General features: G+C 42.1%; 2 protein-coding genes across 4 annotated transcripts; both read right to left on the bottom strand.

The window, feature by feature from the left end:
• Positions 1-10,880: 10,880 nt before the first annotated feature.
• On the bottom strand, positions 10,881-29,722 carry tspan17 (tetraspanin 17). The gene is made up of 8 exons (XM_080501850.1): positions 29,203-29,722; positions 18,226-18,276; positions 15,523-15,669; positions 14,608-14,778; positions 14,003-14,128; positions 13,632-13,679; positions 11,981-12,097; positions 10,881-11,714 (listed from the first exon to the last, which is right to left on the bottom strand). Exons 1-8 carry the CDS (start codon positions 29,287-29,289, stop codon positions 11,649-11,651), a joined length of 813 nt encoding a protein of 270 aa, XP_080357976.1. The 5' UTR covers positions 29,290-29,722; the 3' UTR covers positions 10,881-11,648.
• Positions 29,723-33,256: 3,534 nt separating this feature from the next.
• On the bottom strand, positions 33,257-50,778 carry synpo (synaptopodin). 3 transcript variants are annotated; one of them, XM_080502250.1, is made up of 4 exons: positions 50,685-50,778; positions 45,082-46,443; positions 38,227-40,286; positions 33,257-36,338 (listed from the first exon to the last, which is right to left on the bottom strand). In XM_080502250.1, the coding sequence occupies exons 2-4, from the start codon at positions 45,248-45,250 to the stop codon at positions 35,037-35,039; spliced, it is 3,531 nt and encodes a 1,176-aa protein (XP_080358376.1). In that variant the 5' UTR covers positions 45,251-46,443; positions 50,685-50,778; the 3' UTR covers positions 33,257-35,036. The 3 variants fall into 3 exon arrangements, 2 of the variants coding, with proteins under 2 accessions (XP_080358376.1, XP_080358377.1); XM_080502251.1 differs by lacking the exon at positions 50,685-50,778 and adding an exon at positions 49,215-49,293; XR_013936769.1 differs by lacking the exons at positions 33,257-36,338; positions 45,082-46,443; positions 50,685-50,778 and adding an exon at positions 43,132-43,450 and having other exon boundaries at positions 40,149-40,286.
• Positions 50,779-72,089: the final 21,311 nt, after the last annotated feature.

The following is a 72,089-nucleotide window of genomic DNA, read 5'->3' as shown; positions in this document are numbered from 1 at the left end:
GAGCACCTCTTCAAAGATCCGTCACGTTCGTGTTTACTTCAAAGATTTACATGAGGCGAGGCTGCAACGTGTCAGGAACTCCCTCGTGCCTCTGCTTTCCCTGCTGCGCTCCTCTGAAAGAGCGCCTTTAACGCGCCACAGGAAAAAAAAAAAAAAAAGAGGAGCCGAAGTACTGTCATGTGATGTCTGCTTCACCAAGTTAGCTGACGCAGATGTGACGTCACCGCAAGCTGAATGGGAGCCTTTGACATTTTCGCCACGATCGGAGGCTGCGCAGATCGCGTCAATGAAATCAATTGCAGTCCGTGCCAGCGTGACTAACGGGCCTATCTCCAATCTGACATATAGAACCACTGGGACTTTTTCCCACCACCTATTAATGTTATCATTGTTACCTGGTAACTGATACCGGATCACATCAATCACAAGTTTTTGCTTTCCAGCTTTTTACTCGAAAGTTGGAGGATTGATTTTCAAGTGAACTGCTGGAAAGATGTGGGACCATGTTTGTGGTTTGAAGAGTTTATTGAACCGCTTCCAGTGGAAAAAGATCACTGCCTTTGTTTGGTGCCTCTTCATCATAATTAATCTTTATTACGATATTTTTTTTATTTTTTAGAAAATATTTGCTGGTTTGAACCGTTTCCACTTCAGACGGATCGGACACGTGTCATGGATGAAATGGATCGGAACAAAGCAACCGTTTCGTCTTTGAGCGTCAAATGAAGGCCAGTCGCTTCACCCGACATTGCAAACATTGGCTCCACAAAGATCTTTAATAGGCTAATTACAAGCTGTGTGCATCCAACTTAGCTGCTCTGACATCCAGTAAGACGACATGAGCAGAAATGTGTGACTTTCAGAGGCAGAGGCCAAGTCAGGACGTGGGTGGAAGAGACACAAAACCATTCAAAACTTAATAATAGACTTAATAAACGTTGATGTTTTACTTATAAATATCAGCAAAGACCCAAAACCCTTTAAAGTGAACAGTGATCGCTCACACATGCTCAATTGTGCCACCAAGAGGCACTTAAAAGAAAACATTTCCCCTTTTGTGCCCCCTGTTGTCTGAGTCAAGCCAAATAGGAGTATAACCAAATCAAATGAACCGAAATGAGTGTCACACTATTAGCAACGTGTGTACCAGTGTATCCGCGTCATGCTAACATTATGACATAATCTCAATTATGGAACAAAACAACTTGCTTCAGTTTATTGAAAGATACAAAAATGCACGTGTTGCTTGTTTTTTTTTTTGACGGTTTGTTTTTTGTCACAATGACAATAACAGCTACGACTAGACTCTGTCACTTAGTTTAGGAAAACATTAAAAGTTTGTAAATCCAGAGGTATGAAGAGAACTAAAAATTACCATTCACACTATTCATTACCTGATCGTCTACCTCAACACACAATCAGACAAACATTGACATATATAAAAATGATGCCATCAGATTTTTTTTATTAATATATATTTTTAGAAATGATAAAAGACAGAAAACAAGAAGTTTCTGTTGAAGTATTCTATTTATTTGCTATAAAATGCAAAATAAAGACTGAATCACCCCTTGTTTGAGTCACTGCTTCAAGTATTTTACAGCAACGTGAACGTGCTGCAAAGCTGCTGTCTCACTCCATTTTCAACTTCAAAAATATCCTGAGCTGTTGTCTTTCATGAAGAGCATCTATGTTGCCATTTCTCTGAACTCCTGTATTTCCATAGGAAGAATGTGACAGATGTTCTGACTGTACACGACACAGATGTATTAGCAGTCAGCTGTTAACTTACCGGTAGAAGAACTGGCTGCATGTTGGAAGTTCATCCAAGGGTTTTATTGTCTTCAGCATGTTGTCAATTGTTTCTGAATGTGTTAGTTTTGAGGTCCTGCGGTGTGTTTCCTCCTTAAATAGCTTCAGGTGGACTTAATAAGTGAATCAGTCCTCAGACTCGCCCACACAGTGCTGACGGCTCAGCTAATGTGTCACACAAACGCTACAATAATTAAACCCCGTGCACGATCTTAAACAGGCTTAATGGTTACGGAGGAGAAAAATTACAAGACAGAAAACTCAGTATTTTTTTTTTAACACAGTGTAGAATCAGTAACGTGTTTATAATTTTCAGTAACTTGCACTATTTTTCTTTGGTTGTAATATCCATGTGTTTTGAACTTACGATATGTTCCTCCGCTTTACTTTAAGAACTGTTTCCTTTCATTGCTATAATCATAATTACTACATCCAGGAGGGGGCACTGTGAGTCCGCCATCCTTTGGGAGGAATAAAAACAAAACCAATTTCCATTAAGTTGATATCATTTAATCTGTTGTTTTTTTTTTAATATTGTGAGAATGAAATACTTTGTGCCAACACAATGTATTTCCATGGCTCCCATTTTTTTCCCATCAAAGGCAAATAAATGCAGAAGACAAACAAATAGATACTTCAAACTCATATAAAGGCTGTATTGTTCTCTGTACTCAGCCGAGGAATTGAACAGTTCAAAAAAAGTCATAATGGAGTGTAAAATGAGTTGTATGCAATGCGAGGGACAAACACAGGCTGTTACAAACCACAAAAACAACCCATGTAGGTTATTGTTAGGTAAATTTGTACTTTATGTTTATTATTAGTACTTGATATAATGGGAATTAACATTTTGTAAGTTATCGTTGTTTCATGCATGTATATTATAACCACTGTTCACTGTTTCACACCTGCAAGGGCACGAGTCTTTGTATTATTGAAACTGTACCACTCTGAGACTCTTCAAGGTCTCTGGCCTCTGGGCCGGGGTACGTCTTATCTGAGACTCCTGCTTCAACTGTGTGAACCATATAGAAGTGTAACCACTCACACACACACACACACACACACACACACACACACACACACACACACACACACACACACACACACACACACACACACACACACACACACACACACACACACACACACAGGCCTGGAAACCAGTGTTAACCTGCTTTGTCTGTGTATGAAAATGTAACCGCCTACTCTAACTTTGAATAAAACTGGGCAGAGAAATGAAGATCGTGGCAGATCGGTGAACTTCAGCTCCTGAGGTGAATTCATTTCTCTGTCCTTGTACAAGCTGACTTATTGTTTTGACTCTTTATTGCTCTCGATACTGGGGTTGTCTCTCTTTTCATTCTTACAGGTTTTGAACCTAACAGTTATGTAGACGCACAGATTATGATGATGATCATTGGAACTAAATGACAGCTACTGTCAGCGATTGTCGGCCACCACCTTTCTAACTATAAACCGTTACAGAGTCTCATCACAACAAAAGGACTCACTTTGTATTCGGCGTTGGCTCAAAGACAAAGAACTAATTTAGCAAAGAGGGAAAGCCTTGACTGATGCTCGAGGGAAGAGCCAGACGGTGTCATGTGGTCTGACGGCTGCAGGCACTCGTCTACAACTTATATCTATAAGTCTTTTCTTTCATTCCATTCATTTTTTTCCATGGTCCCCAGGGCACAAATACTTGTCTCACATGAACATCTGCCCTGCGATAGAGATCAAAGGGAGGTCAATGTCTCTGGAGTCTGTGAATGGGGGCATGGAAAAGAAAAAAAAAAAAGCCTGTGAAGGTGCGACTGAATCGAAACCGACAACAATGCGAGCAATGTGACGACGGATGGAGGGTGCGTTTACACATCTGTTTTCTAAAGGTCTTCACCAGATTTCAGCCCAGAAACATCTCGTCTGTTTTCTCTAAGCGAAAAACAGCTTCTAATTTAATTCTCTACAAGTATTGTGTCACACATTGAGTTTTTATGATAGTCGAGTTGAACTTTCCAAGGGGGACTAACTGTTATTTTCTCATGGCACTGAATTCCACATTGGAGGTCTAAAGTCAGTTCATACATCAATCAACCACAAAACAGAATTCATCATTGAGCTCTAAAAAGCAGTGAAGCTCTCAGATTTCAGCACAGAACCGCCGGCGACTTGCAAGAAAACGTAACCTGGCGGAGCTTCAACCAGGATAACGCGCTAAGCAAACAACAAGGTGCAACATGTGCAATATCTCTTTCATGCACAGAGACTCGGGAGGTCAGATGCATTTAACGTCCTTCTGGGCTCTAAACGACGAAATGCAGGACAAGAGCACAGAGGCAGCAGAGTTTGATGCGGCCTTGCAGATGTGTGATACAATCTGGTGATCTAATCGTCCAAGTTCACTTATAAAGGAAATGGAGTGTGTATCTAGCAGGGATATCTCTGAACTATCTCCTTTAAATGATATTAAAAGCTCTGGTTTTGAATGATGAATAGCCGCGCGGTATGGGAGCCGGGTTTTTGGTGCCGGCTCCACTTCCTGATGCTTCCTGCGATGATAAAAACACAAGGCCTGCCGTACCCATTGGACGGAGGATGTTTGTGGCCGCGGCTGATTTCAAATTGAATCAGACAGAGTAATCTTGGCTGCACTTGTTGCCCTTGAGCCACGGGGCTGCACGCTTTGTACAAACAGGTTGGTCACTGGATTTAGTCATTTTCAAGGATGACTATGTTTACAAATGATCATTTGGCGTCCCTTCCCTGTGGCCAGACACTGGAACATAAAGACCATAGGAGCAATGGCGCTTGTGTCCATTAGGTCATCCACTGATTGTCAAGGAAACGAGACCGCTTTGCGCCTGACGCCCTGAAGCGTTTCAGCAGAAAATGCTCTTTGAAGTTTATAGTACATGTTCATCATTCATTCCTCTTGATCTTGAGCTGAGCTTCTACCAGCAGGCAAATGAATGGATTTCTATAGATTCAACCAAGAGTGCAGACACCCCCCCCCCCCCCCCCCCCACACACACACACACACACACCACCATGTTAGTATCTGAGCACTCTGTCATTATTTGTCTCCCTCTATTGGCTACCTCATCCCAGTAATATAGATGAAAGCGGATCGTAATCACAGAAAGGCTTAAAAACAACACACCACTGCGAGTGGCGAGTGGAATAAATAGTCCAGTGTGCCTTCAAACACATTAGTCTTGTTGGACGGCTGCTTCACGCTTACCGCAAACGGAGTGGAGAAAATGTGGAGGTTCATAATGACACTATGGTGTGATCACTGTATATACCACAACTCCATTACATCTGAACATCAGCATTCCTAATTAGATATGTTACATAAGTCTAGTTAAGTGCAATTTAATCATTCAATTTAAAAGATGTATATATATATATATATATATATATGTATATATATGTATACTGCAAGCACACGCACACGTTTATCATATACACATGTTCACACAAGAAGATAACCAGCCAATCACGTTGCAGCAACTTGACGGCCGTTGATGTGTTTGGTGAAAATGAGAACGGGCAAGAGAAGACATTGCAGTGGCTCGGTTGCTGGTGTTAGACAGGCTGGTCTGGGTGTTTCAAAAACGCCTGGGATCTTCATGCACAACCGTCTCCGGGGTGGTCCGAAAGAGAGGACGAATCCACTGAGCAGCAGTTGTTGACAGAAGTCCGAGGAGAACGGACAGATTGGTTTGCGGTCGTTGCGATCGCCACTCATCACGACCAAAGTAGAGGAGGATCTGTAAAATGCACAAGTCAAACCTCGGAGCTGCAGAAGAACACAACAGGTACACAGGCTCACCAAAACTGGACTCACAGTTTTCCCTTCTTGCTGCCATGTTGAGATGGTAAATGCAGAATCTTGCCGTAAACAATATATGTAATTAACAAAAGCAATCATTCAGTTTTATTAGAACCTAAACAGGCCAGATATGGAAAATATGTCATAAAAAAAACCAACAACAAACAAACTGCAGGACTGTGTTTACCATGGCGTAGCTGCTCTTGTAGCAGCAGCCTGTAATCTCAGAAACGCGGGGACCTTCTTTGCTTTCCCCAGCTTTAACTTGCATTTGTGGATTTCACGGCGAACCGTGTTCACAACGATTCCTCAAAGAGTTCCTGAGCCACTGCAGCGCTTTCCAGCAGAGGATCAAGTCTGTTCGCATCACAGCGAAGCCTGAGGGCCCGAAGATAAACCAGCCTGCAATAATGACCTTTGGCTTTGAGAGTTGTTCAGAGATTTCTTTAGATTCTTTGAACCAATTATACGATGTGCTGTAGATGGCGGGACCCTCAAAGCCTCTGCTCATTTATAAAAAAGGAATATTTCTGCAGATTGCTAAACCCTGATCGATTTTCACTTTTTAAAATAATCAAAATTTTTATTTTATTTTTTTTTATATTGTGGATCCCATTAACTTAACTCAAGTGTGCCAATACATTATGAGAAGTTAAAATACGATTTGCACATCGTCCCAATCTTGGGAAGGAAAAAAAAAAAGAAAAGAAAAATCATTGTTGAGTCACTGTGGTTGTGGCTTTGAGTGGCGTTAAATTAGTCTGTAATACATTGACAAGTGGCCCCTGAATATTTCTGGCTACTCGATTGATTTACAGATGGAGGAAAATTTTCAGAAACATCTCTCAGTTTAATGCCCGTCGGTACAACGCCGCCACCCACTGCTGCCTCTGTAATAAACATAAAGCAGAGTTATTGCCTCTCTGACAGCGTCAACACAAACCGAGAAATGATGGGCTCCGTATAAAGAAGAATTGATGGCAGAGCTGTCTGGCGGGGTGGCATCACACTGTACCTGATAAAGTGGTCACTAAGTGTTTACCTACTCCTTATATTCTTTATGCACCGAGGGATTTTTTGGGTTTCAGTCTGTGACTTCTTGTCTTTTTGCAGCTCCGTTCAGTAGATTCCAACTCACCCACGAGAGCAGGCCTCCTCGGAAACACATGGAAATGGTGGCAGAAACGTCTCGAAAAGGACCACAAATCTAAACATCAACAGCCACTTCAGTCCCCCTGAATGTCTTTGATTTCCACAAAAAGAAACAGTTTTCTCATTAATCCTTTAATATATGAAAGAGGCATGTTTTCAACAGAATATACAGTGTAACAGACCATGTCCCACAGCTTTCATTTTCAACAGCTCTTTACAAGGTGACCTCTCTTGGTAGAAAAGAATAGATAATTCTGCCCTAATTTATTCTGCACCAAAATTAAAAAGAAAAAAATCACACAGCTGTTAAACAAAAACGACAGCCCATGTTCTGCCTCCCTCATGAACACGGAGATATGTGTAGTGGTTTCTGTGTGGCTGAGCCGTCACTTGCTGCAGCCATATTCTGTAATTTCAGTGAATCTGGAAAACCCGCCGATACACTTTTCATTCTGCTCCCATCCAGCTCGAGTCTTGATCAAATGTCACACCCCGGCATGGAAATGTCAGCACTAACAACTGTGGTATTGCTGTTAATACGCTCGCAAACAAGCCAATTATGCACCTCCTCTTGTGTTTCGATGTGGCGAGCGTCTGCACTCGGCGAGGTGAGACGGGAGAACGTCTGATGTGCTGCTCACCTTTGTGATGCATCGACGCTGAACACCCATTAGCTGTCTCGAAAGCTTTAAAAAAAAAAAAAAAGGTTCATGGGATAAATGATCAGACACAACGGCCAATTATGTGTATGTATGCACAAACAAAAGCTGAGAGCAAAGAATTCCTATAGGCAGAATCGATATTGGACGAGCTTTTTGATATTCATAAGTCAACCACATTTACCGGTGATGCTTGTGTGTGAAAATGTGTCATTGCATCCTGTGTATGTGTGTGTGTGTGTGTAGGTCTGCACACACACACACCTGCAAAAAAGGAGGAAAGAGAAGAGGAATGCACATCTGCGTTCACTCGGACTGCACCCAGAATCCAGAAGGTCCACAATGACATGTCAAAGACGGCTAAACACAACTGTTTATTCACATTCCTTTAACTCCATTCGTGTTGTGCGTTGTACTGCATAAGAAGTGTGTCAGTCTGGGACCGGGAGCGATAGGTCCATGCTGATACACCTGTGTACATTCATGGTATGCATAAGGCTCCTCCTCGGGAATGATTTAAGTGCCCAAAAGTGGGGGGGGGGGGGTGGAACAGAGAAATTAAGAAGGTGTTTCATGATGCAAGGCCATTAAGATAAAGGACAAGTTATAATTAGCCTCGTCGCCCCACTCCCCTCGGATTTTCCCTACTTAGAAGGAATACAAAAGCAGAATTAGCCCAAGCTGTTAAAACAAACACACTCCCGTAAGTCACCCCTGTAGTGTCTGCATATTAGAGTTCTTCCAGGCTGCTCCTGCAAATTATCACGGCATTATTATCCCTATTACTAAGGTGACTGTCTGTTTATTGGCACATCCATCCAAATGCGGTGGATGGAGGGAGGGAGTGAGAGAGAGAGAGAGAATATTTTCATTTATTTATTTCAGAGCTGCATCTCTGTAGTGCAGCAGAAGTGACACTCATGGCCTCCATCTGCCTTCAGCCAGATCCTCGGCATAATTCACATGGCAGCGGCGAGCCATTTCATCGTGTACGACGCAGCATCTCTTTGCATGCTTTACAGAGTGTTTTCTTGGTGATTTCGTCTCTCGGAGGGAAAGGTGTGTTTAAGACCCTGAGCAAACACTTCCAATTAGGAACCGTTTGTGGGGGGGGACAACAACAACAACAAAAAAAACCCACTTCAAAGATTTCTTAATCTTTGTCATTTGCTAATTAATCACAAATTATCTGCCTCAACCCACAGTGAGAGACTGAACTGGAGGAGGGGGAGAGGGAGCCACTGGCTTCATCCAGATCTTCCATATTCAAGTGGGACGGATTGATTTACAACAGTTAGTCAAATCAAACAAGCCCACACACACACTTCAGAATAAAAGTGTGAAGAAATATATATTCATTTCATGTCACATCAGGCTAATGCTACTACTCTGCATTGAAAAAAAAACTAAAATCTCCGTTTAATCGAGTAAATACGTCTATAAATGACAAAGGGATTCTGTTTTCCTCAGACTGCTGGCGGCCATTACTCATTAATTATGCCAAAAGTGCTGAAATGAACAAGTGTCTCCGATGGAAACGCATCCATATGACCGGAGAGAAGTCATTAAGGCCACGTCGCTCGAGTACAGATGCATTACACTCCACTGGCGCTACTCCACTCACGCATTTGTACCACCTATATTCAAATAACTGTGGTTTTGTCCTGTGTTTCTCACCTTCTGAATTCTTTGTTTTGTTCCTGTTTTGTTTTTTTGTTTTTTGTTTTTTTTGGGGGGGGGGTGTTTCAAAGGATCCCGGTGTTTAAAAATACATCAAAATGACAGGCCCTGAAACAGGTGCTCTCACATCAGGTAGTTCTGAAGCATGAGGGCGAAAGCAACATGTGACATGAACACTTCACAGACAATCACAAGGTGCTGTTGCTGAATGTACTTATATATATATATATATATATATAAGTGTGTGTGTGGGTGTGTGTACTCGGTGAGGCGGGAACTGGGTGTAGCGTTCACAGAATATCAATGCTTCTCATCTTTCATCTTTTTGTGTGCACTGCCATTCAAAACACTTTCCGTTTGCTTCAAGTGAGTGTGTATATGGAGCTCCGAGTCTGAGCATGCAAATGGACGTGTGTGTGTGTGTGTGTGTGTGTGTGTGTGTGTGTGTGTGTGTGTGGGGCCAAGAAGACTGCTCCCAAGTCCCTTGACATTCCATGTTAGTGTTTTGTGTTTAAATAAATGATGTGAATAATGTTAATTTAAAAAACAAAAGCTTCAGTGATCCCAGTTATTACTTTCACTCCAATGTAAAAGTCTTGTCATGAAGTTTTCTTTATAATGAAAAACACAAAGGGCAACATAAAACGGAATAAAATGTGTGAACTGTAAACAAATAGTTACCTCAGCCTGGAAACAATAACAGGGCAGACGCTTCGTGTCCTACATGTTGATTTCTAGCCAAAAGTTAAAGCAGCATTCATGTTATATTCAGACTCTTGCCAATATCAAAATACAACAGCATGTAATTACTACTCTATTTATAAACCCAAATTAATAACACAACATTGAATTAAACATAAAAGTGACACTTAAGATTTTTAAATTCTGTTTGATTTTGCTGTTCAACTGGCATTTCCCACATAAAGGGACAATAAATTCACATTTTGGCTAACTAGAAATGCTATTTGTTATTGTTGGCATTGCTCATAAAAATGAGAACCGTTGCCAGAGAAAACCTTGGCAGTTAGCTTGTAGCCAGCTGATAGTATTTGGTCTCCATTATGACTGTTAATAACATCAACAATAAGAGGCTGTATCGTAGTTTACTGACGGCTTGGAGGTAAAACAGGTTCTCGGGTAACGCCAAACAAAGAACCGTGGGTATACAAGTCATTCAAGACAGAAAAAGAATGAATAGAAGACATCTTTTAACAACAGACGTCCCCGATGCAAAAGAAAATATAAGACAAGTATGGCGACATAAGTCAAGTAAAAAAGGCCCCGAACCAGCAATCCCATGTGCCTGAGGGATGCTAAGAGATGAACAATCTCTATCATTAAACTCTCCTCCCTGTAAAGCACAGATCTACAGTCCTAACCACACCAGGATGTTCCATGTAAGACAGCACAGAACATTTTTCAGCAAATCCACAGATAATACAATCACTACAGGGCAAGCTGGGGAACTTTCAAGGAAGTGCAACTCTTCCTCTGCATGGTGTCCGTCCTATCTAAACTTCAGCACACATTGTTTGGAACCGGTGGCAGAAAGCATATTTTGTTTCAGAAACACCCTGAGGTACTGTGGGGCGGGTGCAGGACTTTCATGTAAAGATCAGGAAAAAGACAAATTATATATATATATATATATATATATATATATATATATATATATATATATCTCACCGGAAATTAATGGCACGGTTTGTTTGTTTTTCTTACAATTGAAATCAGAATGTGGCTCTCCTGAAATGACTTCAAGTTGTAGATGTGATGTTCAGAGGTTGTTGGTTTTTCTTTTCAGTGGTCATGAAAGGTCAGAATGGAAAAAAGATGACATGGAGAGGAATCCATGTCTTTAGTGGCCACCCACCATCCTTTAGAGCTAAAAGTGGGGATGAGAGGGAAAGAAAAAAAAAAAGAGCCTGTTTTTGTTTTTTTAAACAATAAAACCCTTGCTGAGTGGGAACAAGTCTCCAAGACAACGTGACGCTTGACCTAAAAAAAAAAAAAAAAAAAGCTGGCTCATTGTCACTTTTCCTGTTTGTCACTTGTCTCCTATTTTCATCCATGGCTTCCGATCTCCTTGTTGACAGGAGTCCTTGTGCAACGACGTGCCATAAATACATTTGTCCATAGAACAACAACAACAACAACAAAAAATCTGTGGAAACAGTAATTTAAAAAAAAAAAGAAAAAGACAGTCTGAAGTACGCAGGACCATCCTCGGTATATTTGGGTTAAAAATCCCATCTGAGAGGTAAACAAAGCTTTGACTGTTTGGTTTTGCACTGAATATTTTCCTTCTCCCTTTTCAAATGTCACAGGGCAGTAAAGTCTTTGAGTCTGCATATATGCAAGTGCAGAGTGTGTTTGTGCTGCTTAGCTCAGTGGCAAAGTAGACAAGGTTTGTTGGCTCTCAGCCCCTCGGCTGGACGGGACTGTTTGTGTGTGGTGTTGACCAGGCGGGGCCGGCGGGGTGGGGCTTCCCCACGTCACTCCTCTTGTCACCAGTTGGCCATGACAGCTTTAACATCACTCACCAGGTTTTGAGCAAGGCAGATACCAAAAATCTGGAAGGGGGGGGTCGAGGAGAAACAACATATTACTTTTGTTAAAAGTGGGCAACATGTTTCCGGAAAGATTAGTGTGAACGGCGTCCTCAAAGCAGCTTGCTTAAATTGATCTGCTTGATGTTGCACATCATAACCACTAGATGGCAGTGATGGCCCAAACTGAAGCCATAGATGTGCCTTAAGGTAAATGCCTCATTCCAGACAAAGCAGGTTTCCCATGTGATCATTCACAGGAAGAAAGTATCTGCATACAGCACATTTACCTGTAAAAGTGCAACTCCCACAAAGATTCCAGCAACAATAATCAGGTTGTCTTGAAGCCACTTCTCAAACTGTCCCACGCAGCCTTTGGTGTAGATGTATTTCTGTCGGTCCAGATCCTTCAAACAGATTAGAAGTACACTCAAATATGGAATTGGTCAGCACATTTTCATATTTTAATATAAAAAAAAAAAAAAAATGGGAGAACAAAAGGCACTGACATCATTGAAACCAACACGTGAACTCTGGCCTATGACTAAAGCAGTAAACAAACAAGCATTTCACTGTGACGAGGGCAAGAACACTGCGCAATAACTGAGTCACGCTGCTCGGATTCATGTCAGTGTCTGGACATCATGGAGAGTATCACGGCTGAGTGTGCAGCTCCTCCGAGGATCCGGCCAGGACTGAACAAACAGGCAAAAATCTGTTTCCTGTTACCGGACAGATGGCCGCTTGTGTTGTCAGATTGAGCCGATGATGTACAGGGTCTTTTCAGAGGCGCAAATAAAAAGGTGTAATTTACGGCAGCAATGACACCAAGAATGGATGCCTCGGCACAATGCTCTCTTTGTTACTCTTCAAGACAAGTCAACCAGGCAAAGTCTTTGTCCTCTTGCAAAACCAGACCTCGCTTTCAGCCAATGAGAGGTGCAGTGGCTCTCCTGGTAGCCAATAAAAGAGCAGGAAACACTAAGGTTTTTCTCCCTGTGAACTTCCTCTGGAGCTATTTCAGCCCTCGGCCTTTGTTGTGCTTCTGTCCTCCACACGTCTCCCGCTCTTCCTCTTTGCAACCGCGACACCGCGCAAACAGGCGTCAGGAAGTCGCTGCACGCGGCTGATAGTTCCAGTGAAATGTCAACGGCCGAGGCGTTAGCAGGAGAACGCACAGAAAATTAATTCATACCAACTCTGCGGCAGGTGGTTGGCTGTTTTGCACTTCGCCTAGCAACAGCAATCTTTCTGACTGCAGTGCAGTGAGTTGTAACCACCACACCCACACACAGAGGAGAAGGGAACGGACTGGCATAACCCACTGGAGTCGCCAATTACAGAGTGTAGTAAGACGGTTCTCTGGGCTAAAACTGGAGCCTAATTATGCCTGTTAGAAGAACAATCTGTTATTAAAGCAAGAGGCATGCCAAGCAAGTCTTAACCCTGCACATTCCTTACGTCTGCTGTGTTGGCAGTATCTTTTAGGGCACATATGCAAGAAGGAGTCCTTTTCTCCACCTTTCCTCTCACTGAGGCTGTGAAAGGTTTGGATTCCTACTTCAAACTGGAATCCATTTGTGCCTCTGAGGGGGACTGAGATAGAATAGCAAGCCAAATGCAAACAACGTGATTGACAATTTCGCCCTCAACGGCTCAGACTGCTGCGGTGGTTTCAACCAAACGGGTTTGCCGTCAGTCACTTCAACCGGAAAAGCGAGGACACCCGGCCAAGCTCCTCCTCCATCAAGGGCTCTATTGTACAGAGACTTGTTCAGTGGCATGTTTCTCCCAAACTGTTTGCATTTCAGATCAATTGGAAAAGCATTCTGTATACACTATGGTATATTTAGAGCAATAGGCCCTGAGACACGAGCTGGGTAATTATAACATACAGAAGATAGAAACCGGCCTATATTCAGGAATCTCAAAGACACTGACCCCTTGAAGCCGAACATCATAACCACATTGTGTATTGATGACATCTTCCTGCAAAGAAAGAAAGAAAAAAAAACCACTTAGATTTCAATCCATCAGTGTCATCTTATAAAAATGTTTACTCTTGACCAGTGGTGACAACTTTGTTTATTAAAATATCGGATTAGGACAGAGGGTTCCGATCCATTCAGCACTGAGACAATCATACAATTTCACTCAAAGAATAGATTGAACTTTAATCATCAAGTCAGAATGTGAAAACACTACCGTCACGCTAAACACAGGTGGTGCAGTTGCATCGCTCCCAAGATTATTTGTTCACATCAAGATGGGCGATTATGCACCGCGACTCATGTTGTTAATGAGTGACTCACCGCAGGGTCTTTGACGCAGCAGGAGAAGGGGACTCCGCAGCGCTCCCTGCTGGGATTCTTGTCAGTGCAGTTGAAGTAGATGTTCAGGTTCCAGTCGTCTGGTCCGTGCGCGCCACAGCATGACCACTGCGACAGCAGCAACAACAGGCTGAGATTAAAAGCCGGCTCTGGCTAACAGACAGATTTACCTCCTCTGATCTGCTCGTTAGAAGCAGGCTCAGGTCAGCCTGGGTGGTTCGCCAGATTACTGTGGCGGACAGCCGCTCCACGGACCAGAGACTCAAATGGTGAGACTGAGGCGGATCTAATTGCCTTAAGCATGCGTCATGACAGAGTCCGGCATTTACACATGGAAGCCAATTACCCTAACTGTTTCATTCATATAATTGGATAACCGTTCGGAGGAAGTACAATCACATTAATCAAGAGATTACTTCAGCGTTGCAGAGGGTGACTTTTTCTCCCCTCTGCCTGGAACAAGGCTGATACAGCTCAACTTTATCAGTTCATTGAAACAGTGATTTTATCATAATCTAGAAGCATGAAATGTTAATGCTGAACATTTGTCTTGTGTCACGGGTCTCGGCAAACACGCCCGCACTCACATATTCCTGGGCAAAGTCGATCAGATTCTGCAAATCGATGTCATCGCGGTAGGCCTTGACATTGTTGTTGATGAAGAAGTTGAGCTGGTCTTTGATCCAGTCCTTAAAGACGAAGGCGAGGATCCCCGCAGTCAGCTCCAAGAAGAAGATCAAACCCAGGAACACAGAAAACTGGAATGTACATGACACAAACAAACAAACACAAAACAATATTCTTGTCACTTCAGTCGAGAAAGAAAAAAAAAAAAAAAAAGCTTTGTTATTTCTAAAAAGAACAGAAAGGGCAGCTTTGATGTCATGGCCCTGTGCAGGTCTGGTTGGAGCCTCAGTCCTGATTTGCTAAGTGAGAGTGTGGCAACAACAACCGCGGTCCCACAGGTACCGTTATATTATCCCTTTACGGTAAATGTAGGAAGAGACGAGGCTAATGATAAATGCACAACAGCCACATTAGCTCCTCACTGTGACGCCTGACTTACTGCTGCTAATGGACATCAGCTAGAGTTAATAGCTACTCTGCATCGCAGCCAGCAACAAGGCAACTTTGTCTCCGTCAATCTCATGTTCATATCAATACGGCTGGCCACAAATAAACCTCCTAATAATGGCTTTACATTTTAGATTCACTCTCAGCTGAAAAAATAAGCTTGATACACACACACACACACAAAAACCATACTTTAGTTGACAGGGAGAGGCATGCGTTTCCCATCATTACTTTCTGATGTAACGGGATTTGGTTTTGTAATGAGAGAACACATTTATGCTGTGAAACCACTCATCTTGTTCGCCTCGGCTGAGTCAAAGTGACACCTGCTGCACTGGCAGCCTTGGCTCTGGTGTGAACTGCAGAGCTAAGGGGGTGTGAAGTGGTTTAAATGGTGTCTGTGCGCAATAAGTCCGGAGCCAGCTTACAAATTTGAGCAGGAAGGTGTTCTCTCGGAGCGCTCCGATGCAGCCGGCGAAGCCCAGGATGAACATGACCCCTCCTACGACGATGAAGAGCCACACGGGGTCGAAGCCACCAAGATCTGTGATGGATGACAGGTTGGACAGCACACCCTGAGGGGAGAGGGAGGGAGACAAAAGTGCAGTGGAAATTTACTTCAGAGAATCGGTTGTTACCATTCTTGTTACAAGGTCATGGTGAAATTTCTCGCTCTTCAAAAACACACAGTTCACTGTCAAAAGAGTGTGTGATGTCAAAGAGGACCAGGTGGGAATTGAACTTGTGTCACAGGCGAGAGGCCGGCGGGGGTTCACTCAGCGCAGAGATGCAGACGTGCAGCACAAAAATCTATTGAGCTGCAATACAGTTATCTGTTTCATTAGATTGGTATCTATCAAATATGTTGCTGTCTAAATAAAATAACTCAGTCCCTGAAGATTTTTTTTTTTTTTTTTTTTAAATCAATTTATGTTGAACACAGTTTCATTCTGTGGCAGTTCAAGATATTATCAGGCGAGGGAAAGCCTTCTGAAAACATTTGAGGCCTCAGAGCTTCATGACCTAATCTGTCCTTCCTCTCGGTGTTTCCTGCCCTGCAGCCCCCCACGCCACGGTGTGTCCAACATGTTTTCCTGTGGGTCTCTGGGGTTCATCGTGCCTTAACAGAGACAGCTTTCATCTGAAGCGACCAGTCCAATATGAAGCATATATTACACTTTAATACCGCACGCAAATTCTCCAGAAGTTGGACTGCTGGATTAAAGAAAACCAGAATACAATGATTTCGAAATCTTATTACCCTATAGTTTATTCCCAATGTAATATTAACAATACATGAGAAATTTTAAAAGAGACATTTTGCAGGAAATATTAACTCATCTTGAAATTGATCTCAGCTGTTTTCGAAAAGTTCCACCTTCAGTGGTTCGTTCTGCTGTTCTTGTGTCAACAGACAACCAAACGCAAGGAAAGTTTTCCATTTTCACGTGAAAATGTTGTTTAAAGTGGGCTCAAACGCAAACCACTGGAGGAACATTTACACACAAATTCGATTAAGTAGCCAGTAACTTGATTGGGTTATAAAAGGAGCATTTCAGAGACACAGCCGTTCAAATGTAAAGATAAGGCTCACCATTCTGCAAAAAACTGCATTGGAAGATTGTGGCACTATTTTAGAAAAAAAAAACTTCTTCAATAAAATCACTAAGACTGTCCACAGTGTTTTATAGAGAATCAGTCAGAACACAGGCGCTGTAAACACGGTTTGCTGTGTAGTCCAGAAATACATGTGCAAGCTGTACCGTGCGAAGAAGCTGCATGTGAAGATGATCCAGAAACACGGCCAGCTTTTCTGAGCCAAAGATCATTTACAAAAGGTCTGAGGCAAAATTGATTTTTTTTCCCCCCTGCAATCAAAGAAGTCAAATTTGAAAATTCCTTTTGTAAATGACGGATGGCGCATCATACAGAGTCAGTTGGAGAGGGATCATCCCGCTCGTTATCAGCACACAGTTCAAAAGCCTCCATCTGTGCTGGTATGGGGCTGCATTACTGCCTACGGCGTGGGTAGCTTGCACATCTGGAAAGTAAAGTACACTGAGATTTTAGAGAAACATCTGTGCCCACCCCGCCTACTTCAAGGAAGACATTGTATATTTAAGCCACACATCCATCTATTGTGACACCGGGGCTTTACAGTGGAGCTGGGGGGAAAAAAAGCTGAAATCTCACATTGACTCAGTTTAAGAGTCATCTCCTGCGCTCTGCAAGAAGAAAACTGCAGCACAGAGGCAACATGCCGCTTTCTTGTGTTATTAGAGAATAAACAGCTTTCATTTGAATTTGAGCACAAAGCCCAGAACCAATGGAGTAGCATGGCTCCACACAGTGGGATGAAACTAATCATCTCAGTCAGCGAGACCAAAACTCACCATTACGCCTTTTCCAGCAACTGCTATACATCATTCAGCCTAATCCCTTTAAATTATTCACGCTGTTCCACAAAGGTACTTCAGTGCAGTGCTATTTGCACAGAGTTCATGACCAAATGCTACTAATCAGTACATGCTTCTACGCTGGTGCAGCATGTACCAAACCGACTGCGACAATTTCTTGCTAATTAATGAACAAATTGAGTGCCAACTCAATTGGAAGAAGTTTTGTGTGTTGCTGTGATTCGCTGCACATGAGGTTAATGGCGTACGCAACCTTTGCCGACTGCGCAGCGAGGACAATAAACAGTCAGCAATTTCCATGTGAATATGGAGTCCAATTCGTCTTGTGATCGACTCTCATACAGCACAGAGCGTCCCACTCCTGACAGCTGAGAGTCAAACACAAGCATCCCTTCCTCGCCCTAATTCACATATTGGAAAAACAATTTGACCGTTAACTACATATTGGCTCAACAAAACTTAGTTACAAGCTGTACTTAGGCCAGAAACAGAAAAACAAAAATTCATTTCCTGAGATGACAAAGATGTTTTTACCAGAACCATTATCAGGTAATATGCCTTTGAGTGTTTCAGGAATGGTGGTTTTACCTTTCAACTCCCTTCTCTAAAAAGCTCGGTTTACATCTGAAATGGCTCCTGCTGACTTCCAGCTTATGGTGGGGGAAATGCTTGGAGGAATTATTAGTTTTGTCGCGTATTGGTGTTTGCACATACCTTCTCCGCCCATGCCCACAGTCCTACGGCCAAGAAAGCTGCTCCTAGTAACTGTAAGACAAAGCACAAAGAGGAGGCCACACTGTGAGGTCGGAAGCAAACAATCAAGCACACGTTAATGAATAAAACTGTAGTGAGGAAAAACATTAAATTACGTTGAATACAGACTATAAGTATTTGTAGGTTTATCTCAAAGCGAGACAACTTAATTCCTTTTCTATCAGGAGGATTTGGGGCGTGGCGTCTCCCAAGCAACGTATACAAACAACACAACCATCTCCAGATTCACAGTCATATTATGTTATGCTGATTGATCCATGCTAATCCGTGACATAATCTTTTCCCAGCACTGAGTCACAGACTTCACACAAAGGGAAAGAGGAAAGAAATCCCTGATGAAAAATGACCCACATTTCTACGAAACGCAAGCAGAACCGAGCGCCTATGGAAACAACCCGACCCGAGGAAAAGGGCTTTCCAAGCTTTAAAACAAAACTGAATGCTCCTCAGGTGTCTTGGCGTACTGTGAACAACAGTGAAACACAGCATACGCAGGTTACTACAGGTTAGACACATTGCGCGGGGCCGCTTAAGAGGCTGCTGGATGCGATACCTGGAGAGGGAGGGAAATCCCTCAGGTATTAAGCTCCCATCCTTGCGAAGGATGAATGCAGGGCTCAGGGCTTGAAACACGCTGAAAGAGTGCCAGGTGACTGCTATAGAGGGACACATTATGAGATTACTACATGGCCCTCTGTGAATAAAAAAAAACCCCAAAAAAACAACCAAACAACAGCAAGGCTTTAGACCGACGCAAACCAGACTGCATGTTGAGAAAATTGCTGTGTGCGTGGGTCTGACATCTACCATTTATTGGCCACGATATATAATTTCTAACAGAGTTGGAATAGCTATGAACTCAACTGAGTAAGAGTCTGAAACATAAAAAGCAGGCGAACTGATGGAAATTGTTAACGTGGTAATTTTCTCTGGTAACGCTGTCGGACGTAACAAGCCAAACAAGGTGACTGTGCGCCAAGAAATAACAAAAACAACAGCAGCAGCAGCAGCAGCAGCAGCAGCAGGAGTGGGGAAGTCACTGCTGAGCCAGTCCGCTGGTTACAAAATCAGTTGAAGAGGGAATGGTGGTTTTAACTGGAAACTGACATGGAGGAGGAGTCAAGGTGAGCAGGAGAGACAACATTCATCCTCGTACATTATAGAAAGCATAAAGAAGTCTTCTCTGTTCATGGAAATCTAATGAAAACCGTCTGAGAAGTACGACAGGCCGAAATCAGAGTTCACTTTGCGTTCGCAGTGGTGATTTAGTGTCGAACCAAAAGATGGAAACAGACGACACATCAGACGCTCTTATAGTGTCTGTGACAATTACAGTACTTCCACAACATTCATTGAGGTGGTATTTCTAACAGCCCAGATTTCACAGTCACTTTCAAAGTGAACAAAGGAGAGCAGCAGAAGATAACAGTCATCTCCTGTGTTTGATGGTAAATATAGACATCTTAGGTCCTTGCCTGATTTTATACTTGCACTTCAAGTGGAGCAGATTTTGGCAGGAAGTGGACTGTGAAACACTCCTCAATAAGTCCTGCAATGTTTCCTGGGCTCACATTTCAAAGAAAACTTACAGAGCAACCGTATCAGGGTTTATTGTGTGAATTCAAGGAACTCTCAATACTCCTTCAATACAGCCTCATTACAAGCCCATACACATTCAATGAACTCTTAATAGAACTTTGATATGGCCTTAGTACACATAATCAATACTGACTCAATACAGCTTGAATGCACCCTCAGTCCACATTCAATACATTGTCAATACACAGTAAGAGCTTTAATTCAACCTCACTGTTTCCTTATTACACACATCAATACATTTTAAATGCACACTCGATACATCCTCAACAGAGCCACAATGATCACATCCTCAATAGACCCTCACTAGAGACACCCAACATTTTCATTATAGGTTCATTACTCATTGAAAACACCTTCAATATAAAACTCCGTGGATCACAAAAATCCTTGTTACACCCATAATCTGTACTCTTCAGTTATTGTACATATAGAACTGCAATACGGACCTAATACAGACTCCATGCAACTCCAATATAGGCCCAATAAATCCTCAATATAGCTTTCAACACATCCTCATCCCACCCTCACCAAGTTCAAAGTGACTAAAGCATCGAGCTGGCTCAGTGTTGAAAATTCCCGCTGGTTACGACCAAAATCGTTAAACAAAATGGTTTCGGTTTGAACACTTCCCAAAATGAGAAGAATGAGCCGTCATTGTCAGTCAGGATTTGTCCTGCCCGAGCAGACCCCCCTGTAGAGAAGACACACTGATTTCACTCTCCAAAATAGCTGTAAATAAAAACAATCCTGCCCACCGACGTCTCAGCAATGTGCTTCCTGTCTAACTCCCATTGCTCGGTCCTCAATGGGAAATCAGTGGGAGTTGATTAGACTTTGATGAATAGTATCTAGGCAGCACAACAGCTGATATTTTCCTAATTACAGTTATTATCTACCATTGCTACACTTGGGAAACATTTGAAATTGTCTTAATTAGACAAAGAAGATGAAGAATACCTCGGATTTCAGCAGGAGCATCACATTCAATTAGTGTTTGTTGGGTTTCTCTCTGCTAAAAGCACCAAAAAATTACTGTTGCATGCGGTGCAATAGAAAGAAAGATTGAATTAGTTGGATTGAATAGGGCCTTCTTTGCATGTTTGACGAGGCAGACACGATACTGCAGGGGCGCCAGAGCTGGTAACATTCAGAGATCCCACAATCCACCACCAACTACTCATCTTGCAGCATTTTGGGGAAACTCAAGAACCCAAAATAAACTTGATCCATGTCAATACTCATAATCGAATGCCAGATGTCCTGGTGGTTCAGGTTTGAAGGTCATTTTAAAAGGATTCCAGTTGAGGGACTCGTTCGGTTTTTCGTAACCTCCGTTTAAGTCCGGCCCCACCTCCTCCGACACCCGCCCACCATCTGCACCTGATTGCACGCTTTCGCAACAGCCGTGTGGAAACAGTTCAGATTCCTGGTTAGTATCAAGGAGGGTGGAAGTCGTGATGTAATCAAAATGCACGGAGTTTATCACCCTAGTTTGGAGAAACTTTGCTGTGGGAGGGACTGGCAATGCTTCGAATATGCGGGCGCATATTCAAGAACATCACCTCCGTCACTGTGCTGAGACAGCTCAGCGGTTGTACATCTCTTCTCTTTTCCTCAACTTTTCATCTGTATTTAAAAAAAAAAAAAAAAAAAAAATCAAATCTATTCTCATCTATAAGATAATTATAGATAAGATAATAAGAGCTACTTCACTTGCAAGCTGGACAAAACAATTAAAAATATTATTCGAAATCCTAGTTTTTAAAAAGAAAAGAAAATCAAGGCTTGAATCAAAACAGTGGAACCATTACATTCCTATTCAGTATGGATACAGACACTTCTACTATCCCATCATGTCTGCGTCTGATCCAACTCTGAACTCAATCAGACAGAAAAAAGAAAAAAGAGAAGAAAAAAAGAGCCTCTCCACTGTGGTGCTTTGAAAAAGAAAACAGCAGCCGCACACTCGAAAGGTACTTCTGTTATGTGGCCAATTTTGTTATTATTTCCGGTCAAAAGTACTTTATTGCATGTCAACTTGTATTTACCCCGTCACAGCTCAAGGCGCCCTTGAAGGCAGCGTTAAGTGGGACAGCTACAAAAAGGTATCATTTGTGGTCGCCTGCCGTTTCTTCTGTATCTCACAGCAACTTCAAGAGGAGACAGAGCGCTGAACAATTAAAAATGAAACATCGATGGTAAAAGTGTTCAGCTAGGAACTTGCAGGTTGGTTTTAAATACATTTCCATTAAAAAAAACAAAAAAAAACAAACCTTGAGTTGACCTCAAAGGAAAAAAAAAAAAGAGAAACCAATGATGGAATTCACATCATACTTCCATGAATTCATGCGAGAAATTGCATGAATGACAAGTCAGCTGGAAAATTGAATTAGTACAGCCCTCTAAGAACGAGTCATGGTGGTGACGAAGAGCACAAAAAAAGCTGCATATACTTCAGTTGTCATTTTTAGTTTAATTTAGATCTTTCTAATAATGTTGCAGACAGATACTGAGTAATAACCGCAGCTCTGTGACTTGTGAATGTTAAAGAAGGTGCAGGTTATAGCCGACATAACACAGCTTAGCTTTGGTAATAGTTGTTGCTGTCAAAGGTTCAAGCAATTAGTCGCATTTCTGGTTGAGAAAGGGCTGTTCGGTGCTCACGTCTGCTTGTTTCCCAACACAATGTCACTCAGAAGTTGAAATTATTTCATTCGGTACAAAACAATAGGGAGCTGTCGTACATCAACATTTGGTGTCTTTTTTTGGAAGCGGATGAGAGTTTATGCACACTGTGAAACCATCTGTCATGACGGTCATGTTTCAGGAGGTTGGATGTGATTTCTGATGCGAGTCACATTGCATTTAATAGAATACATTTGTAGGAACTTTGATGAATTTAAATTCCCCAGAAATATGCCAAATGATATTATTATGAAAAGAACAGGACTTTATGGCAGAAAGACAAAATATTCCAGCACACATTTGCTCTTTCTGTAAAAAACCTTTTTTTTTTTTTTCCCCTTGAAAGTCTCCAAGAGAGGCTGCAGGCCCCCACTTCAGTCTCTGATTCGCCAAGACATTACAGTGAAGCCAAAAGTGTGGCAAAAACACAGAGAAACAGAAGCCCACAAAGTGAAGACAACAGGCCATTTTCCAGATCGATACCAGTTTCTGAAAAAATGTCGTATTCTGGCTTTCTGTGACAATTGCAAGTGTAACTAGGACAAACTCAGACAAGCCAAAGAATGTATATGTAATGTATTCAATGGGGATGTTGCGCAATAGCAGGAGACTAAATTATGACCATATGATGAAGGTATGAAGAAGATTAAAGAAGGAATGGAGCACAAATTTCAATTTTAGCCTTTTTCTTTTGGAGCATTGGCTGCTTTGTGTGTGTGTGTGTGTGTGTGTGTGTAATTTTGTCCATTGATAAAATATGTTGGTGCTACGTCACTCCTTCTACAGCCCAGAGAGATGACACCCATGTTACATTAATGACAAGATATATGATTTAAATTTTCAACATCAGATAGACAAAAATATGTTCAGACTTTCAAAAAAAAAAGAAAAAAAAGAAAAAGAAAAGATATGGATCACACACTAGCAAAAAAAAATGCACTATTTCCTGTAAAGTCAACTAAACATATACAGTTTTTTTTTTTTTTAAGCACTATCAGTAAAACAACTATTCCCTCATGGAACAATAACGTTCTGTGATGTTAACATGAATACGTACGTTCAGAATGAACTGAACCTTTGAACAGTGCTTGCACTGCCTCGTCTTTATCTGACTTTTAAATCCAAGTCAATCTGTGGCAGTGAAACATGCACCTTGTCTAGAAGCTGAGCAGACAATCAGCACATTTCACTGTAGCAACAGGAGATAAACACCAAGGATAAATCAAACACAAGATGCTTATTTTGAACATCTCCTGCCTCTGAAGAATTTGGGGAATGAAACCAAATAAAACAAAGAAAGCAGAGTCACTTTTCCTCGTTTGCTCCGTCTTTGTTTAATCAAACCTCACATGCACTTTTAAGTCATTTGCTTTCATTTCTTCTAATTATTTTAGTCGGAACCATGAATTGTATTGCTATATTACTCCATTTCATCAGTCAGCAATTAGGCAAAAGCTGCAACTTGATGTCCTCGTATGCACTTCTTCATTTAATTCAGGATTTTTCCACAGTCAACTGCGGCAGTAAGATGTGTGTGTCCCGCAGCGAGGGTTCCTCATTCCGTGTGGACAAAGATTATCAACACTTGAGAAGATGCCTCCTTAAGCCAGCTGATCCCATTAACCTTAGCTAACTAGCAGAAAAATCAAGCTCCCCTCCTCTTGGTCACACACACAAATGCATAGGGTATAGACCTACTGGAGTGTGACTGCCCTTTCAATGACTCCTTGAAAAACGGAATATCTAATGCCTCCGACCGTGTGAACACAGTCATCCCTGGGCAGGCCATATTGTCGAGTGGATCAACTAATTATTCAGCCTCTGTGACTCAACATGAAATAAACATGTCCATATATTGGCATGTCGGTTCTACCCAATACTGCAGAATCAGTTCATTTATCGAAATATCGACAACAGACTCAGGTTTAGAATCAAAACCAGAACTAGGATCGAGAGACAATCGCTTCGTCTTCAAAACTCTTACAGCTTTGAGTCCGAGTTGAAAAGAGAAACCTCTGACTCGCTGCTCGCACTGGATTTTATCTGTGGGAAAGCCGAAAACTGCGAAACATGAAAAACACCAGGGTACAATACAGGAAAATAAATGTTATCTGGTATCACATTGTGTATACAGAGAAGTGCTTTTTCAGGAGGTTGAGCGAGCCAGTAAACCACCGCATGCCTCGGCTCTCCGTTCTCACTCCCCAGAGATTTCCCAATATTACATGCGAATCGTTTTTATTTAGTTTTGCTGCACAGAAAACAAGCTTTCAGAAGTACTCTTATCTTGCAGTGTTGAAACAAATGGGAATTTCTTTTAAAAAAACAACAACAAAAAAACAAACGGTTTTCTCCATATTTCATCTATAAAATGTGTTGCACACTGCTACATTACCTGTGAAATGAAGAGTTCAGTTCTATGTGATCAGGCTCATTTATATTCCATTCCAATGATGGCGGTTTGACTGCATGTTTAATATGTGAACAGAAATTTACATTTAGATAAAAAAATAAAATTAAAAAAAGGCTTATAAGGGGTTTCAACCGAAGAGGAACAAACATGCCTATTTGATCTCGGTTGGGCCAAATCAATTGAATGAAAGCACACTGAAAATTATATTTGCATTAGATTGAGAACAGGGGTGTAAAAAGCCTCAGTCAGACTGCACAGAATGTGCCTGTACAGTACTGTACGGTTTGGGTTTTCGTGCGTTCCCACAGCAAAAGCTGTGGATGACACAAAAAGAACCGTAATGAGGGGTTACAATTTTTCCGTCACCCTTTTGTTGGGGTACCCAGCGCTACAGAACGGGTGCAACGAGGAGGAGCAAAACGCAGCCGACTGTTGATTGGCCAGTGATTTCCGTCACTCTCGACAAGCAGCGACATTTAAATAGCTCATCGGCCGTATAAACCCTCCCGTTGCTTACATACTCTGCTTTGCGCACGCTGGTTGTTTAGCTAACTGGGTTTATTGAAATGTCAGCTCGACACTGCAACCCGGTGTGCTGACGAGGAGCAGATGCTCCTCTAACGTAACAGGAGAGGTGGATATTTCAGCAGTAGCTGGACGCTGCTGGTCAGAATGAGAACTTTTACCAAGCTGCGTATTTAGCATGTAGCCTCGCTACTGTGTGAGCCCAGGAGAACGTTAGCATGTAGCGCAGTCAGGGCTACGTGATGCACCTGAACGCTTCAATCAGGGCTGTAGGCTCCCGCAGTTAAAACTGGACCAACATTGACGTCACAGTAGGCCTGGGCAATAAACCGAAAATGAACCGATACAGAAATGTATGAAAATTACCAACCTCGTTTTGCCCATTTCGGTAGATTCGGTGTTTAAAAAAAAAAAAGAAGAAGAAAAGAAACGTTGATTTTGAATGTGTGTAGGTAGCATGTCTCTTTAAGACACTGGTCTGGGTCAGAGACGCGACGTGAAAATATGTAACTTCTTTTACGAGAATTAAGTAAGAAGGTATTACTTCATGTAACTGTGGAGAAATCCCATGTTTTCAGGTGCAATACAGATGAAGTCACGGGTATGGAAAAATGTCTGAGTTTGGAGGGATTTACCTCAAAAAGTCACCAAAGAATCCAAGGTAAACCTAAGTTAGTCTTTTAAACGGACATATCTTTGCAACTTGTGGCACACTGCACCAATTTTATGCTGGAGACGCTGCACCATCGACAGACATGGACTGTCAGATTAGATTTGTATTGAATTTTTTAAAATCACATCAAATGGTTTGTCTGGAAAATATATCTATATATACATACATACATACATCTACAGTATTTATTGGCGTGTTTCTGAGCAGAAGGTGAAGTATTGAAATATCTATCATGGAAAACAACTGATACAGTGCCTCTTCTCACCCTAGCAGTGTCAACAGGCTTCACACTTCCAATCTGAATTCAATTTCAGCAGCAACAACAACAACAACCCACGCTGCCGTGACTCGACCTCCACTGAGCAGCTTGTAGGCCAAGGACACTTCAGCACCGTGAACAAGACGAACCGGGGATTCAATCGGCAGCAGACAACCTGAAGCACGTTTTAGTACCCAAGTATATTCACGTGATGAGGCCATTTGCATAAAGCACAAAAAGCTACGTGGAGACATTTTCAGCGTTGGATGTGAACTGCAGTTCTGGTGGCTAACCGACAAAATTATGTCAAAAAGGCTATGTACAAGTATGCAGGATTAACAAAAATGTCATTTCAGGAAAACCCATTACATGAGGAACAAACTCAATAAAAGACTTAAATGCAAGAGCAGAAATATAACCTGCATTTGTATTCATCACAGTCGAAGGGGTTTAAACACAACGAGACAAAAATAAGGACATAAATTATTAATTAAAAATCAACTCTGTGTTCTTGAGAATCAATTGATTATTATAAAAGCACAACGTGGTGATGCAGTGTGTATATGTGCGCTGAACGCATCGGGGTCTTCTTACACTGGCACTCTAAAAGCGTCTCGAGCAGCGAGTGTCCCCAAATGGCTGCAGTGGCACTTCTTTACAGCTGTCCACCTGCGACGGAGCCGAGTGGCTCCCAGAGCCAGAAGTGAACGGGCACTCCAACCCGTATCTGGCTAATAACGCTCTGCCCGCATCCAACCGACTCAGCAACTTGGTTACAGCTTAACAAGCTCTTAATTACGGCGTGTGGGGCTTCCAAACATTTCAGCAGCTCAGGCAGTAAAATGTGATTAATTAAGTGGAGGTGAAGAATGCGTCTATTCTGAGGAGAGAAGGTGTGTTGTTCTTGGGGGAGAATGTGTGGCTGTTGACAGCACGCTGTGGCGCTTGCAAGAATTCACAGTGAGAAGAAGTGCTCGCCTGTATTGCTCCATCTCGCGCACAATGTTTATGGACTTACAAGTATTTCGTCTCAATTTGGGCCGCATTTTGGAGACTGACAAGATCACTATAGGAAAGACAAATGGGTTGATTTGTGGAGAATAAAACCCATTTCTCTCCATCTCGGCAAGGCGCTGGCTTGTCTGTCAAATCCAGTTCTGCAACACGAAGACAGGAGCCAAACAACTTGTAGTGATTGTTACCAGAAACGGCCAGCGAGCTGCAACTTGTTCGAAGAGCTCAGACACAAGATGGTTAGTTTGGCTTTGAGTGTCAAACAAAATATGAGTCAGAAACAATGTAACAGCCCTATGACTCAATATTTCCTGGTTGATTGCTCAGATCAATTGAATAACGAAGCTTCTTTTTTATTTTACTGGTGAAATGAATTTGTGCTTCTTCCATCACCAAGAACATGCTCGAGGCACTTCTCTCAGTTCATATTACCTCTGCTGTACAGAATAAACCAGCAGAGGTGTGGAGGCAGGGATGAGAGGTGGAGTAAATGGAATGCAGCCAGCGACATGTGGATCCTGTGTACCTGATGAGCACAACAGAAGAAGCATATGATGGTATGAACTGCAAAAATCGCACCCTCCCTTTTCTCATAGTCTTTGTCCTCACCATCCCTCTTTGTGCGTCTGTGGGTGTGTGAGCAAAGACAAACAATGCTTTCCCACAGAGGCCGAGCACTATAGTAGAGGACGGAGTGAAAAGGGGCGCCTGAAAAGAGGAGGGCTGGGTGGTATTCAGGCCGTGTGGCCTTTTCCTTCCAACTGTGTGTGGGAAGACCCTCTGGGGCACACAGACACACCATTCCTTCACCCACAGACACGACACTACGCCAGGCGTGCACAGGCAACGCAGACGGGCGAAGAGGGAGGGGGCGAGGGAGCGTGAACAGAGAAACTTTTCAGGCTGAGGAGGGATAGAGATGGAGGGGGTGGTGTTGTAAATGAGATGTGGGATCACTTGCCACAGGCTGAACAATACAGATGAGACTCTGAGGCAACTTTCAGCTCAATCATACCAACAGGTCAAACACACACACACACACACACACACACACACACACACACACACACACACACACACACACACACACACACACACACACACACACACACACACACACACACACACACACACACACACACACACACACACACACACACACACACACACACACACACACACACACAAAGCTGCTGCAACAGACAATTAAACTACCATCAGTTTTTGTTAAACTTCTAAGAACTTTATCTAAAGTGACTGGTACCTGGACTCACCTGTTTAGAAACCAAAGGCAAATCAATTTATTTCATTATTCTAAGCCAGTAGAGGTACAGAAGAGATCAAATGTTAGTATTCAAAACTAAATATGAAAACTTTAACTTCATTGGTCATTTAAGGGCTTTGTTATATCACACGTGATCTCTGTAAGTAATTAATTCCTCCCTCATTACAGCAAACTTGGTGATCTGTTATGCAAGACACCACACACACACACCACCACAACCACAACAAGAACAACAACAACAAACAAGCAAAAACAACAAAAACTACATGCTTATGTTAAAAAAAAAAAAAATCATCTGAAATAAACTTTTTTTAAATTAGATATTCTACTCATATGGCACCAGTTCACACCAGCACTGCAAACGTGTCAAACTAAATAAAAGTTTAATATTCTGTTTAGCAACATTGGCGTCATTTTTCTCAGCCAACTAAGCGATGGGATGAATAACAACTGCATTTACTTACCCAAAACAATATATTGAATCCAAATAGGCAGTATTTGACGCAGCAGCTGACCTCGGCTCCTTTAAAGTGATGGTGTTTTCTACTCATTCTTCCAGGGAAGGTGGCGGCTAGCCTGTGAAGCTAGGAAACTACTACAACTGCCACTTCTAAGGCTCCAGTCAAAGCTGCACTTTTCCCCGTAAACTTCTCAAATCAATGCAAGTTGGCCCCATGAGCCAATTCGAGCCAAACTTTCGGCGTGTTGGTGACTTAAATCAATCATATATGCGCCTAAACGATCGCCTCCTCCCGATGAGCTTTTAGCCTGCTAGGCCGGCTAGCTTCCCAATCCCAACTTCTCCAGTTAGCATTAGCGGCTAACCACAACAAATCCAGCGACGCTTCACTGAGACGCTCATCTGCACTTCTGACGACGTCCAGCCTCACAGTCGCTGCTTTCCTCCGGGACACACCGGGGAGGGGAGACGGAGAAAGAGGCACAGAGAGAGAGACCTCCGGCGGTGGGGCTTTCAGCGTAACCTGCCCGATGTTATCTGTGCTGCCGCATCGCCGCCCGGAGTCTTCATCCTTGTTGTTCGGGGCTGTGAAACAAGAAGCCCTGCTGTCAAACGCTGCTCCGCCGCGCTGGCTGGCTGGCTGGCTGGCTGTCGCCCTTTTCACCTCAAGAGCGGCCTCTTGTGTCTTAAAGCGTGTGTTTTGACTTCACCTTAAACCAGTCAAACACGATTAAAAAAAACTAAACAAAAAAACAAAAAATCTAATCTCGACTTCGTACTCGATCACAGTCCAACTGAACGCTTCACCTGAAATGAACCTGCAGCGACAACAACACATCTCGATGATAAACATGAAAAAAATGAAGCAGGATCACCACACTGTCACCAATCATCTTATGAATGAATGAATGAATGAATGAATGAATGAATGAATGAATGAATGACTTGTTTCTGGTCATAGTTCAAAACAAAAAGATTACAAACACCAACAAATACTCTTCACTTCAAATAAATAGGAGTGATAGAGTGATAGTCTGAAGCCAGCGGCTGCATACATGCAACTCCATGACAAAATACCAAGACTAAGAATAAAAAAGATTAAAAAAATAAATAAATTACAAAACCATAAATAATGGTATTCATTTTCTCTCATCATCAGTCTGAACTGTAACCATGAATTCTTCTGTATTTTATGTTGGGCTTTTTTAAATTGACAGTGAGCTACTAAATGCAAGTTCATCACCAAGTGTGTTCCATAGTTTGACTTACTGAAAATAACAGTATAACTAAAACCCCTAAATGTGCAACATGGTTTCTGGAAATTTGACTGCATTTTGCCTCACAAAATATAGTCATATTTTAACTTATCCACAGACCCTCCTCCTTTGACATGTTTGAACTGAATAAATAAAAAGAAAAAACAATTGTAGTTGAGGTTTTGCAAAAAAAGATATTTAATAAATGTAAACAGAATTTCTGAATTTTCTTTTACCTCTTCAACAAACTAAGTTGTCCTAATTTAATGATTTTTAAGTCCCAATTTTTTTATAATATGTCCCCATCAAGATCAAATTCTAACATTTTCAACAATGTATGCATGTAGGACCCTGTGAATAAATACCTCTCTCTCTCTCTCTCTCTCTCTCTCTCTCTCTCTCTCTCTCTCTCTCTCTCTCTCTCTCTCTCTCTCTCTCTCTCTCTCTCACACACACACACACACACACACACACACACACACACACACACACACACACACACACACACACACACAGCACCTGCAATTTGTATATATTCTAACTGTTGATTTAATTGTGTCTTTAGAATCCAGATAGAGAAAACATTACGCCAACCTTTTGGTATTCATTAGAACTTTATTCGTTGAAATGAATAGTTGAGGTCATCGTGTTTTCTGGTTTTGTGCCTTTCATGGAAACCCATTTCAAAGTCTGAGCAAATTCAGAAGAATACAGTCGTTTCCTCTTTCATGTCACTGTTGTAAAAAGTATGAGAACGTGACTCCATCAGAGTGAACGTCGATGGTCAACTGGCTTTGTAATCCTTTTCCACTGCAATGGTTACTGATTTAAGAAAATATGGCCGATATAACCCGAACTCACAGTCAAGATTAGAACTATAGTAATTATTTGAATCAAAAGGAGATTGTAAAAGGTATACATCTTATCATCATTCAAACCCTAAAAAAACAAAACATAAATTACTTAAATAACTTAAACCTTTCATTCTTTGACATGATATGAATGTTTACATAATTCATGCATATATCTTGCAGTAAAAGATAAGTAATTCTTCAATAGTGGGGTCAAAGTTGAGTCACTCACCAATGTGTTAATCTATGTCTTTTATAGGAAACATGATTTATTCATATATAATCAGGAAGTGATCAACTGGTTGCCACTCTTCAGTATTTACACTGCTAAGTGACAATCAGCTCGTATTCCCTCATATTCCTTTTGTTGGTAACGTTGATTCTTCCTTACTGTTAAGAGGAAGCTCAAGATATCATAATTTCCCTCTGTTGACATTAATTCTAAGTGGTTGGTTATGACATTATGTAACATTTATTTCAGTTTCTTTTCAAAAGATATCCTCAAAGTGAAATCAAATACATTGTATGTCACTGTGACCCTTGAGCTTCATTTCTTTCTTTTTTTTCTATTGGAACACGTTGACAGGAGCGGCTTGACACAATGATTGAGTCAGAGGCAGTTATGGCTGCAGCAGCCCAGGAGACTGGCATAAGCGGAGAGAGCAGGTACAGAGGAGGGAGAGAGATGGGAGAGAATGTGGGAAAATCAAAACGTCCCAGTGCAGTTCAGAACACGACAGTTTGCAGTTGAACATGATTAGAGTTGACATGGTCAGTTGGGGGAATTTGGAACTGCAGACAAAGCACACATGTGAGTCATTATAATAACAATGCTCACATCAATATGGATAATTAATGACTTCCCTTCATGTTATGGAATCACAATTGATAAATTGTTGTTAATTACATCCATACCTTTCCTGCTATGACATTTTAAACACGTGTTTATAAAAAAGATTTGATTAATGAGAGATCCGATTAACGAACCAGGGACACGCAAGTGTATTGAAAGCATTGAGTTGATCCCTTTATTGTCAAGTTTGAGAGATTCCTCAACTTGAATGCCACAAAAATCCAGACATGAAGAAAGCAGCCTTTGCAGAGGTTGTGTTTGAGATATTTGAAGTAAAATATGCGCATAAAGAATGTGCACTGTCAGAGTTGCCTCATTTGAACTTCTGTGTGGAGTCCTACAGATGGCAGTCTATGAACTTGTGATAGACATGGCTTTAGCTGCCTTTTTTTCACCTCAGGGTGCTGCTGCTCTGGGACGTGCCAGCCCTCCAACTATCACCGCAACTATGTCGTATTTTGTCCCAACAGAAAACACAATAAAAGACTCTCAAGCTAAACAAACACACTGGTTGTTCCCACATATGTCTTTGCTGTGGGCAATAAACTGACGAGGGTCTTCTTCAATGGGCAGCACTAAAATGGATAAGCACACATATAAATGATAGATATTATCTAATAAATATTTAACTGTGTTATACGTCAAATAATGAGATTCACAACACTTTTTATAACAACTTATTGCAGCTAATAAACTGCATCAAACATTATTTAGTACATAATCATACAGTTTTAATGGAGAGGCCAGTGAGGTTGCTATAAGGAGCCAGATGAAATACGAAACCTTGTTTTAGTACCACTGTGCAGGATTACTAATGCACATACTTTATGTCGTTGTGTTCATCTTAATACTCCTTGTGCACACTAAAAGCTAATTAAATTAAGAATATACACTAATGTAATTGCAGGAGGTAGTGCTGCTTCTTGTATATCACATGCACTCCAAGACTGTATGTTTAATTCCAAGGTATAAATATAGAAAAGAGAAAAAAAAAGACATTTCTTTTCCAAACTTTTATTTCCTGCTACGCCATTATTTTGAATGTCGATCCCTCTGAAAAACCCAACAACACTAAAACAACAGACAGACATTTCATAATTGAGATTTCATCAATTTTATTTTTAAATTTGCATTAATTCAGTCATCATAATAGTCATGAAATGCAACATGAGCTGGATCGATAAAAGGCACACATGTTGTCAGAAAAATAACCCACAGCTCATTGCAAACTAAATAAAAATTGTGATGATTCCTTTCTGTGTTGGAGGACGTCTGCTGTGTTCGGCAGATGACCCAGGTTGTAACCAATCCATGACAGTGATAGGTTTAATCCTGAAGGAGCCAGGTCATCATGCGGCAGGAGTCGCCGTCACTCAAAGGATACACAGAGTAAATATTCAGAAATGTGCTGATGCTTTTGGCCCACAAGTCAGGGAATGAAGGAATGAGTTTTTGTGCTGGGACAGGCAAAGTGAGACAGTGGAAATGGCAGCATGGCTGAAAACCAAAAAAAAAAAGCGAGATCTGGCAGCATTTACAGTCGCCAACATCATGTCAACATGTTGCATCATCCAGGGTTTGTTGCTTGTTTACAAAATAATATTTATCTGTGGGTTTACTGGCATTAAAACCAATCAAAGAGTTATTAATTACCATGGTAGCCATAGAAATGGAATGAGCAGAAGTGCAAATCAAGTAGTATTAAACAAGCTTCAAAAGTCAAATAGAATACATATTTGAGTTTTACATGTATTTCAAACACATAGCCTCCCATCTCCCTCTCAGATTAATATTTCAAAACATACAACTTTCTTTTATCCTTTTCCTCTTGAATTCAACATCCTGCTACCCTTGTGTGACACGTTTGCCTCTAACCATCATTCAAACAGGCACATTGCACGAAAAAAGTATATGAAAAAACATATTTTTGATCTGTTTTGTATGAAAGCTGTTCAGACAAATATCTTGGTAGTAAAAGCAACCAAACCATAAAAGTATGAAAACATAAAAACAGTGTTTGGTGTGCTGTTGTCCCATCTCTTCTCTAAGATATTTCTTTCTATTCAACATGCTTTTTTTGCCTTTCTTTGTAAATGTTCCATTCATTCAACAAAGTCAGTACTCATACTGTATACATATATACACACACACTGTGTTTGATCGATTATTGCACTGTGATAATGATGCACATGATTTTCTTTGTATGGGTTCAAATGAATAATGACATGCCTTACTTTCACTATGCATGCAGGGCACATGCCTTTCACATGTGAAACATGCACTGCGGGCCTATCACTATGTTTTGGTCTTGGTAAAAATGACAAACTTGTGGTACTGTCTGAAATAATATTCATTATTAATCTACTGCATCCGTAAATTTTGGTCTTTTATTAACACAGTCCAGTGAGCTAAAATATTTACATACCACTCTTTTCTCCTTTTCCTTCCATACCTTAAAAATTAGGTTTCTTCCTTTCAAACTTGCATCAGACAAAAAAAAAGTAATTCTTTGATAATGTCCACAACTGATTTTCCATGAAGCCCATCCATAAACTACAGCAAACACTTTAAAGGCAAATTTGTTGTGAACACGTAAAAAATAAAACTTTAATTTAAAGTGATTTTAATTATCTTTGGTGCTCCTGAATGTTTGCACACAAGCCACAGCAACTCAGCGTTGTAAAGAGCTTGTTCTTGTCAGTCCATTATATGCTTTGTGAGTCATATTGAACACTAAAACTACCTTATTACAAGATTTCTCCTTGCCCATGTATGTGGGTAAACCGATCCATCTGATGAAGGGTCTTCTGGAACTGTACAGGTGATTCAATGCCCTCAAAAGCTGAAATACCACTTCAATTAATGCTTTGTGATCTTTTCAGAGGTCTGTGGAGACGTTGCTTCTCTTCACCCTCAGGCTGCCGCCCCAGCCCCTGGGACACGTGTTGTAGGAGTGCAGGCCAGGCGACCGGAGGCCCGAGTCTTCAGACTCCACCGAGGCATCAGAGTCGGTCAGGGAGCGAGTGTTGTAGAGTCTCACTGGTGAGCAGATGTGAGTTGGAGTAGGAGGAGGGCTCGTGAAAGTAGGTGACTGAGCTCCCAGTGTTCGTGACTGGAAGGGGCTGATAGGCGGTTTGTGGCAGTCGTAGCCATGATGGGAGTTTCCCATGGGTGAGATGGGAAGGCTGTGACTGCTCAGTGCACCAGGGGAAGGGCTGTTTTTACGTTTGGCTGCATTGATGATGTTTTTGGCCAATAAGCGATGGTTGGCTTTAGAGTCTAAGTTGTTAACGACAGGGGACATACAGCGACTGTCTTTTGGAGGCTGAACCGGAGAGGTGACAGAGGACGTGTACAGAGGTTTAGCGGCAGGGAAAGACAAACTGGTTTGATAGACGGAAGGAGACTGAGAGCGTGAGCCCCATGGGGGAGAGACAGGAGATGTGGCTGACGTTCGGGAAGGTGTGGATGTGGATATGTAGACACTGGAAGACTGGTTATTCTGAGATACCAAGGGCGATTGGCATCTTGATCCCCAAGGAGGAGAGCATGGGGACGTAGCTGTAAATGTTTGGGAAGGTTTGGATGATGAAAAAGTGGAAATGTTAGAAGACTGAGTGTTCTGGATAACCAGCGGGGACTGGCATCTTGAACCCCAAGGAGAGAGAGAGCGTGGAGAAGTGACAATAGATATTTGGGATGGCCTGGGTGAAGAAAAGGAAGCAGTAGTGGCAGATTTATTCTGGCTCATCATTGGAGATTGGCATTTTGCACTCCAAGATGGAGGAATAGAAGAAGTTGCAGATGTTTGTGAAGGTCGGAAAGCAGAAACAGAAGAAGTGGTGGAGGACTGGCTCACCAGTGGGGACTGGCATCTTGAACCCCAAGGAGGAGAACATGGAGAAGTGGCTGTGGCTGTTTGAGAGGGTTTTGATAAGGAAGTGGAGACAAATGTGGTCATAGGAGATTGGCATCTTGTATTACTCGGGGAGGAAATTGGAGAGGTGACTGAACGAATGGAGCTGGACGTGGTGTTGGAGGGGTGGTTTTTTCGTAGGCCGGCGGTCCAGTAACCAGGAGATGGATCCCCTGGGTTGCTGACACGTCTGGTGAGGCTGGCTGTCCTGTTTGGTGTTGGTGTCTCAGTGGAAATTTCAGCAGGTTGAGGCTCCTTTGGTGTCTGTTGAATCATAATACATAAACATTTTATAAACTCTGACAACATTCACATAAAACACAAAGATGTACAATCATTTGTAGGGTGCTTGTATAATGTTTAGCGATGTGAATTTGAAGTGTTGCAATGCTTGTCTGTGTTTTTATACCACCCTCACATTGTACAACTCTGAAAATCAATGCTGTAGAAACTTCAGCAATCAAGCCTTCCCACAAGTAAATAACCTTTGATTTGACATACACAGTCTCAAATGTAGTGGCATTCAGGTCATCTTTGTGCAAAGCCTTTTTCTATTTGTGTTTCTTCAGTAAGCTGCCACAAGTACACATAGGCTCAGTCTTTAGTGTCTCTCTCAGGTTACTGTCATCTGGCCCTCCTGAGGTGGCTAACCTTTGCAAGGATATGAGGTTTCTAAATTGAAGCAAGGGTTGCATAGTATCTCATACACAAACAAAATAAGAACTAACTACCTCTGCTGGGGACAATGTGTACTGTAGTTGCATAGATTGCACAGCAAGGGTTGGTTTTATGAAATGTTCTAGTCTTAGAAGATCAGCATTGGTCATATTTCATCAGGTCAGGCCCTTTTTGTAACTAACAAGGTCCAAGTCAATGGTTACAATATTTGTCTTGAAACTTAAACCAGTAAGACCTACGTGACTTAGACTCAGGTCTCATTTTGAACATACATAACTTAAATTGTCATGAAAATATAAAATAACTTGTTGTACTCTAAATATAAATGTAATCTAAATCCTTTCAGTGGACTTAACAGAAAATGAACTGTCATATTGAGCTTCTCAAAGTGAGGACCAGAAAGTAAGATGCAAACATTTCTGTAAAATTATAGACTAAAAGATGCCAGGGACATCTGGGAATGAGAAAAAGGAGAGGAAAGTCACCGAAGAGTGTTAGAGTTAAGCTTTAATCAGAGCAGAAAAGATTCAGTCTCATGCACAGAAGAAAAGGTGTAACAAATAGCATGACAGCGGAAAAGAGAAGACCAAAGGAAAGACACATTTAAGCCATGTTGTCTGAAACAAAACAAACTGATAATGGAATCACTCTCCTAGATAATGAAAATAATATATCTCTAGCTCCGTGATGCAAATTAGTTTGCCGCTTGCAGATTTGAAACACTCAAGAATCCAAACACATGCCATATATTTAGGTAGAACATGCTGAAAAGGAGAGTAAATTACCCTGGAGGCATTGAGACATAAAAGGAGTTCTCTTGCTGCAACTTTCATGCCAGTGAACAGCATTAAATTTCAAATCATAGATCATAAAGCAGATGCGAGACCATCTGTTTAAGTGCTTTGTGAAGCAGCATCAGTCTGGTGCCCAGTGGAAAAAGAGTGTGAGCTTGTTTCTCATCATATATTAAAATGTACTAAAAATTAGAGTTTTTGAATGCGGAGGTGAATAACAGCTTTGGGAATGGCTGATTCTGACTCCAGCAAGGCATCATTATATATAATCTGAAAGATAATTACTGATATTGAAAATATGTCCCTGTGGAAAATATAGTTATGCAATCTGTGAACATTAAAAACCTATTCACTTATATAGTTCCTGAAAGGTGCCAACAAGATCTGTCCCTCACTAAAATTACAATTCCTTTCGACCATTTTTTTAAAATAAAGGTGTGTTTAGATATTTTGCTCATAAAAAATTGCCTTTCTTTATGTTATATAATGCAATCGATCAGAAAAGACACAAGAGAAAAGATAGAATGACCCACATTGTAGAATAAGAATAAGAATTCTACATTCAGCCTCACTAAAAACTGATTTGTAAGCATTTAGTAAATCAAATAATCAAATCCCAAATTACATATTTCCTCTGATGAAATTGTGTTCTAAAAATAATACAGAGAGGGTTTCCACACCTGCGGTGCAAGGCCTGCTTTTTTGGCAGAAAACGATGGCCTTGGTGCTTGTACTCCTGACCGAGGAGAGGACACTCGCTCTGGAGAAAAGGCCGACACGTGAGAGCTGATCCTTGGAGGTCCGGGAGATGGACCCAGGGGGTACTGTGGTCCTCCTGTTGGGCTTAGAGTCATTTGAGGAGACATGCATTTGAAATGAGAGGATGGGTTGCTGGGTAAGGAACTCTGGCGGGAAAATGGTTGAGTGGTGTTCAGGTTCCTGGACTGTGGTGCTCCTTTGGGTAAGGTACTAATAGGGTCCTTGACTGGATTAAGGATGAACAAGGAAGTGTTCAGCTGATAGGGCTGGTGCTTTGACAAGTCCATCTCTATTTTGGAGCAACCATTCTCCAAGGGAGGAGGTGCAGGAACTGGTTGGGGGGCTGCAGCCCTTTGCTTTGGTTTTTGCTTGACTGCTTGTTGGGCCTTAAGATTTTCTGTAAACTGAGCACTCATGTCAGAGTTTTTGGCAATGGCCTTAACCCTACCAGGCATGTTTGATGGGTAAACCCAAGATGGTGGCAGAGACATAGTCGGGGAAGGAGACCGGAGTTGTCCTGGATTCTGATTCTCAATGACATATTTTTCCATCCTGGACTGACGCTTGGCGAAAAGCTCAGCCCCTTTTCCAGACACATTGGTAAGGGTCTGCTCTGGTCGGTGGTCTGCGCTTTGTCGGGTCCTCGAGCTCTTGAGAGAGGAGGCCCACTCTGGAGCTTTTGCCTCCTGTGCTCTGTCCTCTTCCTTGGCAAGGAAGTTGGACGCCTCGGCGCCCAGTGCGAGTAACTCTTCCTCGGATGCTGGTTCTGGCACAGATCTATGTCCATATTTCTTCCTTTCATCTACACTCTGCACCATAGACAACAGCTCAGGATTCGGGGCTACCACAGTTTTCTCTTTGAAAGTGAACATGGACTTCTTATTTGCCCTCCTGGCAGCACCATCCTGAAGTATTCCTGTTTTGATTGGTGTTATCAGCTTCCTCTCTCCGGTGGTTTGAGGAACAAAGGTGGAAGGTTTGGGGGCTGTAGGGGGGGCATAATGGGGCCTGGCTTGGTATTGAGAATCAGGAAAATGAGGGGAGGGAGAGAGGATTGGAGACATTGGAGGTGGCACGGAGCAATAGGTCTGCGGAGGCTGGTTTGTGAATCCTGGAAGAGGGGGTGTGGGATATGATGGAGGTGGAGGCAGAGGAGGAGAGAATGCCACAGGTTGAGGGACAGTAATAGTGGGGATAGGGGGAGTGGAGTATGAGGGCGGAGGAGGGATATCCATGACAGGGCTGAGTGCCTCTGAAGAGTGCACTGGAGGTGGAGAGAAAAAGGGCCTGGCAGTTCTGTTGGTAATGCCAATCATCTGCTTGGATGTGGGCACTGATACCCTCTCAGGTCCAGATGATGTACGCTGACAGCCATTAAGCAGGTTTCCAGCAGGAACTGGAGCCATGTGACTCCCATTTCTCTCTGCTTCCCCTTCAGCGTGCTTCATCACCATCGCACTGGTGTTATTAATTCCCAGGAGAATCTCATGCTGAATATTATCCCCGAACTCTGCATGGATTTCATCTGTTGCCTCCTCCTCCTCCTCCTGTTCTTCTTTCACAGGGAGAAAATGTCTCTCTTGAATAACACTGTCTTCCACGTTGCCCACATTGGGAAAATCTCTTCCTGGTTCACCCATGATATCACCGACTGAATGTAATCTTACAGTTGGTGAAAAGACAGTCTCTGTAGAGCTATTCTTTAAGTTGTGGTCTCTGTCCTTTTCCTCACTGCTCTTGTCTGCCCATGTTGGTTTGGTAGATGGCGGGTCGGTTTTCACATTCTCAGCTTTGCTCTCCTCTGACCCCTTTCCGCAGCTTTCGAGTGTGAAAGCGTTGACTCTCTGCTTGCGCCTGTTAAAGAGCTGCACTCCCCTGGAGCTGGAGTTGGAAGGGATGGTGAGCTGAGCGGCAATGATCTGGCTTCTCACTCTTGCCTCCTTGAGCTCTTTCTCTGATAGACTGGCACTCCTGGTCAGATCTGTAGAGAAACAGAGGGAAAGAAATGGAACAAATAGTTCAGTGAGACAACAAAGCCATTAGATTTTTTTGTCTAAAGAGATAACTCAAATTCCCACTTCTGGAGATTTTGCACTGTACGTCCTTGAAAAGACAACACCCTAAAAAATCCAATTAAAGTTTCCAAAATTTCTTTCATGTACAAACAGAACAAACCAGCAGGGACAAGCTTTTAACAAGTGTGGGACCAAATTTTCTTTTGAAAACCCACATAATTGTTTATGCACCATATGGTTTCGATTGCAGTCCTTTTGATTTGAACCAATCTAGCGAGAAAAACAAGGTTTTGTAGACCTTTGACTCAGAAGACCAGCGCTGTGGACATTAGCTCACACACGTAGGCGGGGAAATTTAGAAAAAAACAAAAAACAAAACACACTAATAAAGAGACACAGCTTGCTGACTGATGTTAATAAAAAGGACCAGATCACTGTTAGCACAGGACTGAAAATAAAAAAGGAATTGTGACTCTCCTGATTTGCTGATTCTCTGGAAAAGTTTTTGCACTCAAAAACCTCTATTCTAAAAATCTTGGTTTGTTTTCTGAGCTCGATAGGTCCCTTCTAGGCAACGAAGCTATTTCCTCTGCCATGTGCAGCCGTCCCTCCCAGAGCATTCCTCCACCGCTGAGAAAACTCCCTGTCTGGGCTTCCAACATGCCTTTGGTTTTTCTCTGCACTTAATTTCTGCAATACTGCAGCTCAAACCCTTAATAGACCTTTTTTTTCTTTACAATCTACAGCTTCCAAAAAGGACATATTTGACAGCTGTCTATAAACATAATATACAATGAAATGTTTCTATCCTAAATATAGTGACAACATCATCAATTCTCATAAGAGCAAACTCATCACTGCTCCTATGTCTTTAGTTTTAAAGAAAAATTAAATTGGTGAATGAGAATCAGACTCTTTGATGGACATTTCCATGAACATAAATCATTAAGGTGGCACATCTGGCAGATTATTCATCCAATTCATGTTACTTTGACTGATGGAAGATATTTAATGTCCCTCCAGGACATTTTCTCAGACAGCTGGCACGGCCATGACTCTTTATTCATTTAATAAGGTGACGGATGCAGACAGCTACATTATTTGATGTAATCATGTGCCAATCACAATAATTATGTGTAAATCAATCCGTTGTAAAGCTGTCCTATATGGCTGATCTTGCATGCAGTTTTTCCCTGGCACGGAGCTAAGGCGATCATTCCCCCAGTGAAAAGGAATAATATGCACCTGTCATTGATTTTACTGACTTTCGGTCTACCCTCATAATAATTGGATTAACTCTTTGTCAGGTGCCCTTAGGTTTGTTTTTACATTAGCCCCCAGTTACAGTACAAGACCATATGTTTGAGATCATACCATTTTATGTATAAAATTCTCACTTGGAGTACAATTGGTGATATAAATTATACAGTGTAATAAAATATGCAAAAATGATAGACTTTGATGATGTTCCTAGTAATAGCTACAGGGAAATACATCAATATCAATGATTTTAAATCATTCAACGTGACATCTAATCGACACATATACAATACATTACATAACTGTGGCACTATGAAGTGGATTAAAAAAAGGATCACATAACCCTTTAAACAACTCGCCCTCTGATGACTATTGACATGAACATAAATCATCTTCATTTCTAGACTACTGTAGAAATATGCGCCTATCACACAGGTTCTTAATGTAGAGTCAGTGCATTTTATCAATGTCATCTATATATGGGAACGTTGCCACCACAGGGCCCCGTGACAACTTTTATTAGCGATTTACTGTTTGTAATTCATGCTACCTGAATATACCAGCACAGCAAAACTTGAAATGAAATGTCCTCACTATAAACATCTACCTTGAGTGGGAGCCAGCTGTGTTATCAAATAGCGTGCAGGTGCAAATGCCATCAGAGCAACAACAAAAAAAAATGTAAGTAATATATTGTATTTAAATGTGGACTTTTGTTTTTGGTGTGGTTTTCGTTTGTACCATCATCGTTTTTTCAACATTTTTAGATCATCTTAACAATGTCACATAGTTGTTTCACAAAAAAACAAAGGCAAACTGACCAAAGAATTTCAAGTTAGGGAAGTTATTTGGTGCTTCATATGATTCACTCTGAGCTGACATAGATGATGCTGAAGTTTGGTGACTGTCCATTCCTTAATCATTCTTAATCCACTCTATTTTGGGGTTGCCAATAAGACATTTTACGTCTAATATCTACTTACAATGACATAAAATGACTTTGGAAACCAAAAAACCCTAAAGGTTTTTACAAATCTGCTCAAATGAAGCCTTTTGTTTGATTAACATATAATTTGAAGGTTTTGGGGGAAGTTTGAGGTTACTACCTCAGTGTCCTCTGGATTTTTCTCTAAGTTTAGGCACAACCAGTGGTATCTAAAACCTCTGTTTTTGCAAAGTACGAACTTCAAATGTCATGATAAATTAGGACATGAATTAACTATACCTGTAAATAAAAAAACAAAAAAACAACGATTCACATTGAAAGAGACAGTTTATATGTCCAACTGATGACAAACAAAAGTGCAAAAGTTTACTTTATAGTCATGAGGGGAAAATCAGATAGGTGAATTTCTTTTGACAGTATTTGTGTCCCGTCTAAAAAAAAAAAGCATCAGTCACACTGCTTCTCAAAAGTCTTATTTCTTCACAAAGTAGGCAAGCACAACTTTCTCCTCTGTTATAACACTATATTATGTATGTAACTCTCTGGTTGTCAGGAGTTTCTCTGTGTTGCCTGATCCACTTTAGAGGGAAAAAAAAAACCCTTACCTTCATACGTCAAAACTCAGAGCTCCTTTGTTTTGTTGTACCTCCACCAGAGTTTTCAACTTAACTGCGCCTGATCGCTTCACACCCCCTATCTGAAGCCAGACACGGCATCGGATTTCTATTTCTCTGCAGCCCGGTGGCGCTCAGGCAGGCGGGGAGGAAGGAGAGAGACGGGGAGGGAGTAAGGGAGGGGGAGTCTGTGCTGTCTGTCACTCAGATTTCAGCTGTGCTTCAACTTTTACAAATCAGCACTTCCACCTCCACGGGATTCACAATAACTATAAAAAAAAAATTTTTAAATGTCCACAAACGAGCGGCAGACCAACCCTCTGTGTGGTTGTTAAGAACTGATGAAGCAGAAGCTCTGCAGACTCCACTAAGTGTCCACAGTTCTTAAGAGGTGTCCAATCAATGCGGAGTATTGAGCACCTTATCTCTGACGAATGTCTGCGGATGGCAGGAAAGTGTCTGACCCGTGTTGCAATCTCTGAAAAGTAACCCAGAGACACTCCATCTTATGCTTATATGGATTAGACCACTGAGACAGCAGAGCTCCAGCACCTGACCTCTGCTGCCCTGCATGCCGGTGGGGGTATCTCCATGTGTGTTTATTGTGCATTCTCTCCAGCCAAGTGTTTGGTCTTTTGAACCCTCCGGGGTCTGAGCTTCCAACCTACAAGAGCAGGATAGGAATTTCCTGTCCTCCAGCAGAGACTCAACTCAACCTTGGACAATGATGCAAGAGAGTCTCCACATCAAATTGCCCCCCCCCCCCCCCCCCCCCCCCCCCCTCCTTTCTTCTCTACCTCTAACTTTCCCTGTTTCATCTCTCTGCCCTCTGTCCCATCCCGTCATGTCTGCCGGGATAAATGCAGACAGGAAAAACTCCCCCCACAGCAGCAGGAGTTAAGTCAGGAGGGGCCAACCCAGCATTTGTGTATCAAAGGTCAGATTACCCTGTCGGATGTTATCTTTCTCCGGGTGATGGCTGCAGGGTGAGTGGGATGACAGCGCTGGCCCCCGTGGGTGATGTGTGTGGCAGTATGGAGAGACGAGGATTAACACGGGTCCTGGGATCTTACAGGAATGAATGTGAGCTAAACTCTCAGTGGATCCCATGGGAGAAATAACAGACCGGCTTAGAGGTGGAAACCAAGCTTCACGCCTTGTATTGTTACTTTTATGAAATGTCTCAGCAGAGAACTATTTCACTTTTATCAGGACTTTGGTATTTTTGTTGGTCATCTGTGCTGCATTTAAGGAAACTAATTAGTGAGTAATGAGTGATAGGAGGGGTGTTGGAAGTACAAGAGCTGCAGATCTTTATCAGCAGCAAATATTTCACAGTCATGACCTTTCTATTACAATGCACAATATCTTTTTACCTACTTTAAACTGGCTGACGCGTCATCACCCAGACAAACTTATCATTTGACCATTGTTTCAGTTCCCAAACTTCAGAAACTTTGGTTGCGCTGTGTGAATGTTTTCTTTTTTAACTTCTGCAGGAGTTAACAGCTGTGAAAGCACTAAGAAGAGCTAAGAAAAGTTTCCAAACAGCTCTACCCACAAGTTAGTCCGTTATGTCGCTGGCTGGGTTGTATATTAAGACAGCCCTTTAACTGCGATGCATGATTGCCTTTCCATTGCTGCAGCCTGTATTTTTACGGCATGAAAACAGATGTTTCAACGAGCATTTCACTGTGTCAAGTTGCACTGACGAGTCCAAACTGCCTGTTTTCTCAATATGCTTTCTGCCTGTCTTGGCTATAGTTTTTCCTGTATTAATGGTATACAGCATTCCAGGACATACTGTAGCTCTCATGGTTAAAACAAACAAAAAACATCTGTAAACGTGTTAACTACTACATCTCTGTGTTATGAAGTAACAGAGAAACACAAAAATCCTCCAAATAAGGACCGAAAAATCCCACATAAAACAACACTTACTTGTTTTGCGGCTCATATGTTCTTTATTTATTCCACTCTGCTCCCATGATGCATTGTCGTCTGTCTCTGTGGTGTTCGTATCTTGCGTGATCTGGAAAGGTTTTCTCAATCCGCCTGGACTCCAGCTTACCCCTCTCTTGACAGATGCATGTCCTTTCTCCATCTCCATTGTTACTGGGACAATGGATGGGATGTGTCCGATGCAACAGAATCAAAAACTCTCAACGGGCTTCGATTCACTGGGCTCAGTCTTCTGCACCGATGAGAGAAAGCAGTCAATCCAGTTAAAACGTGGAAGCTTTACTCCTTACTGAGAGCGAGAAATTTTTACGAAAACAAACAAAAAAAACCCCAAAAAACAAGGTAGCAGCTCAGCTTTCCAGGGTGCCGCTTCCGGTCAAGTCTCCTCTTTCAGCGACGGTCCTTCCAACAGCTCTAGTCAGCTGAAATTCAACAAAAAGAAGGGTTGCTCTGTCTTTGGTGCTCCTGAAGTATTATTCCCTGTCTAACAGGACCTCCCAGGAGGGTCAGCTCCGAAGTGCTTTGGGTGACTTCCCATGGACAACCGCCACAGAAGTTGCACAAGTTTGTTGTGCTCTGTTAAAAATCTGGCAAAGAAGGCTGAGAAACCATCCAGTGTTCTCTAATCACATCGCCCTGATACTCCCCTTTTCTTTCCCAGATGTTTCTCTTCCCTTATTTTTCTATTTTGGGCACCAAAAACATGTTTTTTTTTGTCAACATCCTAATCTCCAGCACACAGATTACTTTTTTAGTTTTCCAGAGAAAAAGGACTGCCCTTTATCTCAGAGATCATAACTCTGCAGTGACGTGAGGGGTAACTCTGTATATGGCAGCTTCCTGCTGTTGTAGGTGTGTGTCAGGAGTAACGTATTACCCTGGAAAGGTCATTCCAGTGACTGGTTTGTATTCAACCTTCAAAAGATTTCAATCAGAGTTGCTTCTATTCTGGTGTTGTGTGATGTTTCCCATCCATCAACGCCAGATCCAGTCACTGAAAGCAGTATAATTCATTTAGTTCCTCGGAAACCCACAAATGAGAAACAAAGGAGTTGTTTCTCTTGGTCGTACTTTCGATTATTTCTACAATAAATCACAGTATTTTAGCCTAGGATTTGTCCTGAACGAAGTAATTCTGTGGTTATCTGCTTCTACCATTCATAATTTTAGTTCTGCTCATGAAAAAAAAAAGAGAGAGAGATGAGCGTGTTCTGGATGTTCAGCTGGTCTGTATGGGGGAAAAAAGTCTCTTTGCTGGAGATGAAATCGTTGAGCAGTGGAGGGCGGGTCATTTTACTTCATCTAATCGATCTTTGTGCTCATTTTCCTGTCCAACGCCACCTGCAACAGAGAGAAAGTTTCAAGTTAAATTGCAGTTTAACCAAAGAGAACTTTATAAAAAGTGCTATTTAAATGTGTAATTTGCAAATCCCAAACTGACATCACATCTTTGACAACTTCTTCATCTTATCCCCTTTGTATAATTGCATCCCATCTGCCATTTTCTTACCGAACCTAATAAAATATCTTTGTTTGAAGTAGTCCAAAAATATAACCATTATGCAGACAGAGCGAGCTGTTTTTACTTTTTTTTTTCTTTCTGAAAAACTCCCGGAAACCATTTCAACATACTCTTCTTGGCTCACACTTAAGATAATCACTTCTTCACTTTCCAAAGAGCGTAAATCTCAGCACACATCCATTCTGGAGACACTGAAAGCCAAATTGTCTTTGTTTAAAGATATAGATCAGGCTTCTTACTTTTAACTATAGCCAGGCTCACGGGGGGAGAGACACATGTGGAAAAGCTCTTATAAAAGTCTGAACATGACAAACTCTGTGTTGCTTCCTAATAATACTTGTCCCATAAAGTATTTCATGAGACCAACAGTGTCAAATTCCCTCTTCAAAGCTAATGCAAGCCACTGGTGCAGTTAGTAATGATAAACCAGGGTTTAGACTTCCCGGTCCTTGCTTAGACTTGCCTCTCTCTTCTTTCAGTGCGCTCAGTTATTTTTTGCTTCTGAGTCACTTCTGTAACACTGAGTTGTGGGAGGTCCATGAGGTGAACGAAACACATAATTATTATTTTCAAATTCCTCTGAAGCACAGCAGTCATGACAGGCTTTGGGTCTTCTTATTTTTTTATTTATTTTTTTAGGCTTTTTTAGTTCAAGGTGTGTGAGTGCTGTTCACATCTGCTTCCATTGAAGGTTTTGTTGGTGTTGTAGAACCTCGATGATACAAAAGCTGAGTCATGACAGTGTGAAGGAAGACTGCTCATTGGCCCCTGAAAACAATCAGCTCGGGAAAAAAATGCTGCCCACTTCCCTGTCGTAAAGAAACAAAAAAATCCTCTGCATTTCAATTCGTGTCAAGCGAGGAGAGATGAAGGCCAGCATTGTTTAGACACTCTTTAGACAGTACCGCTTTGATTCTCCCAGATGTGCCATCCGTGTTTGGATCGAAGCAGATCTCATGTGGACACCAACATTTTCTTTGTAGCTTCGTTTCCACTGGGTTACTAGACAACAGGGATTTAAGGAAACTTTCTTTATTTAGACTTGCTTTTGTTGATTCCGAGTTTTAATGTTTACAGTAATCACTGAGATGAGCACATGTGAAGTGTGTGTCCTCACATAACTGCACTGGGTTGAAAACACTATGGTTTGGTGAGATGGGTTTTGTTTTGCTTCGTTTTTGTTATTTTTGTGTTTTATTCACTCGACCAACATGTAGTGGCTGCCAGGGAAGCAACAGATGTTGGACCCTCTGAGTCGACAGCAGACTCTCAAACAAAACATCATCATGTGATCTCTGGAGATCTGCATCTGCCCAAATCCATCATTCATCTTCTACGATGTACTGCTCAATCCAACCTGGTCTCATGGAGGGCTGGAGCCAACCCCACCTCACAATACACTCCGGCTAGTTTTTACATTGGATACCCTTTCGGCTACACTCAAGGTCACGGCTTTACCCAGCATGCCACCAGGATAAACCAAAGTATCTTTAGAAGCCTCAGGGACAACATGCAAATTCAAAAGACATCCCAACTCAAACCTGAACCAGACATATTCTCTCTGTGTTAATCGCTTCACTCCTGTGCTCTGCTCCAACCCTCATCTGCTATTCATATATTTTTATCTGCTTTTCACGATGTCACCTACAACCATTTCTTCAAAACCATTGATTCTCAAATTGTGGTACGCACCAGTACCTGAGCTCCTTCTAGTGGTCCATGGAGGAAAGTCATATTTTTCAAATATCCAAGCAGTTTAAAAATATCTAAGAATTACAATAAAACTTTATGAAAGATGTAACTCATGTAATAAATATATATATTAAAAAAAACAGCTGTTATTGTTGTTGCTCCAGCTTGCTGTATTTATAAGAGATAAACAATTTAAGTGCCTGTTCTAAACCTATGTATACAGTGTGCCTGCAGCTGGCTGAGATAATTAATGAATAATCCTCATATTACTATATTAGTCTCCTTTGGGAACTGTCCATATCTCACGGAGTAAGCTTCAGCTACTGTATGTTCAGGTGGTGGAGACCTCACCATTTTCTGATGCAGTACATACTATAAAAAGTTTGAGAAGTATCGTTGTAAACCAGTTTGTGATAGCCACGTCGTCGCTCTCCATATCTAATGGTCTGATGTCACACTCCCACCCGACCCCAACCTCTGATCACTTTGAAGTTCAAAAGGTATAATACAGTTCCCACCTGACCTGCTGGACTTCCACCCCCACAACTTTTCCCCCTGTGCCACCCGCTGACCTCAGTGATCAGCATCAAGGGTATAATTTACAGTTTGGCCTGGAGGCCAATTCAGTGTGTAATCACAGAGTTGCTGTACATCATCAGTATATGATGGATTCATACTCGGATAGCAAATCCATCCCACAGCTCCAGGTCGCATGTTTCGCATAGTGATGACAGGCAAAAAAAAAAAGGAACATTTCTTTGGCAGCCATACAAACAGCAATCACTCATTTGTCTCTTAGGGCAGTGGTCATGTACATTTATTACTCATCTGCATCAATAGCCAAGTTGTAAAAAGCATGTCTACCACTCAATAACTCATAGACCACATGCACTTTCACCTCAGGTATGGCATCTGTACATCATCAGTTGCTCCGAGCGCACATGCACTGAGGTATGCAAGATGAGGGGTTGGCAGGTGAGCGTGTATCCCACTTCACTGTAAGACTTGAAAAGTGTATCAGTTACTGAGCTCATAATGAGGCATCTGGTCATGACAATGACTGGCAAGCTTTTATGTCTGAATTCTCCTTGGGGCAGAGCTGCTATGTGTCTGTTATCTTCTGCTTTTTGCCAGGATCTCTTACAGTTTGGCATGCACAAATCATTAGGCTGTTAATGCTAAAGGCTTTAGCTGGGCCCTTTGCTCTCTCTCCCTCTCTCTCTCTCTCTCTCTCTCTCACACAGACACACACAAAGGGTCACTCAACTTTCAAGGGTCCTTGCACCACTCCAAAATCATTTTGTGTCGTGCGCCAAAATGGGCATTCCAGGTTCATAATTCCTCAGGAGACTGCGATAGTTAGCATGCCTCAGCTTGTGCTGGCTGATGACTGACATCTGAAGTATCACAAGTCACCGTCCCTGATGAAACACACACAGATGTCTCTGTTTGCGCCTTTGCTCTGTTTTTAAAGGGATCCTACGCTTGCACTCATAAATAATGCAGTGGAAAACCTTGTTATGATGTGTCTGCTTCATGCACAGCTCTTCCTACTCTCACAGGTGGGGGACTTCAAGAAGCAAAGACAAATACTGGAAGAAGATGTGTATGATCCCATGCCAAGAGGGAGGAACTCTCGGAAACAATCACACTCATAATCTGAAAACTGTTTGACATCAAAGAAGTTGAGCACAAGCACTTAAAAGAACGAAAACAAATGCTGCTGTAACATTTGTGCAATGGTATTGACTTAGGGTTGTAATCCTCTTCATATTAGGACAGCTTCCTTAGATTTCAAAGCAGGTATCATATACTGATATGCAGTAACATATTGCAACATGTGGCTGAGCAAACCCCCTGTTGCTCCCCTGTAAAGCATTAACGGTCTTCACCTGTTGTGTTAACAGGAAGCAATTACTTATATATGAAAGTCAATACAGTCTCCAGCTAGGACTATAATTGGATACACCCTATAAGTTTACTCTGTGCACTTCGAAGTCTACAACCTGGCTAAACGGCAGGCTTCGTGAAGTCAGGACAATAGGCTGGAACATCAGTGACCACAGTTCTAATGTCGCCCACCAACCCCCTCTTCAAGGCTGCAGCCTGCAGCAGGGGACGAGAAACAGCAGCCACAGATGTTTGTCATCTACTCAAACAAAGACAAAGTTTCCCTCCTCTTCTCCTCCGTTGCATTCCTCAAACTCTCGCCCGCTTCCTCCATACAAAGATAGTGCCTTACCCCGTGCATAGATAAATATAACAGGCTGCAGGTGACAAAGTCTGCAGAGATCACAAATGTGCAGCAACAGATAAAATTCCAGGATTCAGTGCTCCTTCCTGTTTGGTATGCTGGTTCGCTGCTCACCTGTGCTCCGGTGGGTCCGGCTGTGTGAGGCACTGAGGGTGTGTACTGCCCCTTTTTAGTTCCTACGAGTCTGGCACACACACATACCTCCCCCCTTTTTTACCTCTCCTGTCTCTCTCCCCCTCTCTCTCTCTCTCTCTCTCTCTCTCTCTCTCTCTCTCTCTCTCTCTTGCTCAGCCGAGGCAGACGAAGGATGGGGGTGGGGGTGGGGGTGGGGGTGGGGGGGGGGGGGGGGGGGGGGGTCAGTTGGAACACAGAAGGCTCTTTGTCTGGGATCTTTTCATATGGTTTCCTTCAAGCTTGCATACTGAACACATTATGCTATAATATATTTTCATATTCAACACAGGGATGTTGAGAGACCAGTGGGCCCCACTCTGTTCTCTCCCCACTTCTTTTTCCCTTTCTTGACCCAGTTTTCCCGCCATGCACACTGGACAGAATAACTAAAATAAAGAGAGAGAAACTATGCAGGGAAAAGTGACCGTTCTTGCAAAACTTACTGGATTAGATGATGCAGCTTCTCCATGTTTTAGGATACTAAAACTCAAGCATGGAAAAGCATTCGCTTTTGGGAAACACCAACTACGAAAGAGAGTGTTTTACTACATGTGCAGATGGCTCAGGACATTATTCTATGGGACTTCACATTTGATATTTGATGTACAGTACATGAAGTTCAACCTTTCTGCAGGGATGTTAATCCTAAGATTACAGTCTTTACTCATATTACTTCACATCTCCAAAGACGAACATACTCAGATCCCACAAGTACCATAAAATGTCAGCAACATCTGGTTCAGTGCATCATGTCGGAGACCGTAAATGATTGCATCTTTAGATTTATAGATCTACACTCTTGCAGAAAAGTTTGAATGAATGCATTTAGTAATCATTGAAAATCCCTTGTCTGGGAGACTTCAATGAGAGGAGGACTGGCTGTGGGCACTGAACCGTCGGACACGCAGCGGAGGCGCCATGTCTGCGCTATATGCCAGAAAAATGTACATCTTGAACAGCTGCCAGGCTTTAGGAGCAACATCTTAATCACCCTTCAGCCATAGCACAAGCTAACGTTACTTAACAGCGCAGCTCTTCTGTTTGTGGTTCACCACTCTTTCAGACAACAGGTCACGCAAAGGTTACCAAAAGCCAGACATCTATATTTTCGGAATCATTTTGGATCACAGACAGTTTAAACACAATATTAAAACAATTCAGCATCCTTTTTTTTTTTTTTTTTCATTTTCATTAATTTTGGTGACATGTTGGCCCAAACAATTAAGCTACCACATTTCAGTTACCCGCTAGATGTTTTAGTTGAACTTCCCGGTCAATGAATCACCTCAATACTTTATGTGAGTAATGTCTTCGCGTGCTCGTGCTCTCTCTCTCATTTGACCAAGATCTGGCTGACATTTTTTCCTATGTCGGACCCCCAGTGTCTGTCTCCCTCTCCTCTCCGACGGCCGGCTCAGCTCGGCTCTGCTTCTCTGGCGTGAATCTCTGAAGGGCAGCTGTGTGTGTGTGTGTGGGAGACCAAGAAGCTGACGGTAAATGTTAGCACACATTCCTTCATGAGAGGGGCATTTGCTGCAAACGGAGAGTCGAGGAATTTCCTAAGTGTTCTGGATTGTATTCCCTCTCAAGCTGGAATCAGCTAGAAAAGTTATTATAGAGCATTCACCACGGCCTGGGCCTGAACTGATTAGAATCATGCACAGGCCCCTCTTGGCTTCCCTGCTCACCATACCAACCGTCAGTACATCCCTCTGGATGTAATGGGATACAGCCACGGGGCTGTTCAAAGGCACAGCTTTAGTATAAACAGACAGACATAGAGATGGGGAGGGGGGGGGGGATAATTCGCCATGCTCGGGAATGTTTTGATGAGTAGAGGCTTGCTATGATTGTGATGCTCAGCTCGGACAAACTCCCAACCTGTAGTGTCCTCGCAGTGTGGAACTCCATCACAACGGGGTTGACTACCAGTCTACAAGGACACAGTATGCATGTTGAACTATTTCACTTAAGCACACACACACACACACACACACACACGCACACGCACACGCACACGCACACGCACACGTTTCATTGCTGCCGCTGTTTATTTTCAGTCAACGAGACATCTGTATTTCTCATACACTACCTCAGTGGGTGTTGTGGTATGAAGCAGCAGTGAGTGAAGCCTGGCAGAATCAGGGTGTGTCCTCTTGTGGTTTGATGATGCGTACTCCTGTAAGGCCACACTTTGTCCAAACTTATTAGGCTACACTAGATATATATATATATAGAGAGAGAGCCTTTTGAGTTTTTATATATATATATATATATATATATATATATATATATATATATATATATTCATTCTAAATATACTCCGTGGCATGGGTCCCACTACGACACAGCTTTGCAGACTAAATTGCTTCCACAGATTGGGCGGGCCATAGTGGACTCTGGAGTGCGATTTTGTTTTATTTTTTGTTTGTGTGTGTATTCACTTATAAACCCTATGTGAGTGGAAACTCAGGCCCACAGCACCATAAACATATGGTGGGGAGCCTAATGCAACAGACCGAGTCTGGGCCCAAAACCACAATCAGCTGGCTCAGTCTGTCTGGGTGACGTCAAAATCAAGCAGTTATCAGTGCTATTTGTGTGCAACAAAAACTGAATCAGTCATATGGCAACATCACCACCTCATTTGATACGTTATTGGCATTAATGCTGCTCAGTCAGAAACAATTATGAGAAAGACAAATGAATCTCAAGGGCTTGCCCTGGATTGGTTAATTTCCTTTCCTGCCAGCTCGCCTGGTTTTGATTTGCAGGGTTTTAATGTAATAAATATCTGGTATTATCCAGTCTGGACTCACACTCGTCAGTGTTCACATGGTTTCAGCAGCCAAAACAAACAAACACCGGATGTGGGAAAAGAAGTTTGATTTAGTTTTTGCTTATCATAAGAAGAATAAATAGACAATTGTATTTCTTTGATTATACATAACAGGCACCAGAAAACATCAACGCTTGTCACATCTTGGAGGCTATCAAACATACATAGAGCCTCAATCAGTCTGCGAGGGGAGGTCACAAAAGTAACTGCTAGTTAATCTGTTCACCAGGGATTGCACTGTTTTAGTGCATTTATAGCAGAAATAACTGCTGCTTTCTGTTTCTGGAGATCAGAAATGATCAGGCTCACTGCCAAAGCTGGCTGAAGAACTCACATACTTTACCAAAGTTGAAGACAAATACTTTATTAAAAGTGAATGCACATGATCTGAAATGTTTTCAACCAACAAAGCAAGACGATATGAATACATTTTTTTTATTACTTTTTTGCTATATAATGTAATTTTAAAACATCTTGAACCTTTTATAATGTTCATGCAAACATTGTGGCCATAGTTAACGTAACACAACGTGTCACTGTGGATATCTCAGCATTCTCAGCCCTCGTTTACAAAATGTCAACTTGTTCTGCCTTTGTGAAAAAAATATCTAGGGAGACAGTTTCATAATGTCGTCATCATGCTTCTTTGTACGAAGACAAAGGGAAATATTTCTCCATATCTTAAAGTCCTTCCATTATCATTTTACTTGAGATTAAATTGGGCTGAGCTAAAAATGAGTTCGACACTCTTGATTCATTAGTTGAAACTGAATTGTTGTTGCAGGTCTGCATCACGGGTCAGAGGTCTGAGTGTTGAGTAGCCCCGCACAACAATAGGTACAGGTCTTTTCACACCAGGTCATAATCTGTACAGGACGTTACTTAATTCAATGGAATGTCACGCAGCACTTTTACTCCTTATTCATTATATCGCCATGCTAAGTGTTAAAGAATTAGGGGAAATGGGTGGGAGCTTGGTTTTATTGGTTTATGCCTCGCACATACACTGTATGTACAGTACGTGCATGTTCTGCCGCAGTCTCATGTTTTGTTTTCCAGGCTGCCCTCTTTCCAGTCAATAAGGTTTGAACAACCAGAAACTGAGCAGCTTTTCATATTAAATGTGCACAAGCTTGTGGATCAGTTGATGTGGCATTGCTGCCCGATTCTGTTTGGTTTCCCCCACATTTTCATCCAAATGCCTTTCTGCTTAATGGCCGAGCCTCTTCGCAGATGGGACGGGAACAAGGCTAGAATTATTCTCCCAACAAGAGACTCGCTCTTTGTTTGGATCGACGCTCTGCAGAATGTAATCGAAATTTAACGGGAGACCAGAACAAAGTGCCAAACACTGATTCAGGCTGCTGCCACACAACTTAAGGATTTAATCTTTGTAACACAACGAGAGGTCTTGACAAAATATTTATTCATCCGTCTTTATGTGAATAACACGGTGCGTGCGTGTGTGTGTGTGTGTGTGTGTGTGTGTGTGTGTGTGTGTGTGTGTGTGTGTGTGTGTGTGTGTGTGTGTGTGTGTGTGTGTGTGTGTGTGTGTGTGTGTGTGTGTGTGTGTGTGTGTGTGTGTTCAAGCGAGCGACTTGTAGTGAGAAGAAATCCAAAAGAAAGATAAATTCACAGTTTCGTCTCGATTGGTTGTGTGCCTCGGAAAATAAATTGAACCTAATTTAGCTGTAAATAAATGACGTTAAAACAAGTTTCAGCACAGTAGAACTGATTTATGAGTCCCAAAATCTTGGGAAGTTAAAGGTTTAACTATGCAAAACATTTCGATAAATTATGCAGTGAAACTATGTTGTAATTTAGGACGCACGCGACCCACAAACCTAATAATGGATTTATGAAAAGCGTCTTTGAGCCAGTGGTGGATTTGTCATTCATGGTGACTTCAGTAGTGAGCTGTCATCACGCTGCTCTGCAGCTGTGTTTCACACTGCTGCACATCCCAAAGAAATCATTCACACAGTAACTTCCAAGTGTCTCTCCTGTCTTGTCCTGACCTGATTTTCAACAATTAAGACTTTAGCCAGAAATTACGGGTCATTGCTCAGATTGACGGCGCTGCTCATTCCTTCGCCACAATTAATTCTACCCCAAACATGGCGAAGTGACTTGAGTATTATTGGTTCCCCAACAGATGTCTCCAGGGGTGTATTTATGCAGCTATGGTACCTCAAAACCCCCTCTGCTTGTCTGGAAGCAATTAAATTCATACCTTCATTCCTCCTGCCATCTGCACTCTGAAAGGCTTTCTCACTTTTTTTTCTGAATTCAGAGACGAGGTTGAATCTTTTTTTTCCCCCCATTCTGCAGTCTCATATTTATTCTCAGTACACTGGAGGCTTTGTTGGTGCAGGTTTCTCTTTGCTTCTTCTGGATTTTCTCGGTGAAAATCAGCCACTGGAGAAAGTTCCAATCTTTCACCTGGGGATGTATTACTGCAACAAGATTTGGGAAGTTAAAGTACAAATAGTGCAGCTGTGATATCAGGCATGGCAAGTGATGTTGTTAGTATAAGCGCCCCTCCACAAAAAAAAAAAAAGATCCAAAAAAAGATCCACAGCTCAGAACAACTCCATTCACAATGCAGAGTGTGTTTACAGAAGTCGTTCAGGGAGAAATGTGATCACAGGACAAAAAGCTGAGGCTCAGTGACATTTTAGTAGCCAGGCGGTGCCTGAAGGTTTGCCAAATCGGTGAGTCATGCTGCAGTAGGTGCTCCTGCTGTTCACATTTATGCAGCGTCTCCGCAGTGTGCTTCGCTCATCACTGTCACTTGAGAGGTTTAACGGCCTCTCACTGGCTAGTTGAAGACACCAATGATACCGTCACTGGCGGGGAAACTCACTTTCCATCAAAAAAATTAAGTATAGAGGGGAAACGCAGACGCAGATTGAACCGTCATGATGAAGTAACTTCACCACCAGCTGCAGAAGGGTTTTGTTTGGGGGGTTTTTTTGTCCTCTATTCCAGCCAGGCTTTAGACCACAGGTGATGACTACATATTGTGACAAGGACCCCTCTGAGCTGTCCAGCCAATGCCTGACAGACAATACAAATAGCAGCAGAGAGAGTCTTCCCAGCCTGTCAGTGAGAAAGCCGGATAATGAGCAGCATCTCACCAGCTTCTCACTACCTTTTTGAACAAGTACGAAGCAAAAAAAAAAAAAAAGTTTCCTGCCCTCGTTTGAGTTCTGACATGAAAAAGATGTACTCATGATGTTATTCAGATGTTCAGCCAGCGTGATAAGGTGACAGGTACTAAGGTAACATTTGTATGTATAGAAAGGTGTTCAGGATGAACGGTCTTGAATGTGTCACTGGACTCACCCACAAGCTTGCATTTTTTTTTAAGGTTCTCTATGTTTGGTCCATTTTGTCCACAATGACTTATTGAATAATAGTTTGTGTGCCAAGTGAGGAAAAAAAATTATAAAATCCACGACTCAAACCACAGAAAGCCTTTGGAAAGAATTTTCTGTAAAAGTTACAGGCAACTTGATCACATTTGGACGCAGGAGAAAGTTTTGACACGTTCATTAAAGCTTCACATGCTAAGTAAATCTATTTGAATGTCAGTCTGAAGGCAGTGAGATTCCCAGGTTTTATGAGAGTCTTAGAAAATGAAGGAATACTGGAGCTCGTTGAGGAAGTGGGAGGGAAAGCCCAAGGTTGGCCTTCCCTTTGCGGTTTTGCCTTTTGTGAGTGTGTTTGAAATGACTGAAGACGAGTAATCACTTCTTCAAATTCTCTTTCATTTCACGAGATTTTTATAGGCCAGCGTGAGTAAACGTATTGATGGGGCTGTAAGCTCCAATTCAAGTCTGAACAGATGGATTCTAGTCATTACTGAGAAAGAGGAGCCAGTTGTGACCATTTAATTACATTTAAAGAAAGTAAACTCTATAATTTGTAGTATAAATGTGCATTAGATGCTACTACAATAAAAATTAATGTAGACTGGTTCCATTTGGCCGGGCTTATGCTCCAAAGCTGGCCAGACTCTTCTGCCCCCCCGCAGAGCCGGGGCTGGGGGGTGGGGTGGAGATGTAATGAAATTACAGCAATTATCTCTGTTTGTTACAGTTGGCTCGTGGTATATTATTTCATCCCAGAATATCTATTTTGTTAATCTGATTTATTAGGTGGCTAATCAGCTTTATAGGCATTAGTGTTTTGGGAGGCGATATTACTGTCGGCTCATAAAGACTCGAATGTACTTCTGTGGTGTTCGATGTCCTCTGGACTTCTGTCAATGCCAGTCCCAGCTCACTGCTTGTGTGAGTACAGCACGCCATCATAATTGTCGCTTAAAGATACAGTTAATGACTGTAATTAACTGCTAAAGTTTTGAATGCCACACTGCATACCAAACACAAGCATCAGTGCACAAAGTGAAAAACTAAAGCAGAATATCAACATGTCACTATAATAGTATATTATGTGAGGAATGAGCAAGAGACAGAACTGTGCCAATGCTGGAGCTGACAATGTGGAGCTATGCATGACAGCTGTTCTATAATTAAAGATAAACTTAATACGTATTTGTTGCTTTTTTTTTTGGGGGGGGGGGGGGGGGGGGGTTCAGAGTGGCAGCTTAATTGCTTAGTACATCTGGGAACCTGGAAACACTGCAGAAATTATTAATACCAATTTCTCACTTGTTGATTTAGTTTGTACGGATGTATTATACATGACATGCAGGTCCTCAGTGGCTACACTATGAGAGGAATTGAATTCATGAGAACATTTGTTTTCATTCCAGAAACAATCTTGACCAGGTGGTTTCAAAGTCTATAAGGTTGACCATGGTAGCTGTCTCACTGTATCCCACAGTGTGACCATGGCTATGAGCTACTAACAACAATAGAACAGCAATGGAAAATGATGCCACCAATCCAATCATCCAATTTCTATACAACGTCATGCAATTCAGGGTCCCCGGGTGTTAGAGTCAATGCACAGCTAACAATGGATAAAAGCAGGGTCAAAACAGCACCAGCATCACACCCCAAAAACTACTGAGCAGATTCTGAAAGAGGCAAAAAGCTGGACTACGTCCAAATTGTCCATCTAATCTTTTCCACTCCATAATGGCTCGATCACCTGTTAGCTTCATTTACTGAGTTCCTAAAGGCATTGGTTGCATCTGCAGTTGTTGAACAGGATAATGTTGTAATTCTTGCATACTGAAGGACGTTGTAGAGGTTGTCGCCGCCGATTCAGTGGAGAGCAACATTGTGCATTCAAACGTACTTATTAAATCCACATTGCACATTGTAATGAGCAAAAATCCAGTAACGCTATCGAAATATCATATTCTGTAGGAAACACAAAGACTCCTACAGACTGGGCGATTTTATTATAGTTGTAATTTATTCACTCTGGTGTGACAGTAAGTTTGTCTGTCAACTGCCACTGAATCAAGGTGACGCAAAAACATCAATGTCATCCAAGTACCAAGAATCAAACCTTCAAGACAGTACAATTTGTATGCAATGGTCCAGAGTTTTCCACACTTGGGAATGTGTGAACTGCTTGCTTGGATTTAGACTCAGCATCACATTGATTGTTGCGAAATTCAGATGCTCTAAAATGACATCAGGTTGTTGTTCGCTATAAGTCTATTACAACTCCGTCATCAAGACGACTCGTCTTTCATCCAGAACAGACAAAATCCCAATGCCAATTGCATTGAAGTCGCCTGCTACAATGCTTTAATTCACCATTCACCTGTCATTTTCAGTGCAAAATGTTTGTTTTTTTGCTTGACCTCATTGAGCTTTCTGCCAACCATTGCACTTCCTTGAAAATAACCGACTGGATCATCTGAAGTTATCCATCAAAATTACACTATCAAGTAATCACTATCTTACTTCTGCCCACTCCACCAATGCATCCTGCCCGAAGCCTACTGAAGTTAGATGACCACATGATTGTAGTTATTTTTTATTAAAAAAGATTCCCCCTCTGTTACAGGCCCTCTTTAAGTTGTCTGGTGCCATGGTGCCACAACTACCAGATAATCTAAACGCTGGTCTTGTAAGGTAGGTCAGCAGATAAATAACAGGTCACTGCTTCCCCTTAAAATCTAGGCGCTATTAACCTCACTTGACTTTTCTGAGCCCAGCACAGTTTTCTGTGCTGAGCATTTCTGACTTCTTCGAAGATTATTCCTTTGTTGCCCCAAGTATTTCTTACCTTTCTTTCATAATGGGAGTCCCAAAGGTGATAAGCATGAAAGCATGGCCGGTTTATCCCACAGACAGTCGAGGCCAAAATAACAGATGAGCTGCGGATTGGTATAATAATTGCTCCCTCTGAGGCGTTGGCATTTTTATGTACCTATATGCATGCTCACCTATTCCTTTTTTCCATATAGTCCCAGACTACAGATCTCTTTTCCTATTCCTTTATGATCTGTTCATCAGTGAGGAATCCACCGTGGACTTCAACCGATTTCATTTCTGCTAGTGTATGCTCAAAAGATTGCTTGAAGTGTTTGTTTTTCCCTAAAAACCGAGGTGTTTTAACGAGCTGTCTGAATCCTTTCTAATATAAACTAGAGAACTTTCTCTTGTGAGCGGGCCAAGCATGTCGTAGTTTCTCTTCACTGCATGCTCATCATTGCGGTCACAGTTGCTAAGATTGTTATACGTCTCAAATATTTCAGTGGTGTAGTGCTTTCAGCCTGCGTAGTTGTCTCTTCTGCTCATAGTGAACCACTAAAAAGTCCTAAAAATATATTAAAGTATTCTCCATTGGCTGTAGAGTCTTGTTAAGCCGAGTAGCTACGGTGCACATATCTCATGATTTACATTTTCTCTGTCATCTAACTGAGTGAAACTTAAAGTCTTCTTTTCCTCTTCTGAGTTAGAGACTTACTGTTAGTGACCCGCAGCTAAAACTGATTTTCCACTGTACTGGGTTACATGTATTATGTGTCACAGGAGGGAATAATGTAAAAGCAGAATCTCTCCAACTGTTCTGGTGTGCGATATTTGCATGGTGACTGATTTGAACATTTTTCTGTTTCCAACACAGCACAAGGAAGGAGGCCACTGAAGCTCTTTTTTAGTCCGTCTCCATCAGCCGTGATTATTAATGGCGCGTAACTCCTGAAATTGCTCTCTTGAGAGACTAAATACCAGACAGGACTGAAAACATTCTTTAATACCACAGGTGGGTGATTCAGTCCGGGAAAAGCACGGGAACATTAACTCTTTGAAGTTGCGGTGCTACTCTTCTGCATGTACTTGTCCGGATGACTGAAGCCTCACTCTGCACCCTATGGGTGTACTGTGAAGTGTGTGAACGCATGGGAGGCTTGCTTGAACATACACACATACGCACGCATAGAAATTAGCCCGAGGTGTACGCAGCTTGCTGCCCCCGTGCTGACAGCAGACATGGCCTCAGCCGGATGTCTGGAGAGGAATACTGCAGCCCTGACATCACTGTCTCTTCCCATAAATACCTGATCCTCTCTCATGTATGCTTTTCTCCTGCACCTGACCCCCCCCGACAGCCACTTAGAGCAGCCGGGCAATGTGGAATCAATAGCCAAATGATTCGCACAGCCGAGACAGAAAGTGTCCTCTCGTACCGAAAGTAAACTCATTTGTTGTTGTAAGGAAGAAGTTGCTCCTTGGGCCATCCCAGTTCACGCCTGTGAATGCGGGCAGATTTCAGCCTCATCTGGTCAGCACATGGTTTTGAGATGAACAAGCTCTTTCCGCAGAACAATTAGGTGAACAAGTTTTTTCACCTGATGCAATTTGTAATGGAAAACTCATCCACGCCTCAAGAAACCATCCACTACTGTTACCAGCCACCCACCTGGGTGATGGCACGGTGATACTTCTGTGCTTAGGGATGCAATAAAAACATCCAGAGTCTAACAAAAACACATCCCTAAGGGAAGCTTGTCTTTGCGTTTTTGTGGTAGACACGCACAGCTCACACAAACTGCCAAGCACCCTTCACCTGCCCTGTGTGAAGGTGGCCGTCTCTCGATTACTGCTCTTCCAGTCACGTCCAGGCATTCCAGGCAGCAGCAATTGAGTGTTGTAAATAGACAAAACGTGTTTCGGCAGGCTCCCTCAGCCGGTCTCTTATTCTTGTTATGGCTTCTTTCCTTTCACTTCATTCTTACTTTTTTTTTCATTATTCTCATTTTATTAGTACATTCAAGAGCACAGATATTCTCTGTGGGCTGAGCCAGTCTACAAAATGGACAGCAATGGAAATGATTTGTATTCGTTCCCAGCCTAAAGCAGTTAGAGGGAGCCGAATACTCTGTGCTTCTTTCCCATGAGCTCTTTGTGCATGACCTATGCTTATTTTATGTTAATGGAAGTGAAAGTCACAGCTGCCGGGGCTTTGCGGTTTGTCTGTCTGCGAGAGTTATCGTGAGAGTTCAAGCTTCAGAAATGGTGAATGTCACCCTCAGCAGAGGGTCACCACAAAGTGGCAGATGAGGGACAATTTAGATATTCAATCCATTCAAGTGGACCTTTGCCGTGCTTCAAAGTTTGTATTTCTGTCAGTCTGCTGTGATGTTAAACATATGTGTACAGTAAGAAGTGCGTGCGTGTGTGTGTGTGTGTGCGCGCTGGCGCATATGGGGTGTCATTTGATTTCATGTTATCACAAAGCGTGCGCGCATATGATTCGTGACTTTCTGTGAGTGTGCATGTTTAGTCTGCACGCCAAGAAAAGGAGATTGTGGTTCGACAAAGACGAATTGCTTGGGTTTCTCCCACATGACATCATCACCTCCATTTTCATGCTGCTGGTTACTTGGTGGCCAACACACACACACACACACACACACACACACACACACACACACACACACACACACACACACACACACACACACACACACACACACACACACACACACACACACACACACACACACACACACACACACACACACACACACACACACACACACACACACACACACACACAATGAGGACGATGGCAAACTGGAAGGAGACAGATCAAAGCCCGGCACAGTGGCTGATCAGATAAGCACTATGCCACTGTGACAGGATGGAACAAGCTACACTGGTATTGCCTCAGTGTTACTGTGCAGCATCAGCATAAAATTATGCTGAGCAGTAGTGACAGTTCCTTCTGAGGGAAGAAAATTATCATGAAAATATAGCCTACACACGGTAATGGTAAACACATGCTCTGAATACTAATGGTGATTCATTAAGTCATTGCCAACATTTCAAAGTCTTATTTTACTGCTTTCCCATGTAGTGAAAGATGCTAATTTGAAAACCCCAAAATGCTTCTCACAGGAGCTGAAATCAACCCCACAAGACCAAAACAGTGAGGTATCAGTAGTCGCAGACTAAAATGAACAACCTCATCATCAGTGCTTCACTCAGTTCTTAAGCCGTAAAAATGTACAGATTTGTGATGAACTCACATGAGCACTGGGGCAATTTCTAATTTGCATTTGAGTTGCAGAAAAGATCATTTATTCTCTCTTTGTTTTCCTCAAAGTGTCTGAAACAGTAAATCCACTGCACTTATGATGGCTTCAACCTGCTTTCGAGTTTCTATCACGCTCAGCCATGTGCACACCGCAGCTGTTGAAGCTGTCATGCGAGTGCTGACCAGTCACTGGAAACAACTCGGGGCTCAGATCCAAGCTCAACATCGCTTTGAGACTTGGGTTCAAACCACTGACCCTGTGATCAAAGGACAAGTTCCTCCACCACCTGAGCCACAGCTACATCTCGTATATACTACAAATACCATATGTAGGATGGTCAAAGAATAAAGGGCCAACCTCAGAGGCTCAAACCTCAATAGATTTGTTTATGTAACAGAATCTAGTAGTAGTAACTCGTGTGAATAGTTCGGCCCAATGGCCTCGAGAAACTAACATTTGCATATTAATGCAGAATTTGTCATTCTAACTTTAATATTCCTAACTCTCACTAGCCTACATGATATGAACTATCAAAAACAACCAACAAAAGTCATCTGAGGCAGCTCAAAATGTTGCTATGGTATATTTAAAGTTGTTCAAAAACACTTCAAATATTGTTAATTTCCCTGAGAGACCGGCAGCAAATTACAAAATTGTTTTGTATAGTCACATTGCTTCTTGTTTCATCTGCCTGTGGACCTTTGGTGCCTGTTCTAGTTTAATTTTCTTGCTTCTGCTCGACGCTGGCCCCAACGTACATACAAGCTGATAGAGTTCAGTCCAGTCCCTGTAAAAAGTGAACAAACCTTGTGGCCGGCAGTTGACTGTCGTCCCCGGATAATTTGAAATATTGATTTACTTCTACTCAATGCAATGTGTCGGTCTGTCCTTTAGTGCTGCTTGAAGGCTCCAAAACAGCCAATACTTCACAGTGGAATTCACTGTCCATGTGAAGAAACAACAAGGAAAACAGCACTCGAGCCTCCGAGCAAACAAAGACTCTCAAGAGTTCGATGCCGTTCGTGAACAGCATATGTTGCCTCTTACACATTGTTAATGTTTATTATGAAATAGATTATTGAAGACACTGTGTCACTCTCAGGAACATGATGCATTGCTCATTTGTTCAAACAGAAATAAAGTCTATAGCTTGATGTATCCCTCCAACAGACTTTCTCTGCACTCCCATAATGCACAGCACCTCATAAATAGTGTCTAACACTATCAAAAGACCTCGACCACAGTGGAAGTAAAACCAACTCTTGGTCTAAAGTGAGTTTGTTATTTGGCTCACAGGTCAGGAAGCTCGATGTGTTATTGTGGTTTGAGTCTTATCTCAGTTCCTGTAGTCCCATTGCTCCGTGCATTGGCTCTCTAACATTTCCCGCCATATTCCTTTGATTAAGAGCACATCTGACTCCCATTAAAACTTCCACAAGCAGGTCCAGGGGCAGCTTTGGAGTTTGATGGAAAAGTTTTTTCTTTCTTTTTTTCATGCTCTCTTTTTTTTTTCGCCGACTTGAGCTGGAGAACGCAGTACGTGCTGGAAGAAAGTAGCGAGGAAACTGTTTTCTCATTAACACTTTCCGGTTTTAGCAACAAGCGGCAGGCTTTTATCACTCAATTTCTTTTATTTATCATCTATTTATGTTGATCTTTAATGGTTTACCAACAAAACACAGTGTGAGGATTTAAACAGCTTTTGGGTAGGAGCTGTCTGCTTGTGACCACACACTAAAGTCCTCTAGCAAAATGCCATTTAAAGCCAGGGACTTATACTGAAAAGGCAGCTCCTAAGCACTCACATTTCACTCGCCTTTTTTCTTCATTTTTTTTTTTTTTTTTTGCCTTTAAACATTGCAGAGGAACAAAAACTGAAGAGTGTTTTCGTCAAGAGTGGATATGTACAACTAACGACTCAAGTGGCAATAAAAGCAGTCATGGACACCGAACAAACTGCAGCCAAACGGACCATTGCCCGACAAGGGCAATAGGAAGTGATATGACTAAAGTGTGGATTCCAGGGAGGAAATGACACACTGGAAAACCTCAGAGGACTCGAATGCTACAGAACATCAGTCTCTGCGGTGTCCAACCCTGAAGGAGAGGAAGTCATTCCATGAACTGGGCACATACTCTCGTGCCTGTATAATTGTCCCATCTGGCCAGATTGTCACTCTGATGGTAGCGCAGTGTGTAATGGGAGATGAGATAACTGCTGACAGAGTGGAAGAGATAAAAATGCCACATCATGTCCAGTCTGTTGCCGCGGCTCCTTGAGCTGATGCAGTATGAGTGTCTGCGCCTCCACAGAGATGGCTTTGTTCCACTACATTTTACCCCTTTGAACACTGTTCACTCCTTCTCATAAAGACTGTTTAGAAAGATTTATTGATGTGCGGACTTGTGTTATTATTGGTTAGGTTTTTTTTACATTTTTAATATATATTTATCATTCTGCAAATGCATTGCTTGAAACAGTTAGAATATTAGTGCTGCAAAAAAGAATCTTACATTTTGTCATTGTGACTGCTACAATCCATCTAAAAAAGTAATGAAGGAGTTGGATTTTGCTGCTTGTTTTAGCAACTCTGTTGCCAGTGTACATTCGAAACTTGCATAGTATTGTAGTATTGTATTGTATTTATACTGAGGCCACATGGTTGAGCAGTGGCCAGTGCTTTCCACTCAAGAAGGTCAAGGGTTCAAATATTGGCCAGTGGAAGTGAGCTGTGATTAGGCTCCAGCGGTAGGAGACAAGATGGATGTATTGTATTGTGGGTGGTGTAGTGGTCACCTTCATTGTCTCACTGTGAGCATATTCCTGATCCAAAAACTAAAAATGTGGGTAAAAGAAATGAGTCACTGAGGACAATATGGCTTGAAACACAGTCAAAAAGGATAGATTATTTCTCTGCTCAAATAGTGCTTCCTGTTAATATATTTAACATTTAAAGGAACATGCATTTGTGGGTTGAGCAGCAGAGCCTTTTGAGTTAATGGAAGGACAGAAATGCACGTATATATATATATACACACACACACACACACACACACACACACACACACACACACACACACACACACACACACACACACACACACACACACACACACACACACACACACACACACACACACACACACACACACACACACACACACACACACACACACACACACACACACACACACACACACACACACACACACACACACACACACACACACACACACACATACATACATACATAGGTAACAAACAGGAGCCTCAGTAGCTGAGGGGGAACTATACACACCCACAACCAGCCGACGCCAGACTGCCTCCTCCTCATGGCGGTAACCAGCCTGCTCACACACTGCTGTGGGACGATCATCCCACCTCTCAACCAGCATTTGCTCCCATTTCAGCTGACATGGTTGTGTTGGTCATTCTGGCACGAGCGGCACGCCTAAACTGATCCCACAAGTGCTCACTGGGGTTGAGGTCAGGATTGCTGGCAGACTCTTTCATCCTCTCCACTCCCAAATTGTGGATGTGGTCTCTGATAAAGTAATCTCGCAGGACTGAGTTCGTTCCCAGACTGTGGAGATATGGGACTGCCACTGGATGCAGAATTTCCTGCTGGTATCAATCATTCGGAGGTGCCGATCAGAAACCTGGCTGTCAGCACCTTGGAGGCAACAGAAGCTGAAAACAAGAGTCGATGACAACTGTTTGGCCAATTTCTTCATGGGTGCAACCTAACAAATGTGGCAGTTTAGAAATAAATACAATCATGTTTTACAATAGTACACTATAGATTGCCAAATAAAGCAGAGGGATAGTCAACCAATCACATGCTTGCTCACTGTTTGTAAGTAGTTTGGAATTTAGTTGAATTAATGGCACTGAAATCAGACAATTTAACAGGTTTCTGGTAAATGCTTGGAGCTTCACGTGGGTTTCAACATTGTGACTTGTCTCCAGACTGAATTAACAATATAACATACCACTCTTGTTTAATTTTGCCTTCCAAGCCCTCTATATTGTTTGTGAAACTGACACACCAGCTATTTCAGGTCAAGCACTTCTGCCACAACAGCCCAGGCATGTTGTAATTTAAGCCTGTCACTAGGAATTAATTGTCTGCTTTTTGGCAAGAAAACATAAATCAGTTGTCTACATCCTTTCAGTGACTGCACAGACGGAGGCAGAGAGGCTTGTAGACTCCTGACAATTATAACTCCAGGGTGGCCCAAAAACCAACCGTGAAATCAGTTGTTCAGGATCCTCACTCAGACAGCAGAGAGGAGTGAGGTGAAGGTGAAGCTGAGACATGAAAGAGGAGCAGATGAGAAACAGCCGTGCTTGTTATCAATCAGATCCACTGCTTACATTTCATCTCAGCGGTGCTCAAACTGAACACATGACGCCTGATAACGACTGAACACATAATCAATCGTAACATATTTCTAATGAATGAGCCCAGCATAATAATAATGCTGGAGCGGCTGCTTGTTTTCACAAGTCTCCATTTCCTGCACGTCTGGCCCGTTTCTGGGATTAGCTAAGTGTTTACTGGGTCCAACGAAAACAAAGATGACGTTGGTGGCTCGAGCACTGCCCTGAACCACCATCTGATCTATCTGCTGATCTCAGCCCAGATCCTGTCCAGACAATACCCCGCTTCCCCCTGCTGCACCAATCAAAACACACAGCCTTACATGGCAGCCAGATGAGAGGCATGTACATGACAAACACAGAGAGGGAAGAAGGGAAGGTGACATACAGAGAAAAAGATCAGGGGATGAAAACAATGGTTTCAAATGAAGGGAGACATTTCTGTCCACCCTCTCCACCTTTTGTTTAGCCTTTTGTAATGTCCTTGTACCCATGGTTCTGCTGACTGCATTAGTTCTACTCTCCAGTGCTCTCAAAACATTAAAAAAAAAAACCCACTAAAGGGACACGAAGCAGTCGCCAATTGATAGTACTGTGCTCTGATGAACTAAAGAGACTGGAGCTGTTGGTCGGGGGCAGTGAACCCATTCCTCCTCTAACAGAGTCACTAATCCATTTAGGTAGTACTGTGGCAGCAAATCTGAGGTCTGACAAAGCCCAACTCTGTCTTTGTGATTCATGCCACTAAGTTTTAAGCTTTTACAGATGTGTGGAGAAAGTGGGCATGGAGTTGGCCCAGGCTAAGATGGCCGCCTTCCTGGGCGCAGGGTGCTAAATCTGCCGTTCAAAAACTGCCTCATGAGCGTTTCATAACTACTTTCTGTCCCTTAGCAGAGTTATCGCAGACTTACACAACTACATACACAATGATGTCACAGCCACAGTCTGGTAGGGTTTCTTTTTTTCTGAAACTGATTTGATCAAATTTATAAAGAAATATGATCTTGTACTCTTTGTGTACGGGTGTGTCTGGACATGTATTTATTACTGTTGAGCAATGTTGGGAATGATGTGTTTTCAAGCTGTGCTGTAACATCACTGCTTAGAGTTGAGTGATTCACAGCACTGCTGATTGACTCCTCATAAAAGGACGAAGAAAATATACCAGTTGATCTGTCCACTTTTCAGGTTTCTGCACTGACTTCCTGTGAGAAGTGACTTCAAAATGCAACAACTTATCTGCAAAGCGTTAAGTGGTTTGGGGCAAGTAAACCTCTCTGATCGTTTTTAACCAGACCTGCAGTTCGTCTAAATCACAATTTGTGATTGTTGTAGTTCCAAGAATCAAAACAAAACCCCTCAGAAAAGTGCAGAATGGTGCCGACTCTTAACACCCGAATATGTTCTATGCTAAATACACAGATGGAGTCTGCTGCCCATCTGCTGTGTCCATAATATACATAATTTGGTACTTTCCAAGGAACTTATGGATGGCCTGTGGGGGCAGTGTTGAACAATTTAGCTCATGTTTGATCAGTTAAAAGAACAACATAACTTGAAAACAACTGAAATAAAGATTATTCGAGGAAAGACAAGAAATGTGTGCATGGATACAAGCATGTCTACGTCAAAGAAACTTACATTGACTGTGTGTGTGTGTGTGTGTGTGTGTGTGTGTGTGCGTGTGTGTGTGTGTGTGTGTGTGTGTGTGCGTGTGCGTGCGTGTGCGTGTGTGTGTGCGTGTGCGTGTGTGCATGTTTGTGTACAGCGCAGGCAGCCAAGCCGGTCTTATCAGCCCTGATGTTGTCGTTCTTGGTTTTTGCCCTCGAAGAAGAGAAGGGTCTGATAAAGAATGTAATTTCTTTTTACTCACATTTCCACTCATGAGAATATATCAAGCTTTTGCCATGGAACAAAACCACTGGAAAATCTGGAAAAATGCTCCATCTCCCCGATCGGGCGAGTCCTCACAGTCATTACAGAGACAGACATGAAGCACATCAAAGCAGACAGGCTCAGTTGCTCAGTTGCTCGTGGTGATGGGCAGTACATCTAGATTATGTTATGGCACATGAACAGAAAAAAGATTTATTCAATACAATACTGAAACATATGTCGGCTGTATGCGCTGGGATGTGAATGGAAGACTGTTTCAACTTCCAGTCAACAAAATGAGTTAGATGCCTGTCATGGTGAATCAACTTGCTCCACACCCACCACAAACACTCTTTCAATCAATTTTCTTTTAGCTCTGATCAAGGGCAAACACAGACTCAAAAAGACAGGGTACATCATGGGTCTATGAAAAGGCAAGGGAAGAAAACAGCATCCTCTACTGTCCTACTGTATAATCACATCCCATTAGCTGGATAGGCAATACTCATACAAAAAGCTGCACCCATAAGCCAAGGACGACACCCACAACAGTGAAGAGTTTCTATTTGCCAACACGTAGGAGTGAGCTAAGGTGATGTGGAGTAATTTAACTTGCACAAGATGGACGGACATTCAGGTCGGGACCCGGATGAGAGTGTGTGGGCGTGTGTGCAGAAAGGATGTGATAACCAGCTGAATAAAAAGAGTGTGTGTGTGTGTGTGTGTGTGTGTGTGTGTGTGTGTGTGTGTGTGTGTGTGTGTGTGTGTGTGTGTGTGTGTGTGTGTGTGTGTGTGTGTGTGTGTGTGTGTGTGTGTGTGTGTGTGTGTGTGTGTGTGTGTGTGTGTGTGTGTGTGTGTGTGTGTGTGTGAAGTGAGATAGAAGCACTTTCCCTGTGTCAGTTCCTCTCCACCTGTTTGCCAGCCACCATGAATAGGAAGGTACTGTGAGTCTTCCGAAACGCCCTTTTCCTCCCTCTCCCACGCGCTTATTCTTGCTCCCTGGCTCGGGGAAGGCTTGCACAGGCCGAGTCAGACTCCATTTGACAAAAACTGCAGACTTGAGCCAAACATTTCCATAAAAATGGAAAAGTGATTTCAGCTCCGTCCAGCACGTCTCAAAATATTTCAAACAAACCATAAATGGTTCAAATTTGAGGAAGTTGTCACTAAAAGCAGAGTGGAGGTTTGTAAAAACACTAAAGAGAGTTTCAAGAAAAAGTCCACCTAAATTTACTTTCTACCATAAACCAGCAATGACGGCGAGAAAACAACTGAAATTGTGATTTAACAGTTTCATTCAAGAGAAGTTCAAATGAATTAGTAACTCTTGAAAGTAGTCCTGAAGCTTAAAACTTGTGTCCCCCTTTCATGTTGCTTTGGCTTTTGCAGTCTGCTTTTCGGGGTGTTTTACAATCATATAACTGTCTTTTTATTATTATTATTATTATTATTATTATTATTATTATTATTATTATCCCACCAAATTAGATTGAACTCAGTCTTGATGTTGGGAAAACAGAGACACTAATTTTTTTTTTTTTTTGAAGTCCCCAAAGCACTTGTAGTTTTACTTATTAAAATAAAGTATCAATTTGGAAAGTAACAATCACTAATTGAATTCCTGAGTTAGTCCTGCCTCAACAATGTGCACAAAGATGGAGTTGAGTGAAATAGTAACAGGGCTGCTTTTCAATAGAGTCAACTGTTGCTGCCTTGTTTCTACCAAATGTGGTGTTACAGTGATGTGTTATGGTATTCAACGGACTGCAAAAGTAAAAAGCACAAGCAACTAAAAAGTACTAAGCTTTTGGCCTTTTCGCATGTCTTCATGCAAAGTATTTAAGTGGCCAGTTAAACAACTTGTGTCTAACAAGAGGGCTTCACTGATCTGAGTGCAACACAGCAATGTTAATATCACATGGAGAATTTAAAAAAGGCCTTTTTTTTTTTTTTTATTATGTGGGCTCCAACCAACTTTATCCCTCCTACGTCTGAGTCAGGAACTTGTGTGTACTTTCCACTGGCAGGACTAATTAGTGCCTGCAGCAGAGGCTAACTGACTGTATAGGTTCAACCATATTTCCCCTCATAAAGCCTTGGTAATGAAAGGCAACGCCACAGAAGCCATTAAAACAAGTGGAGAAACACGACGTGACAAATTCCCGTTTTTGAAGAAAATGCATAGGTTGTGGGAGGTTGAGGAGTGTGCTTCTAAATGAAAAGAGTTCGTCTCAGGATATCTGTCGGCACAAGTTCGGAGAAAAATAGAATGTAGCAACAAAAATTACAGTGAAGCATCTCCTGACCCTTCTCTCAAGTAGAGTGAGGAAAAGGTGTAATTACCTTTGTAGGTGTACTCTGTGTAATAGATATATTTAGATACATTCAAATGTGCTCTTAATTTGATTTGAATATGACTAGTAAGTAGGATCTCCCAAAACAAAACAAGAAAAGCAACCCTGAAGCCTACTTTTCTCCGAAGGTACTTTTATATTGAAAAACAATTATGTAACAACTAAACAGAGGCGTAACATGTCCCGAAGAAACTTTGGCAGCGCAATACTGTGAGTAAACTCATCAGGTATTGATATAACAGCTCTGTGAGTTAGTTAAGTATCCCCGGAGACACAACCAAATATAAACAGCCTGAAATACATGCCTGTCAATCTAGCCAGCAGCAGCCATCTGGGCCTATCCGGTTACTGTGCTGAATAAGAAAATGAGAAAATAAATAGCTCGCAGTACTAAGTTCCTGTTCGGGGCTGACTC

This window comes from Blennius ocellaris, assembly GCF_963422515.1.
Source record: "Blennius ocellaris genome assembly, chromosome: 9".
Classification (NCBI taxonomy): domain Eukaryota; kingdom Metazoa; phylum Chordata; class Actinopteri; order Blenniiformes; family Blenniidae; genus Blennius; species Blennius ocellaris.
This window is presented reverse-complemented; position numbering and strand designations above follow the sequence as displayed.

What these genes read in the sequence shown, in the direction of transcription:
- synpo (XM_080502250.1), bottom strand. Translation starts at nt 45,250, where the DNA reads ATGGAGATGGAGAAAGGACATGCATCTGTCAAGAGAGGGGTAAGCTGG. An exon ending in ACATATGAGCCGCAAAACAA is followed by an intron (nt 40,287 to 45,081) that starts GTAAGTGTTGTT and finishes GTTTCTCTACAG; the next exon opens with ATCTGACCAGGAGTGCCAGT. An exon ending in AAGCAGGCCTTGCACCGCAG is followed by an intron (nt 36,339 to 38,226) that starts GTGTGGAAACCC and finishes ATGATTCAACAG; the next exon opens with ACACCAAAGGAGCCTCAACC.
- tspan17 (XM_080501850.1), bottom strand. Translation starts at nt 29,289, where the DNA reads ATGAGTAGAAAACACCATCACTTTAAAGGAGCCGAGGTCAGCTGCTGC. An exon ending in ATGATGTTCGGCTTCAAGGG is followed by an intron (nt 12,098 to 13,631) that starts GTCAGTGTCTTT and finishes ATCTGTTTGAAG; the next exon opens with GATCTGGACCGACAGAAATA. An exon ending in TGGGAGTTGCACTTTTACAG is followed by an intron (nt 11,715 to 11,980) that starts GTAAATGTGCTG and finishes CCCCCCTTCCAG; the next exon opens with ATTTTTGGTATCTGCCTTGC.